At 44.1% G+C, this 72,089-nt stretch overlaps 1 protein-coding gene across 1 annotated transcript; it reads right to left on the reverse strand.

The window, feature by feature from the left end:
* Nucleotides 1–13,379: 13,379 nt before the first annotated feature.
* On the reverse strand, nt 13,380–56,861 carry LOC142846722 (proline-rich protein 23A3-like). Its single transcript, XM_075967553.1, has 3 exons — nt 56,800–56,861; nt 55,130–55,250; nt 13,380–14,213 (listed from the first exon to the last, which is right to left on the reverse strand). Exons 1-3 carry the CDS (start codon nt 56,859–56,861, stop codon nt 13,380–13,382), a joined length of 1,017 nt encoding a protein of 338 aa, XP_075823668.1.
* Between the last annotated feature and the right edge of the window lie 15,228 nt (nt 56,862–72,089).

Consider the following 72,089-nt stretch of genomic DNA (forward strand, 5'->3'; position numbering starts at 1 on the left):
GTTTAGTCTAGGCTGTTCTCCCTACAGTTTCAGGACAGTTACAACTATGTAGGGAGACCCTGTCTCAAAAAACCCAACCCTGCCAATCAGCGAATCAAACACTCTCTAACCTCCCAAAGAAAAAAAAATCCCAGAGTATAATGACAATCAAAAGGAAATCCTATGGATTAGCAGGGGTGCAGAGGGCCTTCCTTAGTTTTCCTGTGTTCTGTCAAAATGGACCGATGGCAAAGACACCATGGAACACCATACTCAAAACAAATACTTCTTAAATGTTACCACGTGACACCATAAGGCAATTCTTCCATCATTTCTGATGCTAACCATCTCTGCTCAAGTATCTGAAAGAGGACCTAAGTTTTACAATCTCCTTAGCCGAACTCTGGTCTCATGTGTTCTGTAACTGTGTTTTTCTGTGTTTCCCAAAGACTCAGGGCTTAACATAGCTCATACATGAAGCTACTCTAATACAGAAGTTTTAAAAATACAATTTTATTAAATTATTAAATCCAACATTTTGACAAAGTCTTAGTACTTAAACAAAACCAGAACAAAAGAATCTCACTTTTTTATGCTCAGAAACATTGTAAAGTAATATTTTCTGCAGGACAAAGATTATTTAACAACTATTTACAGAAAAGCTAATATTCTATTATAAAATTTAAGTAATTGCATTCTATATAATAGGAAAGTCCCTAGCAAATACACTTCAATTGAACTTAATTATTTCATAGTAAGTGTTAAGGAAAAAAATGTTTTAGATATGTCAAAGGTCACTAATTTCTCAGTAGAGATATTGTTTTTATCAAACACCAAAAGAAGGAACATATGATTACTAAAAAATTAATAAATTTTGTTGGATATCAAATAAACATTAAACATATCTATACTCAAGTTACAATGAAAAACATAAATTTGAGATCTTCTAATCATTCTAACAATATAGTCTTATAACAAATTATTGTAACATGAAAATAATGACGCCCAGAAAACTACATTAAAAATACAAAAGTTGAGATTAAAAAAAAGACTTATTTCTTATTGAAAGAAAAAGTAAAACCAACTCCTCCTAAAGCAAAATCAAAATAAAACAGCAAACAACGATAATCGAAAGCCCCACTTATTTAAAAAAATAACATGAGCTGGGCAGTGGTGTCACACAGGCCTTTAATCTCAGCACAAATGGCAGAGGTAGGCAGATCAGGACTGCACTGCTGGAGCTGCCCGAGGGTGACTTCTGTTGGAAAAGTCTTACACAAGCAGTCAATTCAAAGAGCAAATGCAGGCGAGTGTCAACCAGCACGTGATGTGGTGGCGATGATCTTCCTTCCAGACATTCTAGCCAACCAACAATTCAATATTCTGCCCAATTCAGAAACAAGAGTGTCCTTCCAACCTTGCAGGCTGTGCAAAGGCAGTCCTGTTGGCATTGGGAAGCCAGTCTCTCATTTAAGGGGCATCAGGATTGGTGCAGGGCAGTTCATTCACAGAACAGTCTCTTCCTGGCCTTGCATGGGGACCTCGGAGAGGATGGAGGGCTCTGCTCTTTGGGACTTCCAGGAGGAGATGGAGGCAGAGGCTGCAGGGGTGAGCTGGGGAAGGGTCCCAGCAGGTAGCTGTCCTGGTCCCAGACAGACCTTGGAGAATATGGCTCTGCACTAGGGAAATGCCCTGAAGCATATGGTTCTGGGATGTGGCCCTGAGGCCAAAGACTGGACATCCTGTTGGTGGAGGAAAAGTGCTCACTTGCTTGACCAGCTGGAGGATCCATCCAGGGTGACAGGGAGCCAGAGTCCTCATCCTCATCATAGGATTCCTCTTGGCAGGAACTTTCTAGAATGAAGTGACAGGACGATCCCAGCTGGAGGACTAGCAGGTCGTCCACTGGCATTTCCAGGACAGCGACCCCCTGCGGGCTGGCGGAGAAGAACCCAGGCTGTCCCAGATGGTCTGAAGCCTGGAGGCCCTCGGGCACCAGGATGATGGTGTTTTCAGGGAGCTCCACTTCCAGGACCCAGGTGGCATCTGTCTCCAGCAGCAGTTCGACGCCATCCAGCTGAAGCTGCACTGCACAGTCAGCGACCAGGATCACCATAGAGTTCGATACATCGCTGGTGGACGCTGCTGGCTCTTCCAGGCTGAGTGACTCCTGGGGCTCGCTGAGGAGGCGGGGCCTGGCAGGGCTGGGTCCTTGTGGCTGTGGTGTCCAGCAGGGCGCGGGGTCGGTGTCAGAGCTGCTAGGCTGCATGTTCAGCATGTGGACGGCTCTGTTGGGCTGTGGAGACATGGGATGCAGCGAGGGCAGTGGCGCTGGTGCTGGCAGAGCAACTGCAGTCACTGGCCCTGGAGTCCTGAGCTTTATTCACGTCCCACCGGATACAATTAAATCCCCAGTGTTGGACCGGAAAGTCAAGTGGTGAAAAGTCACGCTAGGCTCCGCCCCTCGAGCCTCCAATCAGTGGCTCCGCCCAGGAGTGTGGGCTGGACTTTCCAGTAGCCTAGGCTGTACTCTAGAAATGCTTTTGGTCTAGTGCTTCCAGAATATCTTTCGTGTTTTTATTTTTTATTTTTTGGTTTTTCGAGACAGGTTTTCTCTATGTTACAACCTTAGCTAAGCTTTAACTATCTCAGTAGACCAGGCTGGCCTAAGACTCACCAATAACTGCCTTCCTCTGCCTCCTGAGTGCTGACATTAAAGGCATGTACCAACACTGGTTGGTTTTTATTTTTAATGTTTTTGGTTTTTCGAGACTGGTTTTGTCTGTAGCTTTGGAGCCCATCCTGGAGCTAGATGTTGTAGACCAGGCTGGCCTTGAACTCACAGAGATCAGCCTACCTGTGCTCTTGGAGTGCTAGGTTTAAAGAGGTCTGCCACCAGAGCGTGGCCGGCTTTTTTTTTTTAACGGATACCCATAGGACTTTAATATGGCTGATCTTTACAATTCTGTTTTCGCCGAAATTTAAAAGACCACCTAGAATTTACCAGGCTGGTCTACAAAGCTCTAGGATATCTAGATCTAAAGAGAGGTCCGTTCTCTTCCCCCTTAAAAAAATAATCACTGAAAAGAATGCCTCCTCCACTTCCCCAATTTTCAGTTTTCTTAACTTTAGTGCTTATCAAATTATTTATTTTGTTTTTATTTTTCGGAGAAAATGTCACTGTGTCCGTGAGTCCTGGGGTTGATAGAATGTCATTTCAGCATCATGAGAGTGAGAATTTCAAGTTTGAGTCTAGCCTGGATCACATATTTGGACACCATTTTCAAAACCAAACAAGCTGGCACACACCTTTAATCCTAGCACTTGGGAGTCAGAGACAGGTGGATCTCAGTGAGTTTGATGCCTGCCTGGTCTCAAAAGGGAATTCTAGGCCAACCAGTTCTGCTACACAGAGAAACCCTGTTTGGAGAAACCTGCCTCAAAATCAATCCAAGCCAAATAAATAAATCAATAAAGCCAAAAAGGAAAATAACAAAAGAAAACAAGAACAAAACCCACCAAACATGGGTTAGAATGCTGGCTCAGTGGTTAAGAGCATGAGCTATTCTTCCTGAAAATCTGGGTTCAGTTCCAAGCACCCCAATGGCCGCTAACCGTCATATTTAATTCCAGTTCCAGGGAATCTGAAACCTTCTTCTGTCTTACAGTAGCAACATGCAAGTAGATGGTGTAGAGACAAACATGCAGACAAAGCATCCATACACAGTAAGATAAAAATAATCATATTCTTTAAAAAAACCGAATATATTTGGGAGAAAAATTTACTGAATGCTTGAGTTTTACGATATAACAGTCAAGTTATAGCCTGATGTGGATCGAACCCGGGTCTTTGTGCATGCGGTCACCTAGAACCTGCCCCCAGAAAGGGAGAAGCAGCAATTTCAGCCTAGAGGTCAGTCTCAGTTGAATGAGCCCCTGTAAAAAGAAAAAAAAAACTCTAAGTGTTTGAAAGGGAAAGATAAAGAGAGCTGGAGAGATAAATAAATTTAACCCTCTCCCCTCATAAAAAGTCTCGAAGTTGTGGCACCTAATGCTTTTAATCCCAGTTCTAAGGAGGCATAGGAAGGTGAATCTCTGTGAGTTTGAGGTTGGCTTTGTACTACATATTTTCAGAACAGCTAGGGCTACACAGAGAAACATATCTTATCAAATAAACAAACAATAATGAGAGAGACAAGAGAGAAAGAGAGAGAGAGAGAGAGAGAGAGAGAGAGAGAGAGAGAGAGAGAGAGAGAGAAGACAGACAGAGACAGACAGACAGAGAAAGGGAGGTAGGGAGTTAGCTTGCTGTTATGGTACACCGCATTAATTTTGTTAGAGACAAGACTGTTTCTGTTGGTTTGAGATAGGTCTTTCCTACATAGTGAGTTCCAGGACTCCATAGAAAGACCGTTCTTAAAACAACAATAGGAAGAAAGAAAGCAGAAGGTATCATTGAGAGCATTAAATATTGATACAATATTAAGGTGTCAATGATAGTGCATGAATTTAATCCCAGCACCCAAGAGACAGAGACAGGTAGATCTGTGAGTTCAAGGCCAGCCTGGTTTACAAAGGCTAGCTCTAGGTCAGGTCCAATACTTCAGAAAAAAATTTAGTATTCAAATATATGTTCTACATTCTATCTCTCATTAATTATTTCTTCGCAAACATAGTTTAACCATGATCCAAGGTGGTACTTGCAGGAGGATGACCTTGAATTATGATCCTCCCGTCTCTCCCACCACAGTGACCTGAGCACTGGGATGCCCTGCCCTATCCGGTTTCTCTTGTGCTGGGTTTTGGACACAGTGTTTATGGCAGCCTAGGTGAGTGTTTTACAGCCACAGTGTATCTCCATCTCCAACTGTAGCAGTACTAAAAACTACACATTTCAACCCCCCAAAAACCTAGTGTTTAATTTCTAGTTTAGTTATTGTGGGAATATGATGCAGACATGTATTTTAATTTAAACCAAAGACACACCATTTCTGTTTGATAACCTCCTGTGAGATGCTCACTGGTACTTTGCGTTCCTTCTGAATTAACAAGCAATGTCTCCCTTACCTTCTTCTTTCTTCCTTCTTCTCCTCACTGTCTTCTTCCTTTTCTTCTCCCTTTCCTTCTTTGATTCACTATTAGGGATTAAACTCCCATCCTTTTGCGTTCTAGGCAGCTGGTTGAGCACGTCGCCCCACCTCCAAGCCCTTTGCCGCCTCTATTAATGTATTTTCCCAGTTTCCATCTTTGCCAGCTCTGTTTGTTTTCCTTCTTTTTTTAATATTTATTTATTTATTATGTATACAATATTCTGTCTGTATGTATGCCTGCAGACCAGAAGAGGGCACTAGACCTCATTACAGATGGTTGTGAGCCACCATGTGGTTGCTGGGAATTGAACTCAGGACCTTTGGAAGAACAGGCAATGCTCTTAACCTCTGAGCCATCTCTCCAGCCCTCTGTTTGTTTTCATTTCCCGGCTGGACAATCTTCTCAGTTCTTTTTTCAAAGTTTTTTTTATTTTGAGACAAAGTCTAGGTAAATTACCAGGCCCGGCTTGAAACGCTTTGTAGAACAGGGTGGCCTTGCACCCGTGATTCTTTGGCCTCAGCTTCCCTTGTAGCTGGTCAGAGGGGCTCACAGGACTCAGCCTAAGGCTTGGCTCCTCTCATCAATTCAGTGCTCCCTCCTACTTCATAGCTGTTGACTCTGTTATTGTTCCCACTTGGAATTCTTCCTTAATCACAATTTCAGACAGCTTATTCCCAGAGCAACCTCTTGTCAATGCCCAACTCAGTCTCTTAAATATAAAAGTTCTATCACAGTTGTGTGGTGGTGGCACACACATTTAGTCCCACCACTCCAAGGGACAGACAGGTGGATCTCTGAGAGTTTGAGGACAGCCTGTTCTATAAAGTGAGCTCTAGGTGCGCCCCAAAACTACAGAGAAACCCTGTCTTGGAAAATAAAAATAAACAAACAAATAACAGGTTCATGAAGGTTTTTGTGTGTGTGTGTGTGTGATATATTTTCATTAACAATATCATCGGGTCCTCTCTCCCCTACTTCCTTGAGAGTTCAAGTCCATGAGTAGTTACTGCAATCACGTGCAACGACATGACCGCTTGGTTACTTTTAGAAAGAATCTCAGTTAACTGAGTAAGGACTTCATTCAGAAAAAGGCATTTTGAAGGCCAAAGTGAATTGCACTCATTGTCTGCACTATCCAGCTACTTTCTATTATCTTTAGCAAGGAGTCCACACTAATTGGGGTTGGCCTTTATGCCACAGAGCAGGAAGTATTTTCTGTGGCAATGTAGACCATACTCTAAATAATAGCTACCTCCACTTGCACATCCATGTTTACGGCAGATCTATTCCTAATAGCCAGGAAACGGAATCAGCTGAGTTGTCTTTACTTTTCCTTGGCTGTGTTGAAATACCCTGATGACAGAACTTCAGGGAGAAAGAGCTGATTTCGGCTCAAGAGTTCAAGGCTACGTTATATCCGGTGAGACTGGTGAGGCCACTGGTGCTGGAACCTGCTGCTCACACTGCATCCAGTCAGAGAGAAGAGAGCAGGGATGCTGGTCCTCAGAGCACTTTCTCCTTCCCTGTGGATTAGGATTCCAGCCTAGGAAATGGTGCCACCTACAGTGGGCACCTCTTTCCATCTCAGTGAATGTGCTCAAGGTAGTCTCCCAGGACATGCTCAGAACTGCATTCCCCAGGGATTGCTCGGCTTCATCAACTTGACAGTGGAGACACCTTTACACTGTCTACTAAGTGGTGGATGGAGGTGAAAATGTGGTTTCTGCATAAAGTGGGATTTTATTCAGCCATAAAGAAAGCTGAAGTTACAAAATGTGAAGAAAATTCAGAAAACTGACAAAATATACACATTAAGTGAGATAACCTAGGCTTATAAGCAGGAGCCCAGTTTTTCTTATCATATGGAGATCTTAGCTTTGAATTTTTATATGTGTATTTAAATGGAAGTAAGGTGTATAGAGGTCAGAGAACAAGAAAGGACCCACGGGAGGAGAAATAAAAGACTTTATAAGAGAGGTGGGAGGGTCACAGAACACATGGGACATGAAAATGGAAGGGGTAGTTGAGAGTACTTAGGGGCATTTAAACCAAAATAGGGGGGGGGCAGAGAGATGAGTGGGAGGAGGCAATGGGAGAGGGTCAACCCCAACTATGCTCAAAAATATCACAAGGAGACTTGCTACTTTGTAAACAATTAAAATATCAGCAATGCAACTGTGATTTGTCAGAATTGCAGCATCTTTTGAAACTTTTGTGTCTCTTCTTAAGACCTGTCTACCAAGTCTCAGTCTCTAAACACAGTTGGAGACCATTTTCCCAGTTCATGAGGACCTGATCACAAGGGGACCTTTGAATCTTTTATGCCTTGTTCAAGGACCTGGGAAAAGCTGATGGAATACCAGTTAACACTCTAGGGATATAACCATCCTCCTTGGGTAAAGGAAAAGGACATTGAATATTCTGGTTTTGAAATTTATTGAGGAAGACATTATTTTTTGAGACAGTGTCTCCCTCTATGGTCCAGGCTGTCCGAGATTTACAATTGTTCCCCTCTCCCCCAGCTGCCTGAATGCTGGGATTACAAGTGTCGGCTACTATGTCCATTCTGGTATATATTTAGTTATACAAGTCCACATGCAAAGTGGGATCTTTTTCTTTTAACATCTCGTGAGTGCATTACAGAGCTAGAAGAACATTTTCAGTCAAGGGACCAAGGTTTACAGAAAAAAACTGTGATACTAGAAAATGCATGGATTATTTGAACTATTGTGTATCTGTGCAGTCCTTTACTACAGCAAAGGTGCTAGACAAAGCTACCAATATTTAATGTAGAAATAATAGCACACATATCATTTTAGACAGGGTCTCATCTGTGTAGTTCTCATTATTCTGGAACCTGCTAAGTAGAGTAGGTTTGCATTGAACTCAGAGATCTGCCTGCCTCTGTCTCCCAAGTGCTGGGATTACAGATATGATTCAATTACCCTTTCTACCTGTATTGATCCTACCAAATAATTTGGGATATTTATGCCTGAGAAAATGTAGTCATTAAGCTAATAGATACAAAACAACAATGCTTAAATTTTTTTTTTATGGAAAAAGGACATAACATTCAAGAGGCAGAAAATTTAGGTAAACTTTGACTAAAATTGTGAAAAAATTATATAATATAAATATATACACACAAATATAAATACACACACACAAGTACATATACTGTGCATTGCTTTAACTGTATTGGTCTTTCTATACCACATGTATGCCTAGTGCCCAAGGAGGCCAGAAGAAAGCTTTGGATCCCTTGGAATTGCAGTTAGAGATAGTGAGATGTTATGTGGGTGCTGTGAATTGGACCTGGGTCCTCTGGAAGAGCAGCCAGTGCTCTTAATCACTAAGCCATCTCTCCAGTCCCAAAGCAAGTTGAGTTTAAAGAACATTTAGTTAGACGTTCTGAAATGATCAAGGCACCAGTAAAGGGAATACTGTCTTCTAAGAAAAACAAGCAAAATTTTGAAAAGGATGAGGCTAACTGTAAGAGAGAAACACATTACAATTAAGGCTATGGAAACATAGACAGTGACATGGGGGGAACACGTCATGGAGCAGGACACCATTTCCCAATTGGAGAGATTGGGGAGAGGTCCAGTGGCCTAAGAGAGCGATTTCTATTCCTCTCTTTTGTATAGAGACTCGGGATTCATACTCTTGAGCTACATCCCCAGCCCAGTGAGACATTTCATATATTGAGACTTGAAGCAGGAAGTAACCCAAAGGTGTAGTTCACTGAGTCCCAAATGACAGATTTCTTTTTCTTTGATTTATTTATTAAGTATACATACAGCATCTACCTGCATGTATCCCTGCAGGCCAGAAGAGGACACAGATCTTATTACAAATGGTTGTGAACCACCATGTGGTTGCCGGTAATTGAACTCAAGATATCTGAAAGAATAGTCAGTGCTCTTAACCTCTGAGCCATCTCTCAGCCCCGAAATGAGAGATTTCTATAACTAACCACATCCATGTGAAATTAAAGTGAGCAGATTAATTATACAGCAGTACAGAGACTTTTTTCAAGTTGATAAAATTCACATTTTACTTGTATAATTTTAAACTTTTTATTCATTTTACATACCACCCACAGTTTACCTTCCTTTCTCTTCTCCCTGTGCCTACCCCACCCATTTCTCAGAAAGAATAATTCCTCCAGTGAGGGAATCATCAAGGTCTCCCTTATCAGGTTGAGGCAGGAACGAACTCTTCCCCACTGCTTCAAGGCTGAGAAAGGCACCCATCATAGAGAATGGGTTCTAAAAAGTCAGCTGATGTACCAGGGACAGATCCTGGTTCCACTACTAGGAACCCCACAAACAGACCAATATATACAAATGAAACCCACAGACTGGTGGTGGTGGCGCACGCCTTTAATCCCAGAACTTGGGAGGCAGAGGCAGGCGGATCTCTGTGAGTTTGAGACCATCATGGTCTACAAGAGCTAGTTCCAGGACAGGCTCCAAAGCCACAGAAAGACCCTGTCTTGAAAAACCAAAAACAAACCAAACAAAAAACAACTGTGACCCACATGCAGAGAACCTAGGTGAGTCCCGTGCAGGCACCCTAGTTGTCATTCTAGAGTCCATGAGCTCCCAAAGGCTCGGATCATCTGTCTCTGTGGGTTTGCCAATCGTGATCTTGACTCTGCTTGCCTATATCATCATCCTCTTCTTTCTGTTCGGCCCAAGCTGTGCTGTAGATCTTTGCATATGCTTCCATCAGTTACTGGATGAAAGCTCTATGATGGCGATTAGGGTAGATATCAATCTGATTACAGAAGAAGGCCAGTTCAGGCACCATCTCCACTGTTGCTAGGAGTATTAAGTGAAGACATCTTTGTGGGTTCCTGGAGGGTATTTTTTAGCACAGGTTTCTCCCCAACCCTATAATGGCCTTTTCTATCAGGATATGTCTTTCATTGTTCTACCTCTCTGTCATTCCCATAAATGGACCATCCCCATCCCTTATGTTCCCATCTTCCATTACCTCCCATTATGTCCTTCCCCTCTTTACCCAGGAGACTTCTTACATACATCAAAGAACAGCAGGAAAGAACAGTAACTTGATGCAATAAGAGAAAATAGATTTGATTTTAGAATCCCAAACCCAGCGAAAATAGCACAAGTTAGTAGGTGTCATTGAAACATTTCCAGACATAAGCTAAGATTTACCACATAAGCCATGGAAGAAAGAATTCCTGAGGCTGTTCTGTAGGTTTCTCAGAGGTGCTGGCTCACGCCAATCATCTTAGCACTTGTGAAGCTCCAGCAGAAGAATTTCAAGTCTGAGACAAGCCTGGGCTACACAAGGAAACCCTAGGTATATAAAACTGAACATTGTAGCTTAGAAAGAAGACAAACGAGGGGCCAGTGGGATGGATCAGTTGGTAAAGGTGATCGTGGCCAGACCTGACATCCTGAGTTCAAGTGTTGGAACCCACAGGATAGATGAAGAGAACAGAGTCCTGTTAGTCTCTGACATCCACATGGTGGCAGGACACTAGTGTACACACACAAGCAAAGCAAAGACATAAATGTGGTTTTTTATATAAAAAAATAAAAAGAATTAAGGAGGATATAAAGAAGGAGTGAGGTGCAAGAATAGAAAAATAATAAAGAAACTGGCAACAAACTCAAATATCCAATATCTAATTATTGATGTTCCCAAAGTAGCTTTATCTTGATATCTGCTTTGTCAGTATTGATTTATTTCATTATAAAATATGGATCAGTGTTAAAATGGCTCAGTGTTTAAGGACACTGGTTGCTCTTATAGAGGACCCTAGTTTTGTTCCCAGTACCCAGAGGGCAGCTCAAAGTGTTTGTAACTCTGATATGCCTTCTTTTAGCCTATACAAGCATTCATGTTATGCACACAGACACACACACGTGTATATATTATATATATATGTATGTATATACCCACACACATACACAATAACTCTACACAATATATTGCCTTGTATACACATACATACAAAATTAATATATATATGTATATGTGTATATATGTCATTTTCTCTATGGACATTTTAATATTAGTTAAGAGTGGTTTCAAGAAAAATAGCAAACCAGGCAGTGGTGGCACATTCCTTTAATCCCAATACGTGGGAGGCAGAGGTGGGCCAGGCTGTTCTACAAAACGAGTTCCAGGATAGCCAGCGCTAATCAATGAAACCCTGTCTCAAAATTAAAAGAAAATTGGGCATAACATTTAATCTCAAACCTTTAATCTCAGCACTCGGGAGGCAGTTGGATCTCTGAGTTTGAGGCCAGCCTGGTCTTCAGATTGAGTTCCAGGGCAGCCAGAAAGTCTGTCAAAAAAAGAAAGAAAGAAAGAAAAAAAGAAAGAAAGAAAGGAGAAAGAAAAGAAAGGTAGATTCCTGTGGGTTTGAGCCTGGACTGATCTCCCTACAAGGTGAGTTTTAGGACAGTTAAGACTATATAGGGAGATCATTTCTCCAAAAAAATCAACCCTACCAGTCAGCCATTCAAACACTCTCTAACCTCCCAAAGCAAAAAAAAAAAAAAAAAAAAAAAATTCCAGAGTATAATGACAATCAGAAGGAACTCCTATGGACTAGAAGGGGTGCAGAGGGCCTTCCTTAGTTGTCGTGTGTTCTGTCAGCATGGACTGATGGCAAAGACACCATGGAACACCATGCTCAAAACAAAAACTTCTTAAATGTTACCATGTGACACCGTAAGGCAACTCGTCAATCATTTCTGCTTCTAACCATCTCTGCTCAAGTATCAGAAAGAGGACCTAAGTTTTACAATATCCTTAGTCCCAACCCTGGCCTCATTTGTCCTCTAACCGTGTTTTGTGTGTTTACCAAAGATTCGGGGCTCAACATAGCTCATACATGAAGGTACTCTAATACACAAGTTTTTAAAATACAATTTTATTAAATTATTAAATCCAACATTTTGACAAAGTCTTAGTACTTAACCAAAACCAAAACAAAAGAATCTAAATTTTTTATGATCAGAAACATTATAAAGTAACATCTCCAGCGGGAAAAAGACTATCTAACAACTATTTATAGAAAAGCTAATATTCTATTATAAAATTTAAGTAATTGCATTCTATAGGATAGGAATGTCCTTAACAAATACACTTCAAGTGAACTTAATGATTTCATAGGAATTATTAAGGATAAATAAGATGTATTAGATCTGTCAAAGGCCCCCATTTTCTCAGTAGAGATATTGTTTTTATCAAACATCCAAAAGAAGGTATATAAAATTACTATATAAAAATAAATTTGTTAGAAATCAAATCAACATAAGACATATCTACATACTAGTAACAAGGAATAACATAAATTTGGGATCTTCTACTTGTTCTAAGAATATAGTCTTATAATTAATTATTGTAACATTAGAATTATGACCTCCAGAACAGGAGAACTATATTAAAAATACAGGAAATGATATCCAAGTACTTATTTCTTATTGAAAAACTAAAGCCAAATCAAAAAGCAAAAATCCAAAATAAACCCACAGTGCAAACAACATCCCCACCAAATTAACTACTTATTAAAAAAAATAACATGAGCTGCGTGGTGGTGGCACACGCCTTTAATCCTAGCACTGAGGAGGCAGAGGCAGGTGGATCTCTGTGAGTTTGAGGCCAGACTGGTCTACAAGTGATAGTTCTAGGACAGGCTCCAAAGCTACAGAGAAACCCTGTCCCGAAAAACAAAAACAAAGAAAAAACAAAAAAAAAATCAAAAACAAAAAAAGAGCACAATCATTACTTCCCTTGCTAAGTTTGTTTCATACAGAACAGCATCTGTGAGATGAAACCATTTGCTAGATTTTCCCAAATGAGGAAGAACCTCGGTAAGGAAAGGGCTCATGGCAAAAAAGCTGGCAGAGTAGGAGGGGTAGCGGTAAAGTCATAAACGATTTTCACTATCAATGACTAATTAATTCAAGAAATTAAGTTGGAGAAAGGCGAATGATAGGGTGAAGCATGAGGGAAAGTGCTGCAAGTTGGGGGCAAAACCAGGACTGCACTGCTGGAGCTGCCCGAGGGTGACTTCTGTATAGAAAAGGTCTAAGCAAGCAGTCAATTCAAAGAACAAATGCAGGCGAGTGTCAACCAGCACGTAATCTGGAGGCGATGATCTTCCTTCCAGACTTTCTAGCCAACCATCAATCCAATATTCTGCATTCTGCCCAATTCAGAAACAAGAGTGCCCTTCTAACCTTGTAGGCTGTGCTCTCACGATGCTGCTGGGAAGCCAGTCTCTCATTTAAGGGGCATCAGGATTGGGGCAGGGCAGTTCATTCACAGAACAGTCTCTTCCTGGCCTTGCATGGGGACCTCGGAGAGGATGGAGGGCGCTGTTCTTGTGGACTTGGAGGAGGAGATGGAGGCAGAGGCTGCAGGGGTGAGCTGGGGAAGGGTCCCAGCAGGTAGCTGTCCTGGTCCCAGACAGACCTTGGAGAATATGGCTCTGCACTAGGGAAATGCCCTGAAGCATATGGTTCTGGGATGTGGCCCTGAGGCCAAGGACTGGCCATCCTGTTGGTGGAGGAAAAGTGCTCACTTGCCTGACCAGCTGGAGGATCCATCCAGGGTGACAGGGAGCCAGAGTCCTCATTCTCATCATAGGATTCCTCTTGGCAGGAACTTTCTAGAATGTACTCACAGGAGGATTCCGGCTGGAGGACTAGCAGGTCGTCCACTGGCATTTCCAGACCAGCGCCCCCCTGCGGGCTGGCGGAGAAGAACCCAGGCTGTCCAAGATGGTCTGAAGCCTGGAGGCCCTCGGGCACCAGGATGATGGTGTGTTCAGGTAGAGACACTTCCAGGACCGAGTTGGGATCTAGCTCCAGCAGCAGTTCGACGTCATCCAGCTGAAGCTGCAGGATCACCATGGAGGTCGATGCATTGCTGGCGGACCCTGTGGGCTCTTCCAGGCTGAGTGGCTCCTGGGGCTCCTGGAGGCGGCGGCGCTTAGCAGGGCTGGGTCCTTGTGGCTGTGGTGTCCAGCAGGGTTCGGGGTCAGCGCTGGGGCTGCGGGGTCGTACTCCCAGCATGTTGGTGACGATGTTGGGCTTGCGGAGGCGTGGATTGCAGTGCAAAGACGTGCAACTGGGCGGCTGCTGTTCTTGCTGTGGAGCGTGCGCTTTCCTCACGTCCCACCGGATATACCCCAGGCGTCAATTCTAGTTCAAGGGATGCGCGGGAAAACAGGTCGAATAGGGAAATGTCATGATAGGCTCCGCCCCTTCCTGGCTCCGCCCAGCACTGTCGATCTGACCAATGGCTATGGCTGTAGTTTGTAGGTCAGTGTGTGGTATTCCGTTCTTAGCATTCCATAAGCAGCCATTTGGTTTGTAGGCTCTCGCCCACGCTTTGGATTGTGGGCCTTGTATGCTATAGCCAGATTATAGCAGTAGGCCATCACTGTTCAAGTCTCGCGAGTGGAATGTTATGTAAGGACGCCCAGTGTAAGCCTGGATTTTAGCCTTCAAAATAGAAGTACCCTATTCTACTCTTGACCTATAGTGTCGGGAGTTTTGTGTGCATCGTTCAGCTTCTGTCCAGTTTTTAAATGACCATCAATCATCCTCCACGGATGGTGAAAGAGAACATAAATTAACATGTTTTGTGATTAAAGTTGCTTTCTTTATTACGCGAGCCAGTCTTGTAAGCATTATGCTGTCAGTTAAAATACAAGCTTACTTAATTGGATTTAAATCCCAAGTCTGACGAATAATGTATATCTGGTTTTTTGTCCAGTATATAAACTGTTGTAAAGCAATGCCAATTGTGTTAAAAACTTTTCTAGGATCGAGCTGCACGAGGTCTGGCATTTCAAGCCTTGCGGAAGTTGATACTGCTCCAGTGCTCTGATCTAAGCTGCCGCTTTAAGTCAAGGCATGTTTGGCTTGTCGAGGTGGCGGAATGATACCGGTAAAATAGACATCACTGATTTTAAGAATGCGTAGTGTATGTATTTAAATGCCAATTGACGACAAGAAAAATAGTTCTACTTATGCCTATCTTTTAGCTATGTGAGTCCTCAGAATTATTCTAATAGAACATTCCTGTTCATTTATTAAGGGCTATATAAAATTTATCCTGTTTGAATCCCCCCCCCTCTTTTGGTTGGACTTAAACTTAAGTTCAGTGACTTGAATTGAAGTTCCTCCTGCTTCCTCCTCAGAGATGGAATGATTTCCATTTTCCACCTAAGTCAGGCCCTTTCTGAGGAACATTTAAACCTGTGGATGTCCGTGATGCTACTGGAATCCTCTCGCGCGTCTCTTTGATATTAGTGCTATGAGGGGATTTTAAAAGTCTGGCCTGGGTGCTGAGCCAGTCAGGGCATGCTGGCCTTCAGTCTGGATATTCGCTTCCTGCTGGATTTCCGGTGTATCTGCCCGTGAGGCTGAAAATTTTCCCAAGGAATAGCGGCCTGGGACAAGACAACGCTGGGAGGCCAGGTCTGGCTCCTGGAGGATTTGAAAGGCTCTGGTAGGAACCCACAGATCCAGACATGCCTTCCCTGGGGTGAGTTGGAATGTTTCTGGAAGCTACAGTCTGGCTCATAGGTGGCCTAGGCTGAGCGCCAGGCCAAGGGCAGGGATGGAGTGAGGCTTGGGTTTGGGTCCTGGAGAGGTCTGTCTGTGACCCTTGACGGGTCAAAAATTCCAAGCGGCAGAGTGTTCCTGAATAGGGTGCTACTGAAGACAGGCCAGTAAGTGTCATGGTGTAAGGGGAGATGGATTAGCACAGAGTCAGGCAGCATACGGGCCTAGTCTCAGGGCTGAGATGGTGGCACCTATGTCTGTTGTTTGCTTGGTCTCACGACCTTAACTTGGTGAAAAATCTGGGATGTGATCTTCTGACTGGGACAGAAATGAGTTAGCATGGATCTTGGTTTCCCCTCCTCTACCAGTTCCTAACTGGGTGATACTGGGCATTTCACCACTTCTGGGACTCTATTTCCTCTCATGTTAACATGGACAGCACCATCCTGCTGTACAGAGTGGTTGTAGGGTGGTTTGCAATGGTTCTGGAGTGTGGCGAATGCTTATGAGGAATTTGGGATTTACTGAAAGATTTTTAACTGGCCTTTCTCACTTGCTCTTGCCAGCCTTGTTTCTCTAAGCAAATGCTTAGAGAACAGTAGTAAGAAGTACTACTCCCTAAAGGGATGTTTGAGCCATTAGGAAGCAGGCTTCTAGGTGTTTTCGTAGCGGAGTATCTACATGGTTGTGCTTGGTTTTCAATCAGATGTTCTTCATCCTACCTGCTTTTGTCCTCCTCTTTAAAGTGCCTAAAGACGTTGGTCATAGTGCCAAGGCCCTTAATTCCCTCACTTGGGAGGCAGAGGCAGGAGGATCTCTGAGTTCAAGGCCAACCAGGGCTATATAGTGAGAGCCCAGGTTCAAAAAGAAATGCCCAAGGTTGTAGGGTGAATTGATTAGACATGTTCATTAGTGTTACTCAGTATGATTCAGCAAATTACTACATCATGCTTAAAGTTCTGGGTGGACTAAATTGGCAAAAATGACAGGTAATTAGGTATACATAGAAGGGCCCAGGTGAGGGAATGAAGCCCAGGGGATTTGGATCCAGGAAACTGGCTACAAGGAGGACATGAATAAACGGGACTCAAGAGTTTCCTGAGCCTTAGGTGTGAAGTAACTAAAGCCAGTGAGGACTTGGGACTTCGCTGGTGTTCTTGACATTGATCATTTCTTTATTCCTAATTTTAGTTTTAGTTTTGAGATAATCTCATGTAGCCAGGCTGTCCTCGAACTCTTGTGTAGCAGAATCTGTCCCCAACTCCTGTTGTTTCCTCCACCTCCCAAGTGCTTGGATTATACACACATGCCACCACATCCAGCAGCTTTGACCATATATTCACCCACTTTCATTCAGAATTAAATGGCTTGAAAATTACTATTTATTTTTATTCACATGGGCAATAATAATAGCATTTCAAAAACAAGCCAAACTGTAAGGTGGTAGGCCCTGGTTAGCTCCCGCTAACTCTTGCCTCAGAGCTGCGGCAGTGAGCAACTTTTCTGGGTGTTTATGGCGGTTTCTTCTCTGGAATGGTGAAGTGTCATGAGCATTTTTCTGGCCTGTCGGAGCTCACCGTTAATTTGTATTGATGCCCTCAAAGTACAGGCTCTCTCCCATTTCATTTCGGAGGCCTTTTCAGCATGCAGTGTTGACATCTAGATTTCAATTGTTTTGTATAAGAAAAGGCAACTTCACCTGAACAGTGGTGGCACATGCTTTTAATTGCAGCTTTCCGGAGGCAGAGAAAGACAGATCTCTGTGAATTTGAGGCCACCCTGGTCTGCAGAGTGAGTTCTAGGACTGGCTTCATAGCTGCAGGGAAACCCTATCTCCAAACAAACAAGCAAAGACAAAAAACAAAAAATTAAATAAAAAGAAAAAGCAACTTCACAAATCACTTATTTATAAACTTCTTTTCCTCTAACAGAATGCTGAGGGTAGCTCAGTTCTCTGCTGGCCTAGCAGTAATCCTGGTAACTGTGATATATTACAGTAGGCCATCTTTCTTTCCCAACAACACCTCTCAAGGGTGAGTGCTCTTGTATTGCTGATGCTGTTTAAGGATTAGCTATGATAATGGCCTAGGTGATCACGAGATCCTCAATCCTAATCTATTTTAAGGATGCCAAACTGGCATTCAAATAGTGATTTGGCCTTAAAGCCTAAGGATGAAAAGAAATAGCAGATTTACCAAGTCCTTAGGGTGAAGTCAAGCTTCAGAGTTTTGCTGTTACCATCAAACCCTGATGGTTTCTGCTTGTGTCCTCAACTGTCTTACAAAGACTCTTTGGTGTCTAGTTGTTTTCTGGGTTGTGCAATTGTGTGCTTTGCAACGGTGATAGTTTCCCTCCTGGTCAAGCTCTATACCTGCACTTGCTTGCCCTTGTCTAATTCTGTCTACAGGTACCTTCAGTGCAACAAATACAATAAGGGGAAACAGTGTCTTTTTTTAATTTTTATTCTAGTCTTTGGTGAGAGTGCTCCCCATCTTTGCCAGGTAAGCATGCTAGACCCATTGCTCAGAAATGAACAGTACAAGAGACATGTTTTTCTGCTTTTTTTAGTGAAATATTTTCAAATTTATAGAAACTTTGCAGAAATGAGCCATGTATTTTTTATCATCATCATCATCATCATCATCATCATCATCATCATCATCATCATCATCATCATCATCATCATCGTTTTGCTGCATTGGTTTTTTTCTCTCTGTCTCTCAGAAGGTCACATGGTTGCCGGTCTGCTCTTCCAGTGGACACACTTAGGCTCCTCCAGTTCTCCTGAGTCTTAGTTTCCTTGCAGATCTTCCCATTTCTTATTCCCCTCTCACTTCTTCCAGAATGAGAACTCCAGATTCTCTCAACTTGTTTACCAATTGATCCATTCATACAACTCATACAGATTAAGTTTTGGACTCGATAGATTTTTATCATCGTGACAAACTTAGTAAAACGTTTCAAGATTTATTTGCATTTGTTTATCCTACTGCTCACTGAAGGACCACAGTTAAGATGCTGTGTTCAGAATGTACTTTGATTCATACTGCTCTTTGGTGAGGTCATTTCATTGCATAGGAATATAGCTTGATTCATTCATGTTTATATTCAGTTTTATCCTCCTTCCCCTGATTCTCCGTGGAGCGTGTGTGTGTGTCTGTGTGTGTAAGATCATGATGTGTATGAATGGGTACACATGGAACCCTAGTGGTGGTCAGACCACAACATTGTGGAGTTGGTCCTCTCTTTTTATCTTTATTTGTGTTCCATGAATGGACTTTCAGTCGACAGACATATGATGCCAGCTCCTTAACCACTGAACCATCTCCACGGCTCCAATTGTACAGTTTTGAAACGTGCCATTGGATTCTGTTTGCTGCTGTATTTACAATTTAACTTCAGAGTGACAATGATCTGCAATATTGGTTTTTTTTCCAAGATGGTGCCTCATTATGTAACCCTGGGTGTCCTTGAGCTCCCTGTGTAGACCAGGATGGCCTCAAACACAGAGCTCCACCTGCCTCTGCCTCCTAAGTACTTGATACCATGCTTGGTCTCTAATACTTTTTAAGAATTTTTTCAAGTTTTGGTATTGATACTATATTTGCTATGTAAGAATCATCTGGAGATGTTTAAATCTACACACTGGGACAGTTTCAACAATGTCGTATAAAACCGTAGATCTGGCACTGCCAGCCTGGCATGCTGGCTCTTTCCTTTTTGCTAATTGGAGGTTTTAGATTTTGTCTCTCTGTTTCTAGTCTTTTGGATGAATTGCATTTTTAAATAATTATTTCCATGTATCTTTTTTTTTTGGTTTTTTGAGACAGGGTTTCTCTGTGGCTTTGGAGCCTATCCTGGAACTAGCTCTGTAGACCAGGCTGGTCTCAAACTCACAGAGATCCGCCTGCCTCTGCCTCCCGATTTCCATGTATCTTTAAAAATGTTTCAGTAAAGGTTTTCTTAATGGTTACTGTATTTGTAATTATTGATTCTCTACTGTTTCATAATGTCTGTTATCTGCTTGTGTCATGATTTCTTGATTAATTACATATTAGCCTGGATGCAAACTTGCTGTGGGATAATGCTTTTGTACACTGTAAGATTTGTCACTCTTACCAGTTTAATAAAATGCTGATTGACCAGTGGCCAGGCAGGAAGTAAAGGCAGGGCAACCAGACTAAGATAATTCTGGGAAGAGAAAAGGTAGAGAGAATCACAGTCAGATGCAGAGAAAGCAAGATGAGAATGCCTTACTGAAAACAGGTACCAAGCCACATGACTAAACACAGACAAGTAGATAAGAGTTATGGGTTAATTGAGGTTATTTAAGTTAATAAGCCTGAGCTAATAGGCCAAACAGTTTTTAATTAATATAAGCCTCTGTGTGTTTCTTTGGGACAGAAACCTTTTTTTTTTTTTTTTTTTTTTTTTTTTGGTTTTTCGAGACAGGGTTTCTCTGTAGCTTTGGAACCTGTCCTGGAACTAGCTCTTATAGACTAGGCTGGCCTTGAACTCACAGAGATCTGCCTGTCTCTGCCTCCAAAGTACTGGGATTAAAGGCATGCGTCACCACTTCCCACCACAGAAACTTCTGTCTACAAGTGGTACCAAACATTTGGCGAGAATTTCCACATAAAGCCTAAGAAAACTTTTTAAAAAAGGATTCTAGGTAGACAAGAAGAGAGTGAAGCACAGCTTGTTGGTAACCATCTCTACTCTGGTAGGCTCTCTTTGCTGGCAGCAAGCAGAGGCACAGCTCCTTTAAGAAAGGCTTCCTAGCCAGGCGGTGGTGGTGCATAACTTTAATACCAGCACTCGGGAGGCAGAGGCAGGTGGATCTCTGTGAGTCAAGGCCAGCCTGGTCTACAAGAGTTAGTTCCAGGACAGGCTCCAAAGCTACAGAGAAACCTATCTTGAAAAATAAAAACAAAACAAAACTACACAAAAAAAGGCTTACTGACTCAGCGTTAGCAGCAAAAACCTTGCAACTCTTTCAAGAAGCCCTGCTAGCAAACACTGAAATGGTGTTTATGAGCTGCCAGCAACATGCTTCTTGGTGGTGGTATGGACCTAGTAACTCCACAGAGTGTGGCAATAAATGTGGCTCCCGCCAGTACCTCCGCCATGAAGCTAGACTCCCAAAAAACTAAGCAATGGGGGTGGAGCCAGCCCACCAAAGCTATAGCTTTAATTTTAGCCTTATTGCTTAGCAGATTAAAGACTCATGTGGTCTGAAAAAGATAGAAATATACAGTAAAGATAGATTCAGATGAAAAAAAAACCTTTAAATGGTTTGCAGTATTTAAAAATATACCTAGGCTCAATGTCCTTTATTTATGGCTAGAAACCAAATATGAGTGAGTACATCCCATGTTCCTCTTTTTGGATCTGGCTTACCTCACTCAGGATAGTGTTTTCTATTTCCATCCATTTGTATGCAAAATTTGAGAAGTCCTTGTTTTTTACTGCTGAGTAATACTCTAATATGTATATATTCCATACTTTCTTCATCCATTCTTCCGTTGAAGGGCATCTAGGTTGTTTCCAGGTTCTGGCTATTACAAACAATGCTGCTATGAACATAGTTGAGTATATACTTTTGTTGTATGATAGGGCCTCTCTTGGGTATATTCCCAAGAGTGGTATATCCTAGAGAAGCTAAATAAGAAGGTGAACCCAAAGACAAACAGGCATCCTCCTGAATATTAACCTTCATCAGGCAATGAAAGGAGACAGAGACAGAGACAGAGACCCACATTGGAGCACCAGACTGAAATCTCAAGGTCCAAATCAGGAGCAGAAGGAGAGAGAGCATGAGCAAGGAACTCAGGTCCGCGAGGGGAGCACCCACACACTGAGACAATGGGGATGTTCTATCGGGAACCCACCAAGGCCAGCTGGCCTGGGTCTGAAAAAGCCTGGGATAAAACCGGACTTGCTGAACATAGTGGACAATGAGGACTACTGAGAACTCAAGAACAATGGCAATGGGTTTTTGATCCTACTGCACATACTGGCTTTGTGGGAGCCTAGGTAGTTTGGATGCTCACCTTACTAGACCTGGATGGAAGTGGGTGGTCCTTGGACTTCCCACAGGTCAGGGAACCCTGAGTGCTCTTCGAGCTGATGAGGGAGGGGGACTTGATCGGAGGAGGGGGAGGGAAATGGGAGGCGGTGGAGGGGAGGAGGCAGAAATCTTTAATAAATAAATAAATAAATAAATAAATACATAAAATAAAAATATACCTAGGCTTGGGAGAGAAAAGAAAAAGGATAGAGAAATCCCTTTAAAGAAAAAGAAATAGATTAGTTGGGTGTAGTGGTACACACTTTTAATCCCAGTACTTAGGAGGCAGAGGCAGTGAGTTTGAGGTCAGCCTGGTCTACAGAGTCAGTTACAGGACAGCCAAAGATAGGCAGAGAAACTATGTCTCAAAAAAACAAAAACAAAAATTAAAAATAAAAATAAACAGAGTAAAAAAAAAGCCATATAAAGATGGAAAATACACAGAGAATTTGGATACTGTCTTTGAATTTTTTGACTGCCGAGGAAGGAACAACAGCTGTTAAAAGACATTTGATTATAAATGCTGCTGAATTAAATCAACCTATATATTTTAAAAATATCTTAAAAATATGTTACTTTGGGAAAGAGGTTTTGCTTTTGTTTCCACAGGAAAGGAGAGGCTGTGGATTCATTCTGGGTTATGGAAACTAAAGTTTGATCAAAGAAGACCCCTTGAAAAAAATCTCTGATAGGAGTGGATGGCCCAAGTGATTCGACATTTCAGAGGACCTCTGTTGGAGTTTCCTCTGAGTTCTGCATCCAGAACAGCCTCAAGACTGCTGACTGAGACGATCCAGCCTCACAGAATACTCCAGTCAGAAATTGAGCATAATCCTGAATTTTCTTTTGATCCCCATAGGATTATCAGTGCCCCCTGTTAGCAGGAAGTAGCCTAGAAAACTACACTCACATTCCATAAAAATGGATTATGAGTGTTTGTTTTTTTTAGAGTTTTGTTTACAAGTTGTTATTGATAATGGTCAGGAAAAAAGCTAAACAAAGGAGATTAGATTAAGAGTTCTAGTTTTGAAAAAAAGGGGGGAAATGCTGTAGGATAGTGCTTTTGTATACTGTAAAGATCTGTCGCTTGTATTAGTTTAATAAAATGCTGATTGACCAGTAGGCAGGCAGGAAGTATAGGCAGCGTGGCCAGACTAGGAGAATTCTGGGAAGAGGAAAGGCAACCTGAGTCACCAGCCAGACACAGAGGAAACAAGATGAGAATGCCTCACTGAGAAAAGTACCAAGTCACGTGGCTAAACATAGACAAAAATTACATGTTAATTTAAGTTGTAAGAGATAATTAATAATAAGCCTTCGGAGGTTTTGCTTTTGTTTCCGCAGGAAATGAGATGCTGTGGATTCATTCTGGGTTAAGAAAAATAAGGCTTGATCAAGGAAGAGCCCCTAAAAAAATTCTGTGATAAGAGCAGATGGCCCAGATGATCCAGCATTTCAGAGGACCTCTGCTGCTAAACATAGCTAAGAGTTATGGGTTAACTGAAGTTGTTTAAGTTAATAAACCTGAGCTAATAGGCCAAACAGTTTATAATTAATATAAGCCTCTGTGTTTCTTTGGTACTGAATGGCTGCAGACAAGGAAGGACAGAAACTTCTGTCTACGCAAATTGGGTTTAAATCTGTCACTTACTGGTTATATTTCTGGTCTATGTCTAGATATCCCTTGCCCCTTCTCTGTTGTCACCAGAGAAGAGCAAACCACAGTTGAGGAATTGCCTCCATCAGACTGTTCTGTGGCAACGTCTGTGGGATATTTTCTTGATTAATATTAGTGTGTGAGGGCTCAGTCCTGTGTGGCTGGAGATACTCCTGGGCATTGGTCCTGGTTTGTATAAGAAAACTAGCTAAATGAGCCATAGAAGACAAGTCTATAAACAGAATTCCTCCATGGTCTCTGCTTCAGATTCTGCCTCCAGGTTCCTGCTTGAATTACTCCCCTGGCTTCCCCTGATGGGCTGTAAAGTGTAAGATAAAATAAACCATTTTCTCTTCCAGCTTCTTTTGGTCAGTGTTTTATCACAGTAACAAAGAGAGAAAACTAATGCAGAAATATGTACCTGGTGTGGCGTGTTGTTTTGTTGAGCCTGGCCATTCTTCTTTTGGGGAGGACCACAGCATCATTTGGGCTGGAAAAGTCATTGAATTCTTGGGGCTTATGGTACTTGGAGGGTAATTCTGAGAGCTTCCCTTCCTAGTGGACTGTCAAGTAAGTGTAAGGTAAAATAAGCCCTTTCTTTCCCAAGCTGGTTTTGGTCAGTGTTTTATCTCAGCTACAGAAAGCTAACCAGACAATGTGTTTAATGACTTAGTGTCTTGGCCCTGCGCACTGCTCTGTTGATCTGTCTTTGTTTCACTGATGCATACTGTCTCTATCAGTGCAGCTGTACAGCAAGGCCGAAATCAGATACGTCAAACCTCAATTTTGATCTTCTTTCCTATTGTGTTGGCTATTCTAGGTCTCATAGCATCCATACAACAACTTGCTGAGATTCTAATTTGGATTTTGTTGAATCTATAAGTCAAAGTAGAGAGAATTCACATCTTGACAACATTGAATCTTCTTAATGAACTATATCAATTTTTGAAAATTTCTTTTCTTGATTAGAGTTTTATTGCTGAGCATGGCAGCACCTTCTGATAATGCCAGTTTCACAAAATTAGAGGCAGGAGGATTGAGTTTGAAGACAGCTGGGCCTTTATAGTGAGACTGTTTCAAAACAAAACAATTAGAGTTTTATAATCTTCTCATCCTAGAAGTTTCGACAGTTTCCTTCCTTCCCTCTTCCTCCTTTTCTCTTCCCTTCCCTTTCTTTTCCCCTCCCTTTTCCTCTCCTCCTTCCTTCCCTTTCTTTCTTCCTTCACAAACGGTATTGCATTTTCAGGTTCAAATTCCAGTTGTTTCCAGGTTCAGTTCCCAAACATTAATTTTACTTTATTTTTAATATTTTTATTTATTTTTATCAATTTTTTCACTGCATGTTTAAAATTCTTGTTGCCTTTTCAGTTGATAGCAGTGAGACCTTTGAACATTTTTGAGACGTACTTCTTTGTTCCTGTGAAAGTTTTGCAGCGCTGCCTATGTCTTAGCTCTGGATGTTGTAGACAAATCTTGGGCTGGCTTGCTTGTTTCCACCTTGTAAATGACTTGGTCTTTTTGCCTCATAGCCCAGGGAACTCTTTTTTTTTTTTTTAAATCTTGAAGCCCAGAATTTTGCTAGGAAGTAACTCAGTTTCAATTGTGTTTTGTCTCAGTTTTTTCTAGCTCATGGTCAGTCTGTAAAGCCAAAATTTCTTTTACATAAAGGAATGTGGTCTAAATGTAGATGTTGAAAGGTCATGCAAATTTTAAAAGCATTTTGCAGCTGTTTTGTTCCCTTCACGGCAAGCTGTAGGCACTGTTTCTGTGCTTTGTCTTCTGGTCTATAGAGTGTTTGTTAGTTAAACATTTTCGTTTTGTTTCCTTTCTTGTCATTCCCATGCATATCTTCTAGGCCCTGTGCCAAGTTTTCAAAAACCGTCTGCGTAGCCTTTTCTCTGTCCAATTTGGCCATAATAAACTGTCCATTTCACATTTTCTCTTCTGGCATCTTCTCACCATCTCTCTTCCACATCTTGCTTCATTACATCATTGAGATGTCTACATTAATTGGGAAGTCATCGTTTTCATCTTTGCCTTACATTTCTCTAGTGTATTTCGATTCTGCCATGTTCTTGTTTCTTGTTTCATTTTTTAATCTTTCCTGAGCTGTTTTTTTTTTAGATTCCCCTGCTGGGGAATATTATTTTCAGGTGTGTTTCTTTTGTTTTCACTGCATTTGTTTAACTCTGTGAAGGTGTGATTCTTTGCCTGTCTAAAACACCTAATAAAGAGCTGAATGGCCAATAGTGAGGCAGGAGACAAAATAGGCAGGGTAGGGCAGGACAGGCAGACAGGCAGGCAGGCAGGCAGAGAGGAAGAGAGGATAAACAGTAGAAGAAACGACAAAGAGGAGCAAGAAAACAAGGAGAGAAGGACATCAGGGGCCAGCCACCGAGCTACACAGCAAGCCACAGAGAAAAAAGTAAAGAAAGGCATGCAGAAGTAGAGAGAGATAAAAGCCCAGAGGTAGTTGGGATAATTTACTTTAAGAAAAGCTGGCAAGAAACAAGTCCAGCTGAGGCTGGGATAAGCCTCTGTGTGTTTTACTTGGGAGCTGGGTGGTGGACGCCCCCAAAAAACTCGAAGAAAATAAATAAATAAAACTTCACACAACAGTTCCCCTCTCTGAAAATGGGGTTTTGTTTCTTGTAGACTAGTAATTTTCTGGAAAGCTGAGAGGACAAATGGGCAGAGCCTGGCTATAGGCTACCTAGGATTTTCCATATGCTTAAGGCTGTGTCTACTAGGTATCTCTTTCATTCCTGTCCAGGAGATAAAGCCCTGGAGAACTTCTTGTCAAGCAAACTACGTCTTCCTCGCACCACCTGCGTGAATACAGCAGTTCTTGTTCAGCCCGAGACACTGCCTTCTTGACACTAACGTCAGATCCCAGCTACCCCAAATTCAGCCGAGGACACCATTCTAGCGTTCACACAGAATAGCCACCTCGGTTTCCACTCTAGCCTTAGTTCTTTCTGACCCTTCCTGATATTTACCGGCCCTTCCTTCCCCTCGGTACTCGTTTTGTGCTTGTGGGGTTTTAGATGTTCTTTATTTGCCCTCAACATGGAATTTGGAGGTTTTAACTGCTTGTTCCATTCTATGCTTATTGCCTTTGGGATAATTTTCATTAAAAGTAGGAGGTGACATTCAAACTCTCAGTGTTCGCGTTAAAATTTTTATAATCCAGGTATGGATGTGCACATCCCTAATCTCAGCACTCATCCAACCTGGGCAGGAAGATCACAAGTTCAAAGTCAGCCTGGAGTGATGGGACCTACCCCAAACACACATGACCAGCGCCACCTGGTTGTCAGCAGCACCGGAAGACTTCCATCTCCTTTTCCACCTGTAGAGTGTGACCATTTTTGCTTTTCTAGAACTTTCACTACAGTCCATTAGCAACCCTAAAACCTTTTCTCAACACATGGAGCAAAATATGACACTTTTTATTTGCCTGTTTTTGTTTTGTTTGTTTGTTTGTTTTGAGACAAGGTTACTCTGTGTAACCCTGCCTGTTCTGGAACTCACTCTGTAGACCAGGCTGGTCTTCAACTCAGAGCTCCACTTGCCTCTGCCTCCCAAGCGCTGGGATTAAAGGTGTGTGCCACCACCATCAGACCCCCTCCCTTTTTCAAGCCAGGATCTTGCAACGTAGTCCAGGCTGGCCTTGAGTTTACTGTGACTCCTGTCTGCTCCTTAGTGCTGGGATTACAGGCATACAATACTATTATAGGCTTTCTGATGTTTCAGTTAGAATTTTTACAGTTAATGGTGAGACTGGGCATGTTAATATGTTACTAGGCATTTCTTTATTCAGAATCAGTGTAGAGAAAGCTGACTAGCCATTTAGAAATGTACAGTTATATTCATACATAATACTCTTTTTATCAGTGGGGAGCTTGATTAAATTAAGAAAGATTTCCTGTTGGCATAGGAAAATTTGATCAAAGTGGCATCATTTTTGCACAACAAAAGATACTAAATCTAAAGTGATTATGGGTGTACACTGCCATTCCAAACTCCTTGCTGCTTTTATTAGAATTTTCACAAATTTTTTTGGAAGCCACGCATGGTGGTAGTGGTGTGCCCCTTTAACCCCAAGATTTGGGAGGCAGAGGCAGGTGGATCTCTATGAGTTCGAGGTCAGCCTGGTCTACAGAGCTAGTTCCAGGATGACCAGAACTGCATAATAGAGAGGGAGGCTCTGTTTCAACTCACCCCACTCTGATTTTATTTATTTGGCATGCTTTTTTTTTATTTTTAAAATATAATATAATATACTCTGATTGTGGTTTCCCTCATCCAAGTCTTTCCATATCCTCTCAACTTCCCTATCCACCCAAATCCACATTTTTCATTTCTCTCAATAGAAAACTCACAGGCATCTGAAACAACAATAATATAAAATAAAAACAAACAAATTAGAATAAGCGAAAACAAAGAGATAAAAGAGCTAAATAAAAGACACAAGAAATACAGATACCGAGATTTACATTCACATATACAGAAAACACACACAAACAATAGAAAACCATAATATATAACCAAAGGCCTGAAAAAAAATCAACATCACCAACAAAAGCCTGAACAAAATGTGAGACAATAAATCTTCCAAAAAATACTACTGAGCTCATCTTGTGTTGGCCACTATTGCTGGGCATGGGGCCTGCTCCTCTGTATGGTTTGTATCCCCAGTGAGACTCCTTTTTGTTTCTCTGTATGGTTTGTATCCCCAGTGAGACTCCTGTGGAAAAAATTTGAGTTTTCAGTTTCGAGCAGTTATCAGTAGGAGCCAGCTTCTGAGTTAGGGTGGGGTCTTGTGCCCACTTCACTGGGTATGTCTTTGTGTTTCAGAAATGATTTGCTTCTTCCTGCCTATGTGTTGTCTCCTATTGTGCAGAGTGTGTTGGTAAACTACAGACTTTCTTGTTTATTATGGGCTGTACTCCTTCCTAATCTTTTCTCAAATGTGTTGCTTCTTTCCCCCTTACACTATTATATTTTGCTGTGCAAAAATGGTATCACTTTCTTTGATAGAATATTTTAGTGCAAAGTAAAGGTATTAATTTCCTTCTAATAATTTAGTCAAGTTCTCCATTAGTGCAAGTGTACTATGTTTCAGGGTTGTCTTTAGAGTTCTCTTTTTGTTTGTTTGTTTGTTTGTTTGTTTTGAGGGGGGGCTTACTTTGTAGCCTTGGCTGTCCTTGAACTCACTATGTAGACCTGGCTGGGCTCAAAGTTGTGGAGATCTGTCTGTCTCTGCCTCCTGAGTGGTGGGATTAAAGGTGTGTGCCACCATGTCTGGGCTGGTACTGCTTTGTTTTTTAATTAATTGTTCTAAAAACTTTGTAATTGTTTCACCTGCATGTATGTTGGTGCACCACATGCATGCCTGCTGCTTGCAGAGGCCCAAAGAGGGCATCTGATCCTCCGAAATTGGCGTTACAGATGGTTGTGAGTCACCATGTGGGTGCTGGGAATTGAACCTGAGTTCTCTAAAAGAACAGCCAGCGCTCTTAACTACTGAGCCATCTCTCCAGGCCCAGTACTTGGTATCTTTATAATTTTGCACCTTTTAAATTCAAGAACGTTACAATTGTCTTTTTAGGTTTTTGATTTTTCAAGATAGGGTTTCTCTGTAGCTTTGGAACCTGTCCCAGAACTAGCTCTTATAGACCAGGCTGGCCTCGAACTCACAGAGATCCGCCTGCTTCTGCTTCCCAAGTGCTGGGATTAAAGGTATGCGCCACCACCACCCAGCTAGTTTTTGTTTTTTTTTAAATGTAGATATTAAATTTTTCTGCAATAGGTCTTGGGAATTTCTTAGATTCATTTTTGTATTTACTTGACCCTTTCCTTGCTCTTTCCACACACCTGTCTCCTGCTCTTCCTGTTTGTTCCATTGTCTGATGTTCTTAGTGAGCTCGTGGCTCGCACTCTTGTTTATTCTTGTGAATTCATTTGCCGGAGCATTGTTTTCACCTGTGAGTAAGGGCATGCTTATTTCTGTGCACCTGGCACCCCAAGTGCTTTCATTACTGGGGCCACCTCTAGCCACGTGGGTTCCAGAGAGCATCCCTGGATGAGTTTTGACTAGAATAGCCTCCAAGGTTTCTCCCCATTTGAGTTTTGTAGCAGCCTTTTGCTAATTAGCAGCTTGGAGCTGTTTTTTCTTCAGTTGGTAGTTTTTCAAGAGATTAAAAAAAGTTAAGAGAGGATATTGAAATGAGCCACAGGCTTTTAGCATATATTTTTTAGGATCTTTCTATTTTGATTTGTACATGTGTTTGACATGTGTGTTCTCAGCTCTGTCACAATTGTGTGAGGTGAGTTACAGCAATTTGATATTTCTCTATGCTTAGAAACAGTTCTTTACAACCTAGAACTTATTGTCTTTGAATGTTTGGGAGCGTTTGTTCATTAAGTTCCTTAAAAATTAAGTCCCCCCCCCATATTTTTGGTGATTATTGGTCTCCAAAAACCACCTTAATTCCAACCCCTTTAACTCCTTCCTGAACAAAGCATTTGAGGATGCAAATAGTTTGGGCTCCTTGCTGGTTGAATCCTACAAATATAGAATTGTAACCTCATCTTAGTTGATAATTTCTTCTTGGATTTCCCCTCTTATTTAAGAAATCAGTAAAAACTAGAGTTTCCTTATATATGCACGTGTGTGTATACACATACCCATATATGTGCCATTTTGTTTTACCCTATATATTGGGCTAGTGAATGTAGACCATAAGATCTTTTTTTTGCGTATGCCCCAATAGTCAATTCTTTGTAATGTTTCATGTGTGTTTGATGCAGTTGTCTTTTCTTGTTTCTTGGGTGTCATTTCCTGTGTCTTACAGTTAGATTCAGTTTATTAGCTGTGGTATTTAAATCCTGTCAGTAGTGTCCAACAGGCCTTATAGATGAAAATGTGCTTTATCCGCCCAGTCTGCTGAAGTACTAACTAGCCATATATACGAGTTATTAAGCATTTAAAACTGTGTCTGTTGTAACTTAGGAATAAAGCTTAAATTTTACTTGATTATAATTATTTTAAACTTAGTTCTAAATTGCCATGTTTTAAATATACTATCCCATGGGATATCGCCTTAGTATAATGGGCTATTTCCAGTCTATCTTCTTACTCACTTACTGGGAGACATTGTCAAGTCCCTCTCTTTGGCTGTCGATTTGTTGATTTCATTCTTGCAACGGTCATTATGGATTGCAGACTTGACAGGATCTAGAATCATCCAGGAGACAAACCTCTGGACATTTCTGCAAGGCAATTTCTAGATCGGGCTTCCATATGTAGGACTACATAGCCTAATGTGGGCAGCACCATTACGTCCATTATGTCCAGGGTCATGGACTAATAGACTGAGAGAAAGGAGAAAACAAACCAAGCACCAACCTTCATTGCTGTTGGCTTCCTCATTGAATGCACTGGGACCAGCTGCCTCACGTGCCTGCCACAGACGCCTTCCCCATTGTGATGAGCGCCATCTGCAGGCTGTGCATTGAATAAACCCTTCTGTGTCTAAGCTGCTGTGCTGCTTAGTTTTTGTCAACTTAGCAAGTCCCAGGCTGGGATGAAGAGCTGGCTCAGGTAGGTGCTTTGCATGTCGTGAATTGTTAAAGTTGAAGGACCCTGTGCCTAAGAAGCCCCTCATGTATGACAGACTGTGACCCCAGCATGTGTCCCAGAGAGTGATGTTGCTTTTGTTGTATTGGATAGCAGCTAATTTTGTCTTTTGCTCCTGGAGAGACCCTCTTACTGGCTCATACCACTGTTCCCTATTCAGATACCCTCAAAGGGAGTACCTGAAGCAAGAGTTGTCAGTGCCTTGAAGAAACAAGAGAGATTCTGGAGTGCACGACCTCTGAGTTCTGAGGAGCCTTGGGATCTGGCCTACTTGTATGTGCCAGGTCTTTCCCTTCAAGTTTGGCTGTGATTTTTCTCTTTCAAACCAAATCTCCTTTAATATCTTAGGAGTTTCTGAATTTTCTTTGCATTACAAAATTTTAATGTAAAACTTGCAGTGTTTTAAATGTAAGGAACTTCAAGGCCAGCCTGGTCTACCAGAGCTAGTTCCAGGACAGGCTTCACAGCTACAAGAGAAACCCTGTCTCGAAAAACATGAGGAACAATGTCTGCAAGGGTTGTTGTGGGGTTCCTAGAGGAGTGACCTCACACATATTGCTCTGCTGGCCATGCTGATCTGTGGGAGAGCCTCTGCCGAGTCTAACCTGCTTCTCTCTGGTTCTAGTCTCCAAGACTCCTTATTTCGCCAGGATGTCGGTCCTCTGATGGCAGGGCTAATCTTGCTTTTGCTGACTTTTCACCTCCAGAATGATGCTTAGATAGACAATTTACTGAATGAATGCTTTTTGCTTTTTGATAATAACTTCGTTGGGATATACTTTATAAAGGTCAGTCCTTTGTTTTTCATAATTTTGCTGTTCTAGGGATTGAACCTAGGATCTTAAGCAAGCTGGGCAGGTGCCCTGCCACTGAACTGTATCTCCACCCCCACTTTCATATTTTAGTTTGAGAGCTGGGTCTCACTTAGTTTTCCCGGGTTGACTGTGAACTCCCTCTGTAGCCCAGGCAGGTTTCGAATGTGCAGTTCTCCTGCTTTAGCCTTCTGAGTGGGCAAGATCACAGGCCTCTACCATTAGGCCCAATTAAGCATTTCCGTGTTAGGGAATGATGTTGAACATCTTCATACGCCTCTCATCATTTATATTTTCCTTAGAAATATGTCTCTTTAAAATCCTTTCCTTAAACTGGACATGATGGTACACACCTTTAATCCCAGGATTTGGGAGGTAGATCTGTGAATTCCAGGCAAGCCTGTCGAAATAGTGAGTTCCCGACAGTCAGAGCTACACAGTGAGACCCTGTTTCAAAAAAACACACACACACACAAAACAAAAAGTAAAACCCAAACAAAACCTTTTTGGGAGTTTGTGTGTTGAGACAGGATTTCTGTTTTTCCTTGGAGCCTGTCCTGGAACTCCCTCTGTTGACCAGACTGACCCCAAACTCAGGGATCCACCTGTCTCTGCCTCCGAGTGTCGGGATTAAAGGCATGCTCCACCAGTGCCTGGCTAAGCTTTGCTTAATTTTAACTGTGTTGCCTTTTTATTGTTTAGCTGAAAGAGCTCTTTTTATATCCTTGATGCAATCTCCCAGCAAATATGGGCTCTGTAAGCATTTCCTTGCGTTCTATGATCCGTGTTCTCATTTTTCAGCATTCACACTTGAGGCACGAGGATTTCCGTTGTGCTGGATTCCAGTCACCCACTCTTTCTTTGATCACTTTTGTCTTGGCTTCCTATTCAAATTGGATGAGCTGTTCTTAAGACACTTCTCACCCCTTATCTTTTCGTTCCAGCTGAAGTTAGTAAGTTGACAGGAGAATTTTATTAGTCAGTTCCAACGCTCATTTCTCAGTGGCTGTTTCCTGGCCACAGCTTCAGTGACATGGACTTGGCTATGAGCTAGTGACCTGCTCCAGCCCTGGTTGGAGCAATGCCTCTTGCTCATGTCCTCTTTTTCTTCCCCTTTCTCATCAGCGCTATTGACTCCGGGTATGTGAGACTACATTGTGAGGAGATGAAATTACATAGGATCTTGACAGCTTGAAAAAAATCCTTAGAAATGGGTTCTGTGTAATCGAAATAATATTCAATCCTGAGAATCCCAAGTGTGTGCTAATAAGGAATGAGTTTATTTCAAAGGCTCAAGCTGCCTTAGATGGTGATCTGAACAACCTCTTATCAACTCGAATGCCTTTCCCCGTGCAGTGTGCAGTTACTCTCGGGGCGAACACTTCTGAACTCCCTGGGAGAGCTGAAGGCGTCTCCGATTTCAGAGTAATTCAATTTAAGCGGTGCTGTCATAGCATCTGCAGCCTGAAGCTGTTTCCCACCCAGACATCACCGTTCAGGGTAGACATGGAGGAGGCATAACCCTATCCCTGGTTACTCTCCTTGGGAGGTGAGGGAATTTAAGAAAGGAATTAAGAGCACCTCCTGTGTGCAGAGAGAGGTGCATTTAATTGTCTTGGCATTCTACTGGGGTAGATATTCTACCCATATTCTAGGAGTGTATATGCCTTTGGCTACAAGACTAGCCATAATAATAAGATGTGTTCTTATTAATCACCAACTTCCCCATCAGAGAGCAGGCAACATTAGCTATGTTCCACCTTGCCTCTGTACTTTCTGGGTACAAGGTATTGTCATGAACGTTGGCTTACAGGTGGGGGACATTTGGGAAAAGCCATGGTCAAAAACAAATAAATAGATATAGCACCATTATAGTAAGAACTATGGATGAAATTGTTGGGGGATAATACTTTAAACTGAGTGATTGGGGTCCATCTTCCAGCTAACAAGAGGAAGATAAATAGGATTACATCAGGCCTCCTCACATAGGAGTGGTGCCAAGGGATTGCTGTGTAGGGGAGCTGAGAGGTGACTTGTGTAGGACCTGGTAAAGCAGATGCAAGATGAGCTTCTACAGTGATGGGCGGGAGCCAGACTATGTCCAATCTGTTACAAAGGAGTTTAGCTTCTTTTCAGGGCATGACTGAAGCTCAGGAAGGGTTGCAGGTAGGGGAGTGTGTGTGGTCAGAGCTGTGTTTCTTGTCTCTCAGCTCCTCTCCTTTGTGGAGTGTAAACTATGTGGAGGCTTCACTTACAGGCACCTTAATAATTTAGTGGAGTGTGAGTTTAATTACAATCATGTATTCCATTAAAAATTGTATATTGTCTAGGGTTGTGGTGGGCAGCCAGGAGTAATGGCAAAAGCAAATAGAGGTTCTGGGGACCTCTGAAGTTTCACTGATCAATGGCATGCAGGGAAATGTTTTACACAGCACTGAGGTCTCTATTTAATAACACATATCTTCTGGGAACAGCGTTGTCCACCCATGTTCAAAATCCTTTTAAATTTTGTATTTCAAGATTATCTTACAAATAGTGGGTTTCCGTAAAACTTTTCCAGGCACCCTAAGTTTGGGTTTCTTCTTTCATAACATGTATCCCGTTCCTTATTTTGTTCACCCATTTGTTTGACTCTGAACACATTTATAACCACTATTTTGAGTTCTTTCTCTGGGATTTCGTCTAAGTACTCTCGCTAGATGCCATTACTCTGGGGTTGGGGATTGTTAATTACTGTGGAGTTAATCATTTTCGGAGGAGTTATGTTTCCTCTCTCTTTTTTGCACTTCTTATGCTATGTATTCTGCTGGGACTTATACGTTTGGTATTACTTTATTTCTCTGTTTATTGTTTTGTCAGCTATACTCTGTCAGTTGAAATTTTTGCAATGTTCAAGTGGGATTTTGGTGTGTAGGGTTGAGTGTATGGTTCAGAAAATAATTCCTTAATCCAGGACCTCAGGGTGCCTGATATTAGCTCTATATCACTCCTTGAATAGGCTATTACCTGGGAGAGAGCCATGGCTGCTTGGTATTACAGCCACGCAAATAACACAGTAGCCAGTTAATAACAGTGACCTTTCTACCACAGTAACTGTTGAGGGATAAATAACCACGGATAAAATGGAGCATATTCAGAGCTCTAGTTGGTAAGATCAGAGGTGGGAAGGAAATAGCATGGGTAAGGATAAGGATTAAATATCAGATCAACTTTGAAAAGTAAGAAATGGAGATGGATAAAGTAGCTGAGAAGGGGAAGTTGGGATACTGTTAGGGTTCATAGATTTTAGAGATTGTTAATCTCTGGACAGTTACAGTCAAAAAGCAAAGCGGGGAGAGATGGCTCAGTGGTTAATAGCACTGGCTGCTCTATTGCAGAGCCCTGATTTGATTCCCAGTATCCACATGGCAGCTCATAACCATCTGTAACTCCAGTTCTAAGGGATCCAGTACCCTTTCCGGGCACCAGGGGTACACACTGTGTACAGTCATATATGCAGGCAAAAAAACCCTTAGAACTGGATGAAGAATAAAGGATATAGGGATGGGGGGAGGTATGACATGTGGCTGAGGAGTTTAGTGAAAGATGCCTTGTGGTAAACTGAGTGGAGAAGCAGAAAAACAGTTAAAACCTAACCGAGCAACATACAAACAAAAGCACTAAAACCAGGAGACATGTACGCCTATGCAAGAATGGAATTAAGTAACAGAAAATGAGGCATCTGGCGTGAATTGGGAGCTCAGCTGTGCTGAGCTGAAAGGTGAAGTTATTGAATCTCCCTGGCTAAAGCAGGTTCCATGTAGTGTTATGTAGGCTGGCTTCCTCTGTTGAAAACATTTTCTACCCAACAACCCTGGCATCTTTGTAAAATCCCGTTGGCTGTAACATAGGTTGTTATTTCTCTGGGAGCTCTACTCCTTTACATTTGCGTGTCTTTAAATGCCGTTTTGCTTTAATTACTGTAGCTTTGTACTAAGCCTTAAAATAAGGAGTGTAAGTAGTCCTCCAATTCTTTTCTTCCAGGGTGGTTTGGATAGTCTAGTTCTCTACATACTTATGAGTGTTCTAGTCAGTTTGACAAATTCTAAAAATAAAAGCAAAACTTATTGGGACTTTCACTGGGATTGCAATGACTATATCATTTTCAAGGTGTTTACTATCTTAACAATGTGAGATTTTTTAATTAAAAAATTTTAAAAAAATTTCATGCATTATATTTTGATCATGTATTTTCTTCCTCCAACTCTTCTCAAGCATACCTCTCTGTACACCCAACTTTATGTTCTCTCTCACTCTCTTTCCTTCTCTCTCTCTCTTTCTCTCTCTCTCTCTCTCTCTCTCTCACACACACACACACACACCAAGACCAAACAAATCTAAAACAAAAATAAAAAGCAAAACAATATTGAGGTTTCTTAATTCATAAGCAGGAGGCATCTTCTCTTCATTTATCTAGTTTGTATTTTTAATGCTCATTTATTTATTTATTCATTTATTTATAGACAAAGTCTCTTCTAGTCTAGGCGGGCCTTGAACTTACTATATAGCTGCAGGAGGATGACCTTGAATTTTTGATCTTCCTGCCTTTACCTTCCAAGTGCTGAGATAACAAGTGCATAGCCTCGCATAGCTAATCTTCACCTGTTTCAATGTGAGTGTTGACTATATTTATGGATTTGTTAAGAAGGTACACTTTTTTTTTACTACCGTCTACTAACTGTACATGGAATTTTATTGTGGCATTTGCACAATATGCATTATTTTAATTATATATTTCCACTTTTATGTTTAACTGCCTATTGTGTATAGAAAGCACTGTTTCAGTGTGGAGTGGATGTCATCTGTCATCCACCACTTATGGCTTATCCATATTTCTGTCCCTTGTTTTCAATTCATTATATATGCAGTGTTCTACCTGCTCATATGCCTGCAGCCAGAAGAGGGCACCAAATCTCATGATAGATGGTTGTGAGCCACCATGCCATTGCTGGGAATTGAACTCAGGATCTCTAGAAGAGCAGCCAGTACTCTTAATTCCCGAGCCATCTCTCCAGCCCTTGGACTACAAATGTTTTATGGAGCACCTTGCTTCTATACTTTGTTTTTATTTTTTGAGGCAAGTTTTCTTAGGACTGCTCTGGCCATCATGAAACTCACTTTGTAGACCAGGTTGTCCTAGAACTCAGAGATTCACTTGCTTGTGCCTTTTGAGTTCTGGGATTAAAGCCTTGTGCCACCACCACCTGGCTTCCGTCTATATTCTTTAGGGAGGTTGAACTGTAGTTTTCCTGTATTTTTTGTGTCCTTACCTGGCTTTGCTGTCAGGGTTGTGAGTGAGTTTGGAAGTGTTCCTTCCCTTTGTATTTTATGGAATAGTTTCAGAAGCATTGTTATCAGTTCTTTAACAGTCTTATAGAATTCAAAGCAAAGGTATCCTTTCCCTCTATTTGCTTTGCTACTGTTTCCATCTAATTACTCTTCGATATCTTTTCTGACTTTTTATATCAACTTTACTAAATTTTTGGTGGATCTCATGTGTATAACTTTATTCATTTCATCCAGATTTTCCAATATATTATAATATACATTCCCAAAATATTCTTCAGTGACATTCTGGATTCTGGTCCTATCTCTTTCAATGACTCTTTTGTTGTCTGTAATTTTAATTCAGTCTTTTCTTTCTTTTTTATTTATTTATTTTTATTTTTTTATGGTTTTTTTTTTTTTGGTTTTTTGAGACAGGGTTTCTCTGTAGCTTTGGTGCCTATGCTGGAACTAGCTCTTGTAGACCAGGCTGGCCTCGAACTCACAGAGATCCACCTGCCTCTGCCTCCCAAGTACCGGGATTAAAGGCGTGCTCTACCACTGCCCGGTGGGTCTTTGTTTTCTTTTGATAGTTTGGTTAATGCCTTTTGGTTTTGCTTCTCTTTTGAAGGAACCAACTCTTTGTTTCTTTGATCCCTTGTATTATTCTTTTGGCTTCTATTTTATTAGTTTCTTCCTTGGTTTTTAATTTTGTTTTAATTTTTCTTTGTATATATGTGCATTTATTTGTGCATACAAGTATGTATGCATGTGTGTGTATGTGTATGGAGGGAAAGGGTTAATGTTGGTGTCTTCCTAATTTGCATTCCACCATAATTTTTTTGACAAGGTCTGTCCCTGAACCTGGAGCTCAGGGATTTAGCTAGAATGCTGGCCAATGTATACAGGAATATTTTCCAGTGCTCAGGTTGTAAATACATGCCACTGTGCTTGCTTTTCCATGGATTCTGGGGATCTAAGCTCAAGTCTTTGTGCTTGTGTGGCAAACACTTTAAGGACTGAGCCATCTTCTAAGCCTCAATTTTTATTATTTATTCTTTATAATAATTTTTAGTTCATTTTCTTTTAGTTTTTCTAATACTTTAAGGTACATCATTAGGTTATTTATTTGAAATCTCTCTGACTGTTTAAATTTACAACCTATAAACTTACTTCTTAGGCTGCCATTGCTGCCTCCCAAAGATTCTGGTAAGTTGTACTTGTTTTTCATTTGTGTTTTGAGAGCAATATATTTTCTTGTATATGGAAGTGGTGTTTCTGTAGAGTGAAGTTTCTGTCCTACTGGGTCCTATAGCCATTCAATCCCAAAGAAATACACAGAGGCTTATTTATAGACTGTTGCCTATTAGCTCAGGCTTATTATTAACTCTTACAAAGATTAACCCATAATCCTTGTCTATGTTTGATACATGGCTTGATACCTTTTCTCAGTGCAGCATTCTCATCTTGCTTGATCTGAATTGTGGTGTGGATTCCTGTGGGGTGTGAACAGGTTCTCACATCAGCTTCTCAGTCGCAGAGCCTGGGCCTGGGAGTTACCGCATGGTAGTCTTTGATGGTACCTGGTACTTAGGAAAATCTCTGTGAGTGTCATCTGCAAAGCATTCAGAGGTCTCCCAGCTTCTGCCTACCTGTGACTGCACTGGGGATACAGAAACCACTGGTTTCCAGCCCTGGCTGTTACTAAGGTTCCACCTTTCTCACAGGCCCTGTCCCTCTGCCTTGTCAACACTGGCTAGGGGCCACCTACTGGTGGGGAAGGAAGTGCTGCTCTTGTTCTCTTGTATGAACCCCCCCCCAACCTCCTCCACCCACCCCCCAGCCAGCACATGGGGAAAGTGTGGGAGATCGCTCCAAAGCACATGCCGCTGCTCCTGGACAGCATTTCCCGAGGAGGCTGATCATGGAGGGGCTCTTTCTACTTCTCCTTTGTGTCCTTCCCGTGAAGGGCTGAGTATTTATTATAGCCTCCTCTAAGGGTGCTGGATAGAGAGGGATGGCATGGCATTGTGGGAAGGACTGGAACAATGAGGGTTTGAACCTGGGCTCCAGAATGCTTGGGCAGGCTCTGACACGCCTCTCAGAGCTTTGCTTTCTTACCTTAAGAGTTGCTATCTGGAGGAGTTCCAGAGGCAGACTGAACACCACCCAGCATACTCAGGATTTGGAGGTCAGTAAACTAGTTGAGGCTTCCTCTTGGGAGAATGGGGGGCTCCTCTCTGAGTGTGTTCAGATCCAAAGTGACCTCCCTCTGTTGTGGATGTGGGCATCTGGTTGGGAGGCACAGAAAGGGTGGGCTCAAGGGCTGATCAACAGGTGCTGCAGGGGTCACATGTGAGTCATGGGGTCATGGGTCATAGGCTCCAGGTGACTCCTGCAAGGGGAAGGAGTCTTAGCAATGCTAAAGCACACCACCACGTGCATCATGAGCGCTGACTGCATCACTGGGGAGGATGGCACAGGGGAGAAGCTATGAACTGTGTAGGTAATTGAGGTGGGGGGACAGCGGAACCAAAGGATTCAAGACAGGGGAGAGCGTATTGTAGGTGGGAGGAGCTGCAGCACTGTGGCGCTTCTCTTGCTTCTCTAGGAGCAGAAGGCTGGAATGTGCAAGGTCAGGAGGATGCTGGCCATGACCCAAGACCAGGGCAGAGAGTTGGAGCAACTCAGCAGCAGTGGAAAGAAAAGGTGACAATAAGGCAAGGAAACCTGTCATGGCTTCACGGCTATGTGAGCACAGATAGAGCGGGGAGTAGGTCAGCTGTGTGTGTGTGTGTGTGTGTGTGTGTGACAGGACCAGGGAGTGAATGAGTGGTATGGCTGCTGAGAAGCCTTGCTTATGGGCTGGAGGGGATCTGGTTCATCTCTACACGGCTACTGGGGCTGAGCAGAGTTTGTTGGGTGGAGCTGTGGTCTGGCATCGTGGGATCACTCTGATGGGTGTTGTTGCATGGTTGTACTGTGTTAGCTGGGTGAGGAGCAGCCTTTCCCCTTCTTAAGCCTGCCTAAATCAGCTGCCTTCAGTGACTTTGAAATGGTCCAGTTTACTGGAAGAGGAAAGAGAAGGAGCCCTGGCCGAACTGAGATTGCCAAGTTCCGTTTCACAGGCTCCAGAACACAGACCTTACCCAGCTTGCTATTGAACCTGCTCCGCCCCTACTCACCTATCCTCCACGAGGACCCACACACCATACTGTGCTATTGGAGGTGCCTGGTGGCCTTGAGGTGGCTGCTCTCATTCCCTATCAGCTGTTGACATACAAGTGCCCTAGTAAGGAAAATATTTTCATTCTTTTAGAACAGCATTCTCAGGCTGCCTGATCATATTTTTCCTTTGTCTTTAAAAACAAGCTCCTGTGTGGTTTCCTGTCTTCTTGCTATTCTAAGGACACTCTAGAAATGAGCCATGCTTCTTGATACTTTACGATATCTCGCTGTGTTGCTGCTCTCTGGCTTCTTTAGATGGGACAGTGGCTGAGCCCAGCCATGTGCCTCATACCACACGCTTGACCCTTTATGGACAGAGATCACCTGTCATCCTCATTTCTACTCTGAGACAAGGTGTCATTTTATTTTGCAAAAGAAGGTGGTATTCAGAGAATTAAGAGTCCCGCCCAAGGCTACATAGCCTTGGAAAAAGCCAGGTTCTGAAACAGAAATTCAAGCTAATATAGTCTCCAAAATTGGTTGTCAGATGTTATTAAAACTTATCTGCTCATGCCCCGTTCCTATCAGTGACGCAAGCTTGCTGTGATGACCTCAGCCAGTCCTTTGGAACCTCTCTGGGCATGGCAGCCTGTTGTAAGTAAGACTCGAAAATAATAGATTGCTGCCTGACTATACAAGTCACTCACTGGTCAGTTCCTTGATGGGCATGCTATGTGTAGGTATAATTGCCCTGAGTGGTGGACTAGGCTCTGACAGGGACTCAGAAGAGGCATGCTTACAGGTGGGTCTTGATCCTATGTGGTGAAGCTAACTGCTGACAGACGGCAACAACTGGAAAGATGCTTTCTGGGGCCCTGGGGGATCACATGAGGTGGAGAGGAAGAGGAGGAGCATGCTGTGCTTAGTATGTGGTCTGGTGAGTCCTCTGGTCCTCTGAAACAGGCGGCTTGCTGGTCCCTGATGGATAGGTGAAAATTCAGCTGAGGCGTCTGAAGGGCAGAGCCGTAGACAAGGACTCTGAATGTGGACACAGGTTTTCATATGGCGAGAGGCTCTCCTCTCTCTCCTCTGGCCTTCCATTCTTGTCTGCATCTGAGAAGGGCTCTGGTAACTCAGCTTCGGGTCCATGAAGGGAGAGGAGGTGACACCACAGACTCCTGAGTGGAGCGAGGCAAGCTGTGGGCTGCTCAGGCCCTGTAGCCCGAGTACCATTTTAAACTCAGTTCTGCCCAGAGGGAAGCAGACCCAGCCCAGCACTGCTCTCTGCGCTGTATCCTAAAGAGCTCTTCTTGTCTGGCCTTGGAGCCTCCATTGCTAAAGTGTGGGATCTGGTTGCACTGCTTGAGTCCTTGGCTCCATTTCTCTGACCTCCGCATTCTTTGAGTGTGTGCCCATTCCCACATCCTGACAGTCCTCCGAAGCATGGCCCTGGTCTTTCTTCACGCTCTCCGTGGAGTACTCCTATCAGTGAGCAAACCCTGGAAGCGTGGCTCTTGGGGTGTGGGGAGGCAGTTGTCCTGTGGACAGAAGGCAGGGCAGGGCATGGCAGAGAGTAAAACTCTATTTCCTAAAGTTTCTCCCAGGGCTGGAGAGACCACATTGCTCTTGGAGAGGACCCAGGTTTGATTCCCAGCACCTATGTTGGGCAGCTCATAGCTTCCCTGTCTGTAGCTCTAGTTAAGAGATCAGGCGACCTTTTCTGTCCTTGTGAGCAGACGCACACATGCACGTGTGCATACACACACAAATTTTAAAAATTAAAAGTGAATCTTTAATAAAGAGCCTCCCAGCAGCTGTCTGTCTCTGGCCAGTGCCACTGCCGGGCTCTGACCTGCACTTTGGGGGCTTCTCCTGCCTCTGGTTTTGACATGGGTAACGACTGACTCTGTTGCTCTCCCAAGGCGGGAAGAAGAGTCGGTGCGAAGTGTGAGAACTCTCTCCTCTCCTCACCCCTGCTCCTATGTCCTCAAGGCCTTGCCTGGCAAGATTAGCGCGGGAGGTGGTGGCTCCCTCCCGCTGTCTGTGGTTTAGCCAGGTGCTCTCCTCCAGCCCTGTCAGAAGCCGCACGACAATTACTAATGAAATTCTCCCTCCTCAGAGGCTGGGTGAGGCCTTCCATGGAAACAGCCTGGTGGTCCATGAAGTTCTGTCAGCAGGAATGACCGGCAGGGTCCTAGAATGTTGCTTGCTTGTGGGGGCTGATATCTTAGGGGAATTAAAAACAACAACAACAAATTCATTTCCCTCAACTTTAAATCTGGTACATTATATATGCTCAGTATGGTTAATTGAATGAATGGGTGAAAGGGCCTAAGGAGCAATGTGTTCACCTGCTGTAGAGACTAGGATATGTTGATGGATAAGACAACCTCAATCCTTTTCCTGTGGAGCCTCCAGGGTAGTACGAACGACCGTATAATAAGTAAACAAATGTAATTGTATTCATACATTGTGGAAAAACCCCTTAAAGGGATATTACATTTCCTATTATTTTACCCCAATTTAACTTTGGGTCCCAAGCGGCCTCCTCCTACACAAATCTACCAGGGGTTGGATTTGGGGAAGAATTTTCAATGGAACTAAAGTAAAATGCAAAAGGATCAGAGCCAGGCAAAGAAGATGTACTGGCTTGTGACAACCCTTCTAGGCCAGGGTCTGCAGCCTTTGCTCTAAACTGTGACCACATATGGCTCACCCTGGGATCCCATACAGTTTACACCTGGCTCAAGCACGTAAGCTCCAGGGACTTATAATGTCCAAATTCCTGCTGCTATTGCTCACTGACGCCCACCCTCTCCAAATAAAGCACAGTGCCCTGCCTCCTCCCTCCCCCCCACTGCCGGCTGCCCCAGGCCTCCAGACAGCGCTTTCCCTGCTGGTCTGCCTGTGACCTGCCCAGTAAATGTCCTTGATGTCTCCAAGAGAAACGGGTCATCTTCCCCAACCCAGGCCCTGCTAAGCACTCACAGTCTGGCTTTGATGGCTGTCTTAGATAACCAGAGTCCACTCCAAGGTCAAACCTCTCAGATCAAGCCCAAATGCAGGTCTTTTAGAGAACAGAGCCTTTCCTGGAAAAGCACGGGTATTTAACAGCCCAGTGCTTAGCTGGGGTCACTGCAGTCTTCAGGTTTCCCTCAGAGCCTTCAGGGTGGGTGCCTGACTCTGTCTTTACTCACGGATCCTCTGTATCCGGGCTCACTGGGCACAGCCTGGGGGCTCTGTTGTAGCGAGGCACTGCCTAGAGTGTTTATATCTTCTTCCGAGCTTTTGACTGTCATTCTTTCTGAATGGGTGCGAGTTTGGGATCTGACAACACCACACACACACACACACACACCACTGTTGTAGCGAGGCACTGCCTAGACTGTTAACATCTTGTTCTGAGCTTTTGACTGTTTTTATATCTGAATGGGTGAGAGTTTGGGATTTGAAGAGAGGTCTGGGTTCCAATGTGCCTCAACGACTTACTAGCTTTGGGAAACCAGGGCATTACTGAAGCAGATACCCGAGACAGTCAGTTTATAAATCACCCCATGGCAGGGCAGTTAAGAAGGTATGGGGTGATTTCCCAGTATTACCTTGAAGGCCTCGTGCTCAATAACCAGATGGTCTCTCACTAACACCAAGAGGCTTGACTAACCCTTGAAATAAAAGCTTTTAGAAGACAGAAAATTCAAATTATGCCATGAGGTGACTATACAAGTATTCCTCCTCAGAGGGCCCCTTTGGTAGTAAACGGAACTGAGCTAATAGGCAGAACCAGGCTGACTGGGCAATGGGGATCTGTTTACCCATCATTTTGTACCTAAAGGGGAAAGCATCTTTAGGGTTTTGTTGGTCTGGTCCAGGTTCTCATCACTTCCCCGGGCCTGGGGCTGGTACTGCGTCCAGGCTTTGTGGGACGGGTCCTTGTCCTCCATATAGTATGATCCTGCAGGACTGGACAGGTTTCCCCTGGGATGCAGTATGCGAGTTAGCCTGGAGTAGCTCTCTGGTGCTCCTCTTTACTGAACGGGCAGGAGTTAGAGCTGGAGAGGAAGGGCACTACCCGTGTTCACGTATGTGCCAGCCGAATCTGGACGGGGAGAATGTAGCATTCCAGAGGAAGTCTGGAGACCTGGGGGAGCCCAGAAACGGGCTCCTGTGGGGTCACTGCAGACAAAAGTCTCTGACATTCATATAGTATAGGTAAGAGGAAAGCTTAGCCATCACTGGTCTGTCTCTAGAAGGTCTGATCCACCCTTTATGAACTCCCTCTTTTTAAAATTAGTGTGTGTGACATGTGTGTGTCTGTATGTGTGTTGTGTATGTACCTGTGGATGTGTTTGCGTGGTGTGTGTGTTTATGTATGTACCTGTGGATGTGTTTGTGTGGGGGTGACATGTGTGTGTTTGTATGTTTGTGAATGTATCTGTGGATGTGTTTGTGCGTGGTATGTGTGTTTGTATATGCACCTGTGGATGTGAGTGTGTGTGTTTGTGTATGTACCTGTGAATGTATTTGTGTGGGGTATATGTGATGAGTATGTGTGGATGTACCTGTGGATGTGTTTATGTGGTGTGTGTGTTTGTGTATGTACTTGTGGATGTGTTTGTGTGGTTTGTATGTATGCATGGCATGCATGTGGAAGTCAGAGGACAACCTGGGGTGCTGGCCCTCACCTTCTACCTTACTTGAGACAGGGTCTCTTTCTTGTCTGCTGCTGCATATGTCAGGCTAGTGGGCCCACGAGTTTCCAGGGATTCTCCTTTCTCTGCCTCCATCTGTCTAGAAAGCATGGGGATCACATACATACACTCCTGTGCCCAGCCTTATGCGGGTTCTTGGGATCTGAACTCATATCATGATACTTGTGAGGCTGAGACTTCCTCCCAGCCCCCTTCACACTCTAATGCAGCGATGGTCCTTGGTTTTCTAGACCAGTGGAATGATATTCTCAATGTGGAGGATAGGTAGGAAGCTGGGCTCAAATCTGTGCTTCAACCAGCCCAGCATCTGGGGCCTGTGCCGAAGGTCCCAGGGCGCACTCTGACTCCCATGCTCAATGCAGGGCATATTGACCCTCGATCTTGGGGATTTATCTGTGGGAGAAGCTGCTACTCAAGATTATAGGAACTAGATTTGGGGGAGAGGGCAGTGGGACCAGGCAGCATCTCCCATGTCTTTAGACCTCATGAAAACCACAACTTGAGGCTAAGGATGGGGAGGCTCAGTGCTCTTCTAGGCAGCTCTGCCTGAGAGCTTCCCAGAAGACCTTCAGAGAGAACACCCTGAAAATGAAGCTTCAAGGCTAAGACCTATTTCTGTCCACTGCAAGGCAAGCCCTTTGTCCCACATCGCCTGTCCCTGAACACATTGTCTGTTCCCACCTGTATGTTGCAGCAAGGACTGATCTATCTGATATAAGTACTGTCATCTCCCCCTTCTCCCTGCTTTTTTGGCCTTTCCCTCAAGGCACACTTCCAATCTTGTCTTTCTAGGAAGACTTTGGGATTTTCAGCCAATGTTCTCCCCTGCCCCATTTATTCTTATAATACCCACGTGACATGTCTTTTAGACCTATGGCCTTTTCAGTTCCCCCACTGTTCGCTGAGGTCCCAGTCTCCACAAGCAGGTCCAAACTGGTTGTAGTGCCATGACAAGTGCCTGCTGGCTTGAGATCCAGTGCCGCCTGTAGGGTATACAGGGAACTGCAGGACCGGAGGCAGAGCTGTGGCTAGGTATATGTCCAGTGACATGCTCAGACAGGCCTACGCAGCTCAGGCTGCGGTGCCTAGAGGTTTTCATTTTACCTGGTGTTTGCCACTTGGCCAGTTAGCACAGTGTGTGGGTAGCAAGGTGGCATCATCCTCCTTAGTGCCGCGAGAAATGAACCATCTCTTCCAGTTCCATACAGGAGCTGTCTGCCCTCCCAGTTCCGTGCTTATCCTGTCCGCAGTGCGACACCTGTGGCATCAAGCTGGGATGCTGTTGTGCCCTTGAGATACTAGTCTGATCAAAGAGACAAAGAACACCTTGGAGATTTACACAGTGGTTTCAGAGTCCAGAGTTTCTTGGTGTAACTCAAGCAAATGTCATAGCTGGCATGGGACAAATGCACTCTTGTTCTTGCTATTGTCTTTCCCTGACTTTATCAGCTGACTTGGTTCATTGCCTTGATTTTTTTTCCCCAAAATACAGCTACACTTGGGGCTTTGGGCCCCGAGTACTAGGGAACTGCATATTCCAATTCATAAACCTGATGAATTGTCTGACCTTCTGATGTCCAGGACGTGAACCTTGGATGTCATTAGCTCCAGGAGTACCTCATTTCAGATCGTGTGTTCCCCCAGGGGGTGCTCAGGAGAGGAGCCATTCCCAGCAGGCAGCAGAGCCTTTCCTAACTTAGGTTTGCCTTGGTGCCTGGAGTTCATGTCCTCTGTCCCCATGCCCAGCTTACTCCCCACAAGGATAGTGGCTCACACTACCACTTCCCCCTGGTGTCTGAATGTGTCAGGCAAGCAACAGATCTGGGCCTGATCCACCCAAAGCACAGCCTTCCACCCAGGTCTCACATCACGTCTGCTGCAGCATCACATCTGAAAAGCCAGCCAGGGTGACTTCATTTTGTTCTTCCTGGAATGTCTCTAGGGTGTTCTTGCTTTCAGTACTCACACATCCTAGACTAGTTAGAGGAATATTGTTGGTGGCTTTTGGTAAGGGGGGGAAGCACATTTTGCAGGGGGACACATGCCTGTCTTCTTGTCAGTCTCCCGGTGAAAGGTCATTATGGTTAGATTTCAGTTACAGAGTTGAAGACATTTCACCCTACAGTTTTGCGAAAGGCTTTCAAAAATTCTCCCATGGTATGTTTCTAATTTAAGATCGAAAAAATATTCCTATTGTGCCACATAGAGTAACCTAAAACCTAATAAAAGCCCTGAATTAGGGTTGGGCAGAATGGTTTGAATTAAGTTCAGGTAGAGGCAAGGACACGGTATCGATCAGCTGGGACTGCCAGCTCACGGCCCAAAAGACAGACTCTAACTGGGAGAACAGACTTGCTGAGTCTGGAGAGGAGCCATCTCTTTTGTGGATTCTGAGGCTCTTGGCTATGGACCACAGGGCCCTGACACTATTGGCACCTGGCCCCAGCCCTGGAAGGGCCTGACTCTTGCTGTTCATATCATCTTGGTTACTCTGCAGTTTTTTCATTGAAGCTAAGTTTATTTGATCTGGTAGTTATTTATTTATTCCTTTTTCTAGGGGACTTGCCAGCCATTGCCCAGCTTCTGTAAAGCATCCCCTTGAGAAGCAGATGTCAGCTGGGCCTCAGTCTATATAGTGACCCAGGGAGCCTTTGGCAGATTGTGGTGTGACTGATTTATCTCAGTGTCCGGTGTTTGTTCTGAGACTGGAAAGTCATATGTCTAGAGAATGAATAGGGAATTTATAGCCTGGGGTGAACCAGCGAGCGAGGAACATGGTGTTTGCTGTCATTAATAACATCGTGTGGAGCATCTCTACATCTCTATCAGTGTGTGTGTGTGTGTGTGTGTGTGTGTGTGTGTGTATCGTCCTGCTCTGTTTCTACCTCACACTCACATGCTCTTGCTACTCTGTTTGTGTCACATGAATCAATACGCTTACCATTTTCCTGTAAGCTGATTGGATGAGAGGGGTCATCTGATTCCAGAAGACCCACATCAGGGACCAAACTAACCTAACCAGATGTGCTCTTGAGATTTGATAACAAATAGAGAAGTTATGGTGGTGCATCAGGCTGGTAGGACGCTGGGTCAGTTCTAGTGGGGCAGAATGAGTCTACGAGAGAGAGAAAAGGGAGGGAGGGAAAGAGGGAGGGAGGGAGAAACAGCCGACCTGACCTTATTTCTTGCCCTGAAGAAATCTCTTCCTTGTGTTCTTACACACACACAAAACAGCCAGTCAGTCCTTTTTTAAGCCCCTCTGGCTATGATTCATGTTTTCCTCCTACAGCGATGCTTCTTACAGGGATGATTGCTGCTGGGAGTCCCCGTTTTCCCAGAAGCCCAGAGAGATCCTGTGTGCACCGAAGGAAGGAGGATGCTGAGAACAATGCCTCCTAGATTTCCCCATCCCCAGCCTAAGAGGCCAGCAAGCTTATTATTCTTTCTCACTGCTCATCCCGGGCTAAAGAAGAGCCCCAATTTGTGTGTCCAGCAAGTACCATGCAAATGTTACTTGCTGGCCCCTCACTGCTATGGCCACAGCCTCCAGATCCCAATACTGAAAGGCAAGGCAGGGCCCTCCTGGACAGCAGCCCAAGTCACAAAATTATGTAAAATGATGGGTCCTGATCCTCACTGGAGAGGGGTGGGGCAGAGTTCCCATTGTGTGAAGAGGGACCTTCAAGATATCCTTGCCCCTCTAAGGGTGATACCTACCCAGATGTGTAGCAAAGGGCCTTGCTGACCATGACCTTCCTGGGCAGTCTTCATGGATAGAGACTCTGAAAAGAACAGTCTACTTCTCACAGTAACCTTGTCATAATGTAAACAGGTTCAGAAGTAAGAAACTGTAAAAATGGGAACAGTTGAGCTCAAGTCCAGAGAGAGCCTTGTCTGTTTTATTGGAAACGTGCATCTGAGTTCGAGACAGTGTGCTGGATAGAAAGGCCTGCAGCAGAGCCCCGCAGGGCAGGCAGTGGCATGGCCAAAGGCAGAGAGCATGTCTGTGAGTGTGCACAGGGAGACAGAGGGCATGGCTGAGTCGGCCAGCAGGTGGTTAGGCTCACAGACTCAACGTTGGTAAGGTTTACAGACTCATGAATTCTGGTCCTGCTGTCTCTTTCTGATGAGCCGCAGACACACCTTCATCCTGGAAGCTTTATCTTTATTGGGATCAGTTGGGGAAACCGGAGCACAGGACAGTCCCTGACCTCCACTAGATGGCACTGTTGCAGGTCCTTTCATCCAAGAGAATCTTTGCTGTGTGTGTGTGTGTGTGTGTGTGTGTGTGTGTGTGTGTGTGTGTGTGTATTTTGGACAGCCCATCTTTTGTTTTTCTCTTTCTTTGGAAATCCTCCTTAGAATAAAAATTGCTGCTCCTGAGAAGGCTTCAAAGGCTTTTTTGAGCTCTCACTGAATGCCAGTGGGCTTGAAAGCCCAGTCATTGTGTCTGTGTGTGTGTGGGGGGGGGCGGTCTGGCAAGTTCTCTCCAAATCAAGCTCCAGAGGCTAAAGAGTCTCCAGTTCCCAGAGGCTGTGTGACCAATATTGAGAAACTCTGAGTGAAGCAAGTTTTGGATCCAATGTCTCTGACAGACACGTTTGGTCTGTGTCCACTCCTTCAGCTTGTAATGGTCTCGGGAGGACATGCTTGAGTGGACCGCTGGGCTTGGTTGGGCCTGCTCAGTAGGAGAGTGATTTCATCTTCTTTATGTTCATAGCGGCACTATTTGTAATAGCCAGAACCTGGAAACAACCTAGGTGCCCCTCAATAGAAGAATGGATAAAGAAGGTGTGGCACATATACACTTTAGAGTTCTACTCAGTGGTCAAAAACAATGACATCTTGAATTTTGCATGCAAATGGATGGAAATAGAAAACACTTTACTAAGTGAGATAACCCAGACTCAAAAAGATGAATATGGTATGTACTCACTCATAAGTGGATTCTAGCCATAAACAAAGGACATTGAGCCTATAATTTGTGATCCTAGAGAAGCTAAATAAGAAGGTGAACCCAAAGACAAACATATATTTATCCTCCTGGATATTGGAAGTAGATAAGATCGCGGGGCAAAAGTTGGAAGCATGGGGGTGGGGTAGGGTGGGGGAAGGGAATATGGGGAGAGAGTAGGGAGAAGGGGAGGATTGGGGAGAGCTTGGGGGAATGGGATGGTTGGGATGGAGAAAGGATGGATATGGGAGCAGGGAAGAAGATACCTTAATTAAGGGAGCAATTTTAGGGTTGGCAAGAGACTTGGCTCTAGAGGGGCCCCCACGTGTCCAAGGAGATGTCCCCAGCTAGGTCCTTGGGCAGCAGAGGAGAGGGTGCCTGAACTGGCCTTATCCCATATCCACACTGATGAATATCTTGCATATCACCATAGAACTTTCATCCGGCGATGGATGGAGATAGAAACAGAGACCCACATTGGAGCACTGGACTGAGCTCCCAAGGTCCAGATGAAGAGAAGAAGTAGGGAGAACATGAGCAAGGAAGTCAGGACAGTGAGGGGTGTGTCCACCCACGGAGACGGTGGGATTGATCTAATGGGAGCTCACCAAGGCCAGCTGGACTGGGACTGAACGAGCATGTGATCAAACCAGACTCTCTGAATGTGGCTGACAATGAGGGCTGACTGAGAAGCCAATGATAATGGCACTGGGTTTTGATTCTACTGCATGTACTGGCTTTTTGGGAGCCTAGTCTGTTTGGATGCACACCTTCCTAGACCTGGATGGGGGGGGAGGGCCTTGGACTTCCCACAGGGCAGGGCACCCTGACTTCTCTTAGGACTGGAGGGGGAGGAGGAGGGGAGAAGTGGGAAGGAAATGGGAGGAGGAGAGGAGGTAGAAATTTTTAATAAATAAATAAATTTTAAAAATACATGATAGATTATTGTGAACTGTAGTCACCCTGAGTTTGAATGCTTAGCTATTAACTACCTTTCTCTGTTGAGGCCAGGTTCAAAGTAAATGGAAAAAGAAGAAATTCTCTAATAGAAACATTTGAAATCAAGTTTCTTTAATATGTGTTAGAGTGTAGTAAGGAGAGGAGGAATTTGAAAATAAAAATTTTTGTCAGAAAAAAAATAAAAGAAATAAATATACCTAAGAAGAAAATAAAAGCTGTTTTCTAAGTAGTGTCTAGAGAGTCCCAAGGTGGGAAGATGTATGGCAGAGGAGCTCTTCATGGACATATCCAGTTGGGTGCTGATAGGAAGGACTTCACACCACACGTTTGGCTTTTTCAGACTCTCAGCGACATCCACGCTCAGGCAGGATGCACCAAGGTACCAACAGTGGGCTTCTGCTGATCAGGAATGGGCTAGTTGGGAGTCAGGAAAAGAGAGAAGTGGGCATGATGAACCAGAGGGCTGAAGAGACCTCAGGCAGGAGGGACAGCTGGTGTTACTGCTCACGAGAAGGGAAAGGAAGGATGGTGTTGGGATGGGGAGAGTAAGGAAAGGCAGAGAGAGGCAAGAGGAGCAGAGGGAAGCCTGACCTTGGATGAGTGCACTGTCTCATCCATGTTCCCAGCTCATCTCGGCTTCCATTTGCCCGGAAGCATGTCCCCTCCCCCTCTGTGCCCACCCACGGGAAGCAGAACGTGATCTTTCCTCGATGATCTCCGAAGCATCGTGCGCGCACCTTTCACCGTGCTTGTCATGTGAACTGTGCTTATACTTTCTAATTTGTCATAGCCCCTGAGAGTGGTTCCGAGGGAAGCAACTTATGTTTAGTTCACAGAACCCCTCCTATCAAAAAGGGGACGAAGGAAGAGGGAAATCTGCCAGTGAGAGGCTCCAACAGGATCCTGTTCTGAATCACAGCCTTCGGTTTCTCTTGAGACCCTGGGAGACAGGCCACCAGAGGGGTAATAGACTCCAAGCTCCCGCGAGGTTAGAGGACGTGCGGTAACAAAAAAGCTTCCCTACAGCGCACTGACAATGGCCTGTATTCGTCTCTGGTATTTGCACATGAACCTCTGTCCTCACAGAGATCTGGCGTGTGACAGGTAGCATTAACAACAGCACTCCAGTGCAGAAACTCAGGTCAGGGAAGTAATGGTGTCTTGCCCAGGGCACCGCAGCTGTGACAGTTGGAGCTGAGTTTAGTTGATCCCCTCTCAAAGCCCTCTGTCTTCCCAGCACTCCACTCAGGTAGTTTTGTCTGTGGGTCTCAGCCCTCTGCAGAGAGGTCCAGCCAGCCTGAGGAGCATGTGCAGATTCTGTCAGGGTCCCTGGCACAAGAACCTGACAACTTATGTAAACTTTACGGGCGTGAGTCCTGACGTCAGGGCCCAGCTCCTCCTCTGTTAGTGCTTCCTAATTGGTATTATCCCAGCAGTTGCTTTAGAAATAGACTCTGATGAAAAAGCTTTTAATTACATAATGAATTATTCTCTGCACCGGTCATCGTGTTATGGCTCAGTCATGTGTGGGGCAGCGAGCCGGCTGAAGGGGAGTGTTTGGGATGAGCTGACATGGCTCCCCCACAGCGTGCCTCTGCATTTTTTCGTGGTGACTACAAGATGGATTTGGGGACTCGAGTGCCCTGCAGGGATAACACATGGAGAAGTGGGCCGTGGGGAAACAGCTGCGCCATCTTCTTCTAGTAGACCAGAGAAAGCGCAGTGCACGAGGAGCCTTGTTTGGAGATGTGTTTTCAAAATAAAGGGTTTCATAATAACCGCGGTGGCAGAAACAACTGCTGTTGGGAATAACTTCCTGGAAAGCAGAGGCTCCATGACAGTTGGGATTTAAAAGGCCAGGGTAACTTACAAAACAGGTTTAACCTAATCAAAGCTCAGCATTGTTCCGCACACGAGCCTGCCTGCACACCTGAGACTTCGTTTTTAGCCCCTGATGCTCTGCCCGGGAACTTGCGGCCTTTGTGTCAGGGTCTAGGGCAACAAATGGGGTTGTGTAGATTCCAAGTTCTCCTCTCCTCTCAAGTCTGTGGTCTAAGCAGAGTGACCAGAGGTGGCTACTTTTGCATCACCGTCTTTTGTCCACAACCTCTTGGACCAGGTACTGAGACTCATCAAGACGGTGTCTTACAGGCTGGTGGGTGTTCTGCCGCAGGATTCTGAGACTCAGGCTTTGGCATGCAGTCAAGTCCTTTGGTTGGTGTGATACTATGCCTTCTGGCAGTCAGGGACAAGGCAGAGGTCAAGAGAGTATTCAAAGCCATGAGCTAGCAGAGTGGCAGGGACTATTACTTGCTAGTAGTAAGTACAGGTGGCTGGAAAGGCCCCAAACATGTTCACCATCTCACCCGCTAATGGAGCCTCCCAGGCAAGAGTCCACTCATGTTCTCATCCACGGGGCTGGTTCTACTGGCATCACAGACAAGCAAGGAGCAGATTCTGCATTGAGAATCACCAGCATTGGCCTGGTCTCCTTCCCACCCTTCATTTGGGCGTTTAGGTCTGGGATGGTGGTGTCAGAAGGGAGCACAGGGGGTGGGTGGGTGGACTCTGCTGAGGCTGGGGCTTTTGGCAGACCAGGTTTCCAAAGCAGAGTTTCCCACAGAGGTGGAAGGACACGGTTCTGCTTTGGATTTGGGAAGGGTCTTGCTGCATTTTTCCAATGTTGGTTCAACGAAACTCAAAACTGTTTTCCCCAACTTTTCCTTCCCTTCATTTCTGAGTCACTCTGTATGCGCAGAGAAAGGCAGGCCATGTGCTTTTGATTCCTTTACCCCTGAAATCATCACCCTTTCTCCCTCAAGAAGTCCTGTGTCTCAGGAACCTTTGGAGACATTTAAGCCCTTTCACCCCCTCTTTAAACCAGGACCCCGCATGCTGCTGAGAGCTAATGAATGCGGAGGGTTTCAATCAAGACGAAAAGCATTCCTCGCAGGCTGTTCCCAGTGTGGTCAAGAGCATCCTGAGTGGCAGCTGTGTTCACAAGAAGCAAGGCCTTGGAGAAAATCAGCGCCTATGTGAAGACAGCGGGGGCTGCAGACGAGAGCACTGGGGTGTCAAGCTGTAAAAAATTGCCAAAGGTTGACCCGTGTTCTGTGCCCTGTGACTGTAATGCGCTGCCTTTGGTCTCCTCGGCCCCAGGAGTGGAGGCTGGCGTCTATTACACTAGTCTCACGTTCTGTACTGAGCAGAGGCCACAGGAACCTCAGTGTCAACTTGTGTCTGGAGGCACAATTCCTTCCAGGCAGTTTGATAGAAAGACCATGTGGCAGAGCTGCTGGACAGGGTAGCAAAGAGGATGAGCTATATAATATTATATAATATACTATATTATATAATACCCATTCTGGGCCAGCTCTATGACAAGTGGGAGAAGAGGATCCTGGGAGAAAAAGGGCTTTGCTTCTTGTGCAGTGCAGAGGTTAAGAGCCCAGGATACCTGAGCTCACATTCCAGGTGTGCCATAATCAGCCGTGGGACCTCGGGCTGGTGGGTTGCTTTTGCTTCTGTGTCTACCACCATCTGTGGGGCAGGGATAGCAATATAGTCCCAATTTTGTGATTCCTGATGATGTGTGAGTGTGTGTCTGTCTTGATTTAGCCTGCATGGCACCCAGCAAACGTTCTCCAAATGTTTCCCAGTGTCAAGATTACCGCGGATATGAGTGAAGCAACCCAGTGCCCCACACTGGCTTTAAAATTCAGAGTTAGTGAAATGGATTGGGGTACATCGGGAACATGACTAGCCACAAGCAGACAGTTGTTGGAGCTGAGCAGTGAGGACGTAAGAGCTTGTTGCGCAATTAATCATTTCTGGTTTTCTTTTGAAACTCTTTATAAGAAAAAGAAACATTTTCCACAATAAAGGTTATGTCTGTATATGTATGCATAATAAATACGAATGTCAATGTGTGTGACAGTAGATTTATAGCAGGGCTTCATTGCACATGGTGTGTAGGATGCAGGGCATATGCGGATTCTCTATTCCTCTCTTTTTTCCTTGACACAAGGTCTCTCTGTCTCTGGGACTGTCCCAAAACTTGCCAGGTAGTCCAGTCTGACCTCAAACTCACAGATTTCTGCCGGCCTCTGCCTCCCAACTGCTAAGATGAAGGTGTGCACCCTGTCCACCAGACTACACAATGGCCAAAGGACATCTGGCCAGGGACTTACCTGCTCTGCCTCGTTTCCTCACCTGCCAGTCTGGGATGTCACTACACAGCTTGCCATGCCCTTGTGAAAATAAGATGAAAATGCCCATTGTGCACCTGGCACAGTGCCTGGTATGCAGCAGGTGCCCATCAATGGTAATGTGCCTGAAAAAGAGAACAAGAAGGTGGGGGCCCTAGAGTCTGAGTGTGAGAATCGGGACCTAGGATGGTTTTGCATATCCTTTAGACATGATTCTATTAGTATATTATCTGTTTGCTTTGGTGTTTTCCTGGTCTGTGGCTTTGGAGACAAGGATGCTAGGCAGAATAGCCAGGAGGGACTTCTCAGTTGTTAAAAATCAACATGACATTAGTTGGGGCTTTCTCCAGTCACACCATTGGTGTAATAATTTTTGTTACTTTAAACAGCTCCCACCTCATCAAGTTGAAACCCACTACCTGCATTTCGTGGCTTGGTTTTTTTTTTTTTGAAAGTTTTCTGTGTGGCAGGTCCCATGCTCAGTTCTCCACATCCACATTCATTTCCTGATATGCTGGCGTGACAGCCACCAAGTTCCCATGTCACAGCTGAGGAACGTGACATTGGAAGGATGCAGTGACTTCCCAAGGGCCCCAGAGCAAACAGATGTCAGGACCAGGATGGGACTAGGTGTGATTCTAAAGACCATGTGCTCGGTACAGATTCTTTCAGCTTTCTCTCTCTCTCTCTCTCTCTCTCTCTCTCTCTCTCTCTCTCTCTCTCTCTCTCTCTCTCTCTCTCTCTCTCTCTCTTGGTTTTTCCTTGCAGTCCAGGAGACTGGACACAGGATCTTATGCATGCTGGGCAAAGCTCTCCTACTTGCCTCACCTTAAACAGTCCTGAGTGTCTTTAAAGGATGCCCTATGCTCATCCAAACCGGCAAATCCCTTCTCCCAGAGGGAAGATCTAGTCCTGGAATGGTGTCATAAAGTCCCAGTCAGAACACCTTTTTGTTTTGTTCAATTTTTTTCTTTTATAAATCTTTGTGTTTGTGGCATGTGTGTGTACACTTGCATGCACACACATGGTCTATGGATGTCAAAGGACATCTTTGGGTGTTGATCCTTGCCTTCCACATTGCTTGAGATAGAATCTCTCACGGCTGCTTCATAGTCCAGGCTAAGTGACCCACAAGCTTCTGGGGATTTTCCCCTTGCCCGCTTGTATCACCAGAACTCTGGGATTGCACACATACTACTGAATCCAGTTTCACATGGTTTCTGGGGGGCTAAACTCATGCTTGTTTGTGAAGTGATTTATCTACTGAGATAAATCTGAGCTCTGAAGCTCTGATTTTCTTAAGATAAGGTTTTCTTTGTTGTTGTTGTTTTTTAAAATGTGTATAGGTATCTGTCTGCATGTCTGTGTACTATGCGTGTTCCTGGTGTCTACAGAGGCCAGAAGAGGCTATCACGCTGAATTGTGAGTTGTCATGTGGGTGCGGGGACTAGAAACTTGGGTTCTCCGGAAGAGCAGCCAGGGTTCTTCTAACTGCTGAGTCATGTTTCCTGCTCCGTGAACATTGCCTTGGTGTGTAGCCCAGGCTGGCCTTGAATTCATAGCGATTTTTCTTACCTCAGCATCCTAAGTTCTGGGGCTGCTGGCGAGCTCCAGCACACTGCTCTTTTATTAGGCCATCTTGTAAGTGTAACTCCTGGTGGAGCAGACACTGACCTGAGCTGGCTGCAGCCTGGCCGGGCTGTGGTTCTCTTCGGAGTTCGGAGACCAGCAGACATTTGCACTTAAAATGCAAACTCTGCACATCTTCAGAGGAGACATGATGACAAGCAGCCTTTGAACATTTGCAAACTGTATTTTTAGGTCGAAAGGACCTTCTTTTTTTATGTATTAGCATGTAGGGATGGAAAACATATGCCTTGGTTTCTGTCACTAGCGCCCGGGAATCCCAGTGATAGTGGTTGAGTTTCACGGTAGTCTGTTAACAGATTTTCAAATAATTTTCCACTAATCTAGCAGTTCATGCATCTACTTTTAGGCATCTGGCATTTTGAGAGAAAAAAAAATCACCCATAGTTAGACATGGTAGCATCCATTAATTGAATTAGTCTAATGTGAATGGGATCATTTCCTAAAGAGGAAAAAACCCATGTTGGTGAATCTGGTGATTATATTAGGGGGTACTCAGTAAATGTAAGTATTATCAGATAGATGGACAGGTGTGCCAGCTTGCATGTTATCCTTTTATTCAAGAGTTCTCCCCTCTCCGCCAAGGCTTTGCACTTACTCAGGGTATGTTGTCATTGCTTGAAGCTTTTGGGTGGTTTCCTCTAAATGACTGCCTTTAGACCCTATTACATGTCTACTTCAGTGCAAGGTTCCTTCCTTCCTTCCTTCCTTCCTTCCTTCCTTCCTTCCTTCCTTCCTTCCTTTCTTTCTTTCTTTCTTTCTTTCTTTCCTTGCAAAGAGGAACGAGGTCCCTGTGCAAGTCCATTCCCAGTGTATACAGCGTCTCTGCCATCTTCTGTTGGTCATAAATGCCATGTGGTAAACAACACAGGACAGAATCAATTGCAGCCTCTTCTTAATAATCTACCACGAGGATCAGACCTGGGGCAAGCTTGTTTGTTTCTAAGTGTATTTTGGCCTCAGAATCCTGGCAGTGATGTAGGTAAACTTCCCAGATAGGCACTGTAGACAGTGTTTCACAAGGGCCGGTTTTTAGTGATGTGACAGCAACATCATTAGGACTCAGGAGTGCCCCCTGAGTGCTATTTTGCCATATGTCATATATTCGTATGTATAGTACCGTGTGTTGAGTGTGTGTGTGTGTGTATGCTAGGTACTGAATGCCATAAATGTGTATATATTGCCACATCAGTATACATATATCTGTATATGCATTTACACATATAGACATGTTAAGCAGATGCTGTATCACTGAGCTACCCTCCCCTCCCCAAACTTCGTTTTTGGATACAGTGCTGAGAGACCATTTTTAGCATGATGGATTGAGCTAAATTGGAATGAAAGTCTTCAACTTTCCTTTCCATATGATCACCTAGTCTCCGGTGTGTGCACTGCTTTATGTTTCTCTCTGTAGCAGCCAGAGAAGACCCAGTCTCTTTCCAATAACCAGTTCCTTTGGCTGCACTGGTAGACTGAATTCCCTGAGTGGTGGGATAACATAAGATCCTCCATCTGTCATGCCATGCCATGTTTTCTGAGCACCTTTCTGTGCTCTGGGTTAGGCTCTGGGAGTGTGGAGACAAAAGGAGGCATGAAGGACATGGAGTGACAGCAGGGAATCAAGGAGGAGATGCCTTTGATGATGATCATAGATACCATGGCGATGGAAGTCTGTGAAACTAAGAGCTGTGCTAACCCAGCTTTCTGCAAGGTTGAAGGTGTGCGTGTATACATGCACACACACACACACACACACACACACACACACTGCCAGCAACAAATAAGAGACAGTTCCTGCTTTTCATAAAGCTCAAAGAGTAACGGCAAATGCCTACATACATACTGTTACACCAGGGCATGCATAAGAGCGTGTCAGAGGTCATGGGAGAGGGCTGAGCACGGGGTACTTTATAAGTTGAAGGACTGGGATGGCTGGAGGGATTCCCAGGAGGGAAGACCTTTGAACTATAAACCCTCAGGCAGAGCAGTGTTGTAGGAGTGCCCAGAGGTGTGAGACCACAAAGAAGCACAGAGAAGTCCAAGGTTTGGCATTGGGTGGGAGGGAATGCAGAGGGGCCAGGATTAGATGGGTGGGGAGGGCAGGTTGGCATGAGAATCAACTGAGATCTGGCAGGGACCTTCCTTGGCTAGCATGTCATCAGCCAAGTCACTTAACCTGTGAGATTTAATCTATAAAGTGGGCCTGAAATATATTATGTAATTTTGAGTAAGAAACTAAATGGTCAGCACCAGGCCCATTATAGGAAGCTGGATTAACCAACAAGGGTAGTTAAATGAGGGAGGAACAGTTTTGGGAAGATGTGGTCTGTGGTCAGAGGCTGCTTGTTCATTTCCCAGCCACCTAGACCCAAAATAATCACACAGAAACTATACTAATTGCAACACTTGCTTGGCCTATTAGCTTAGGCTTCTTATTAACTAACTCTTACATCTTAAATTAACCCATTTCTTTTAATCTGTGTATCGCCATGTGGCTGTGGCCTACCGGTAAGGTTATGGCTGGCAGCTGGTGGCTTTCTCTTTAGATGGCTACATGGCATCTCCCTGACTCCACCTACTTTTCTCTTCTATCTCTCCTTGGAGTTCCCACCTTGCTCTATTCTGTGCTTCCACAGGCCCAAAGCAACTTCTTTATGAACCAATGGTAATAAAGCATATTCACAGCATACAGAGGGGAATCCCACATCACCAGTCCTGGTTCTGGGGATGATCATAGCCAGGTGTGATCACCTATGAGTGTCCTGAGCTTGAAAGAAGTGGCTGTGCTCATGAGAATGCCCAAGGCTGGTCAAGTGTAGAAGACAAGTGGAAAAGGTTAGGTGCATGTGTACACGCATATGCATGCAAGTAAGTGTGCCTTGCACAATGGACCATGTGATCAGAGAGAGGTAAGGCTTGTTGCAGTCTTGATTGTACGACAATTCTCCTTTATCTAATTCTCTATTCTGTCCTCAAATCCCAGTCTAAAACCAGAGAGAGGCTGAGGCTCAGCATTTGGTCTTGCTGATACACACTGATGTCAGTTGAGACTGCTGGGAACAGCAAGTCCAGGAGATTGACTCTCCGCTCAGTCGAGAATGCTCATGAATAGTCATTCTCATTAGAAGTCAGGCCCCAGGGAACAGAACAACTTCATCTCTGTTAATACAGATGGGGCCTGGTGCTTGAAGAGGGCAATGATGTATGTGAGAAAGCAGAGTAGACCTGATTGATTGGAGATGACCCAAGACGAGAGAGGAGCAGATATCGTAGATTCTGAGTCCAGGACCTCAGGGGCATTTCAAAAGCAGTACCATAAGTAGCAGCACTAGCAATGCCAGCATTGCCACATACAGCTGCTGTTCCTAGTCACACAAATCTTCAGACGTTCTTCCAGGTCTGGCCAATCACTCACCCCATCAGTTCTACACCATAAAGCCACAACATGCGTGCAAGCAGCCAGGCATTGTACCTGTGCTCAAAGGCACCCACACGTACAAAGACCAGAGTATGAAGCAGTTTAAAGAATGTCAGCTCAGTGTATGCCCTGGGAAGCCTAAGAACATTTCCCAAGGACAGCAAGTGTCCTTCACTTTTCACGTGTTTTACTAAACACTTGCTCGGCCACGGGCAGTGCTGAGTTCAGTGCTCCGTGTGGTTGGAAATACCCAAAGAAGAATCCAGCCCAGGGCATGCTGGGCTGTCTGAGGAGGAAAGGGACTATATTCTGATAGAGTAGAAGGATTTGGCTAATTAAAAAAAAATTAAACAGGTACAGAAAAGCCATACATATTTATGGGTGCCATGTAGTGTTTCACTGCATGTTTAAATTGTGTTAAACATACCAGTCTCCTCAAGCGTGTATTATCACTTTCTGGTGACACATTGAAATGTTCTTTGGAGCAATTTGAATATGCAGCATCTTGTCATCATCTACAGCATCCCAGTACAGCACCCCAGAACCCTTGCTCCTCTGTACCTTTGTACCCATTGATAAACCTGTGCTTTTATTTAAAACAGTCTCCGTACCTTCACTATTGTATTCTTCTACACCCATAATCTGAAGTTTAGTTCTTTTACAGTGTCCCAAATGTCTCCCACATTCCATTATATATATATATATATATATATATATATATATATATATATATATATATATATATATATATATAACCTTGGGCCCATACAACCTGCCCTGCCTGTAAGATGTACTGGACCAGTGGTGGCCCAGGGCCTGTCAGAGTGGCTAATCAATTCCTCGTCTAACTTGAGGCCCATGCCCCAAGAGGGAGTCCATGCCTCACACTGCTTGAGTGGCCAGAAACGGGTAACTGGATGGCCCAGAGACCTCAGATGGATGCCTAGCCCAGTTGTCATCAGAGATTTGTCTCATCAGCTGACACACAGCCAAACATTATGTGGAACTCTGGGAACTCCACAGAAGATGGGGAGAAAGGATTGTAAGAGTCAGAAGGGTTGAGAACACCTGGAGATCATAGCCTTCAGAATCAACTAAGCAGGGCTTGCAGGTGTCACCGAGACTAAAGGGGGGCAATCATAGCGCATGCATGGGTTTGTCCTAGGTCCTCTGCATGTATGTTGTGGCTGTTTAGCTTGGATTTTTTGTGCGACTCCTAACAACCCTCATCTCTGACTTTTTTGCCTGCTCTTGGGAACCCTTTCCTCCTCCTGGGTTGCCTCATCCAGCCTCGATATGAGGGTTTGTGCTTAGTCTTACTGCATCTGTTATACTACATTAGGTTGATATCCCTGGGAGGCCTGTTCTTTTCTGAAGGGCAATGGAGGAGCAGTGGATCTGGAGGATAGGGGGAGATGGAGGGGGGACCTGGAAGGAATGGAGGGAGGGGAGGTTGCAGTCCAGACGTATTGTATGAGAGAAGAATAAATAAAAAGAAAAAAGAGAAACTGATCAGCTCTGACTGAGTGACATAATCGTGTGGTCTGGCTCAGGCTGGTCTGGAGCACTTGGGTGTCATGCTCTTTGGCAGAGGCTGCACAAATCCTCTGCAGAAGCATCGGCCTGACACAGATGGACCATGTGTATCCAGACAACCATCTGCAAAGCTTATAGGATGGGAAAAGGCAGGATCACTTGTCAATCAGCATCACCCCGTTTGCTTCCCTAATGCAGTCCTGAGACAGTTCTGTTTGTTGGCGTTGACAGATCTTCCCTGTTTGTCTCTTCACAAACCTTAGCCCTAAGAGTTCACCTAGAATTTGGGCTGGATCAGATTCCTTATTTGGCAGTAAAACTTTTTGAGTCGGCCATCACATTTTGGCCTCAAATAATCTTCATTTTTATTTCAACACCAAGTTTCTCTTCCACTGCTTCTGCTGAGCCAGCTATGTTGACCTTGCTGGCAGAGGGCTAACAAAAGTCTTCAGCAGATACGTATGGACATAAACCCACAATTGTGAAGCAGGAACACAATCCACTTGGATTTGTATGCCATGGACAATAGGGGACATTGATGACCCCGTCTGCTGTGATGCTGTTTCTTTTACCTTATATTGCAGTGTAATCCCAAGGGACCTGGATATTTTAAAGAGCATCACACTGTCTCTTCTGGTTTGAACCTGACGTATTTCCCATAGGGCCATGCATTAAGTGCTGTGATGTGAATTGTGAGGGCTGTGGGGTATGTAGGAGGTGAGACCTGCCTGGCGGAATTAGGCCAGTAGGTGTGGTCCTTAGATATTATCGCCATCCGTGGCTCTACCAGTAGGTGTGGTCCTTAGATGTTATCGCCATCCGTGGCTCTACCAGTAGGTGTGGTCCTTAGATGTTATCGCCATCCGTGGCTCTACCAGTAGGTGTGGTCCTTAGATGTTATAGCCACCCGTGGCTCTACCAGTAGGTGTGGTCCTTAGATGTTATAGCCATCTGTGGCTCTAGTTTATGTTCTCCTATGCCACAGACTCCCACTGCCATGGATGGGGCTACACTGCCCTGCCTTCCCCACTGTGAAGGGCTGACATGCCTCTGTGAGTCAAAACAAGCTTTCCACCTCTTAAGTCATGTATGTGGTATTCTGTTACAGCAAAAAGAAAGGTAGCTGATAGGGTCGTATTGATGAAAGCATGGATGGGCAAGAGAGGGCAAGTAGACTGGAGGTGTGGGTGAAGCTCATGAAGATGCAGAGCTTCTGTGTTTATGGAAACGACAGGGGTTCAGTGGTCACAGCATGCTGAAACCTTCAAGGGATGAATGGTGCCTCTCATACCCAGCAGACGCATCAGAGTCTGTGTTGGTTCTTGAACCAATGCATGTCGCATGGGAGAATACTTGGTTGATTCGGTGGTGCAGGATAGGGACAGCTGATAGCTCTTGGTGGGACCAACAGCATGAAAGATCTTTGAAGTGTGTGGGATCACGTGACCTGTTGCATGGGACCATGTAAATCCTGTTGCACTGGCAGCTGGGAACCGAAAGCCAGAGGCTGGATAATGCAGAATGCCTAAGTGATTCTGTCGTTTGGCTGCTTAATGCCTCGTTAGCATCTCGAGCCTGACTTCACCATGATATGGGGTTCATGGTAGGCTGAGCACATGCCTGATTCCAGATTCCATTCACCATCCTGTCTAGAGACTCCTGGGAGACCCACCACCCGTGTTTCCTTAAAGCCAACTGTTCATAGTCATTTAATAGTGGTGTGCAATGCCTATGTGAAGAGATGCTGGGCAGGAGGCTGCTTTTCCATTGGATAGATGAGGAAACAGGTGTAATAGACTCATAAGCTAAGAACCCCTCCAAAGCTAGTCAAGTCATTCATGTCTGCACACCAATGACTCAGTCATTCATGTCTTTGCACACCAACGATTCAGTCATTCATGTCTGCACACCAATGATTCAGTCATTCATGTCTGCACACCAATGATTCAGTCATTCATGTCTGCACACCAATGATTCAGTCATTCATGTCTGTGCACACCAATGATTCAGTCATTCATGTCTGTGCACACCAACGATTCAGTCATTCATGCCTGTGCACACCAACGATTCAGTCATTCATGTCTGTACACCAATGATTCAGTCATTCATGTCTGTGCACACCAACGATTCAGTCATTCATGTCTTTGCACACCAACGATTCAGTCATTCATGCCTGTGCACACCAATGATTCAGTCATTCATGCCTGTGCACACCAATGATTCAGTCATTCATGTCTTTGCACACCAACGATTCAGTCATTCATGTCTGTACACCAATGATTCAGTCATTCATGTCTGCACACCAATGATTCAGTCATTCATGCCTGTGCACACCAATGATTCAGTCATTCATGTCTGCACACCAATGATTCAGTCATTCATGTCTGCACACCAATGATTCAGTCATTCATGTCTGTGCACACCAATGATTCAGTCATTCATGTCTGTGCACACCAACGATTCAATCATTCATGTCTGTGCACACCAATGATTCAGTCATTCATGTCTGTGCACACCAATGATTCAGTCATTCATGTCTGTGCACACCAACGATTCAGTCATTCATGTCTGTACACCAATGATTCAGTCATTCATGTCTGTGCACACCAATGATTCAGTCATTCATGTCTGCGCACACCAATGGTTCATTGAGAACTCTTCTGGAGTGTATTGAGTACTCCTTTGACACCCAGGGATCACAGATGTGATCCTTATTTTCAAAGAACTCCAGGTTTGGGGTGAATGTAGATGGAAGGGAAAGAGGGTGAGGGTTGACAGTTAATTCTCATACTGTGAAACAAATGCTAGCAGAATCATAAGTTTGGGGTGCTGGGTAAACTTGAACTGACTGACCTGGAGTAAGAAGAGGTGGCTCGGGAGAGGAGAGTCACACATATGACAGATCAGGGGGACATGGTGTGGTTCTATGCTGGAGCCAAGGACACAGAGGGGATGTCTCAGAAGACAGTCCTTCAGGCTCCCGGCTCCTTTCCTATCAGCTCCTGTTCCAGGGGCAGCTTTCCTCTGAGATACAGCAGTAGATGAGGGCCTGGACCATTTCATTAGGGAGGTTTGTATCCAGCTTCATGCCCTAAGCCCTAGTAAGTCTCTTACTTAGTGGGGAAGCAGCAAATCAAGATGACATTTCAAAAGCGGTAGTCCAGCCTGTTGCTGGAGGAACAGCTAAATCCTCACCCATATTAAATACCTTCTCCAAAGCAGCGGCTGGGCCATTTAGGAAAATTAAAAGGAAAGAGAGGAACAGAGAGTGGAGCGATTAAAAGCAAGTGTAATAGTGTTTCCAGTCCTGTGGCAATTAAGAGACCTCACATATGGCCTTTCACTTTATCCTCCTCTTGGCTTATCCTGCATCTGTACCCACTCAGAGGCCTGGCCATTATGAAAGTGTTTTTACAAAAAGGGACTCAGGTTTCCTGTCTCTCTGTCGTCAGGCCAGCCAGGTAGTGGGTTGATGGCTGGCCCAGGACTGCATGTCTCCCACTACACGTGCTCTGAAGCCTTTGTGCCAGAAAAAATCCCAGCATGGAGAGACTTTTGTAAGGCAGCAGGTTTCGAGGGTTATCTTCATGCAAGGAGAGAAAAGCATAGCAAGAAAACTGGCTGCAAGCAAGGGAAAGATCATTACCTTTGCTGTTGCTCTCTTAGCACGCCTGGAAGAATGACATGGCACCATTTTTTTTTTGCTGGATTGGATTTAACAGGCTGAAGAAGGGAAATACTTCAACACTGTGAAGGATGCAGGAGAAAGTGTCTATGCACAGCATAGAGTGATGCTAATTTTCTGGAGGGTTCTTACGCTGAGTGCACCAAGGATTTTAAAGTTTATGACAAATTCAAAAGCCATTGCAGTGGTTGGCATGCTCATTCTTCTAAGAATGGGTCCTTAGGAAAAAAAAATCAGAAATATGGGCACAGAACGGACAAAACTGTGTTCATGGGAGTGTAACTTCTAGAATGAAAGAGGAGGAGTTGATAGTGTAGGTCAGTGGTAAAGGATTTGCCTGGTGTGGGTGACAGAGGCTGTGGGTTTGATTCCCAACACTGGGACCTGGTTGGGGGGATAGATAGATAGATAGATAGATAGATAGATAGATAGATAGATAGATAGATACATACATACATACATACATACATACATACATACATACATACACAGAGAGATAGAGAGATAGATGATAGAACTTTAGTGTCTAATTATAGTAAACAGGTGAAAAATTGAATTAAAAGTATCAAAAAATACTTGATACTATATGAAACTTAAACTTTCTCCCATTCCCCCACCCCACACCTCCTGCCCACACATCTGCTGGTCTGCACTGTCTTAGCCAGATAGTTGGACTAACTAGTTGGGGCGACACTGCACTTCTGTCCACAGAGCAGCTGCTGCCCAGGGCACAGGGAAACCCTATGACAAATGGCTTTCTAACTTGTTTCTCAGGCTCACCTAGCTGCTACCCAGGAGTCTGCTGATGGTTCTCTTATGCTCTACCAAGCTCTGTCTCACAATGTGTTGTTGATGACTTTGCTTCTGTTTTAAAGCATGCTCATGGTGTGTGTGTGTGTGTGTGTGTGTGTGTGTGTGTGGTGTATGGTGTGTGTGCATGTATATCAGGTGTGGCATGTGTGTGCATGGTGTATTAGTATGTGTGTGTGTATGGTGTGGGCAGATTTGGCATAAAAATTCCAATATAACCTTAAAATCATGCTGAAGAGCTTTCTGTCCTCTGCTGCCCAAGGATACTGAACTTGTTGAAGGCTTGTCACCATTTGCCCACACATAACCATCTTGGCCTACATTTGAATTTTGGAGATCATTGGCTATTTTTCATTTGGCTTCAGTGGTTTCTTTCCTCTTGTTATCTTGTACATTTTACTGAGACAACTCTGTAGTCACATTTGTAGAAACCTTAGGATTCTTTGTTTCCCCTTTTCCCCACTCCCCTTCTGCCTGACACTGAGGCTTGAACCTAGGGCCTCACTCACATGAGGCAAGTGCTCAACTATTGAGCTGTATCCTCATCTCTTTTTCTTTTATTTCAAGACAAGCTCTTACTAAGTTTCTCAGTGGCCTTGAACTCACCCCATAGCCCAGACGGGCTTTGACCCTCTTGAATGGCGTTATCAACTTGTGCCATTAGGACCAACTTTTGGATGCATCTTGTGGAGATCTCTGTGTATAGCCCAGGTGGTCTCAAACCATATGTTCTCCTACTTAAGCTTCTTGAGTACTGGATGATAGATGTGCATTATCACACCTTGTCAGTAATGTGATTTTAAATTCTAATAACAGTAGCTGCCATGCATATATGTTGTTTGTGTGTGTATGTGCACATAACTGCACACACACACGTGTGGATGTCAGAAGTCAATGGCTTGATGTCAGGTGTCTTCTTCAGTTACTCTCTATCTTATGATTATTGTTTTTACATATATTTAGTGTGTGTGCATGTGTGTCTATGCTTTTCATGCACCTGGATGCTGCAGTATGTGTGGAGGTCAGAAGACAACTGTTTGAGCCCCGGGGATCTGGTGTAGGAGGTCCTCCTGTATATGTGCTGCTTTTATCGGTTAATAAAGAAGCTGCTTTCAGCCAAAGGCTTAACAGAACATAGCCAGGCTGGAAGAGAGATTATATATATATATATATATATATATATATATATATATATATATATATATATGATAGGCGGAGTCAGAGAGATGCCATGTAGCCACCAGAAGAGAAAGAAGCGAGCTGCTAGCCGAAACCTTGCCAGTAGGCCACGAGCTTCATTGTAAAATATAAAATAATGAAAATGGGTTAATTTAAGATGTAAGAGCTATCTAGAAATATGCTTAAGATATTGGCCAAACAGTATTATAAATAATATAGTTTCTGTGTGTTTGTTGTGGGACCAGGCAGGACAGAAACCTCTGCTAACAGGGATCAAACTCAGATCATCAGGCTTGGTGGCAAGCACCTTTACTCTCTAAGCAAGCTATCTTGCTGGCCCTCCACCTTAGTCTTGGAGACAGGGTTTCTCACTGAACCTGAAGCTTACCAATTTGCCAAGCAAGCTCAAAAGATTCATCTGTCTTCACACCCTATCCTTCATACCTGGGGTTCTAGATACTCGCCAGCATCCAGCTTTTAAGCAGGTGCAGGGGCACTAGGGTTAGATCCTCAGATCCCGAGTTTGATCTCTCCCAGGGGAAAGTTTTGAGGACCTTCTATGTTTTAGATTTCTTTTTAAAATTGTGGATATGGCTTAACTTTTTCTTTTATTAAGAAAAGAGAAATGAGATCACTATATTACCCAGGCTAGCCTGGAACAAGGCTCAGCAGATCCTCTTGCCCCCACTTCCCAAATAGCTGGGTCTACAGGTGTGCATCCTCACACCTGGCTCATTTCCACTTTTTTTTGGCTAATTTGAAATTTAATTGAGATAACAAATTTATATGTAGTTGCAAGAAACCTCAAATATATCCACTGTAAATTTTGTGACAACATTTTGTAAAACAAAAAGAATATAATATCAAAATCAGGACATCTTTATTTATTCAATCCATCAGTAGCACCCAAGGTCCCTGGACACTTGGACATCACTTGATTCATTTGTGTGTACATATGTTAATGGCCATATACATTTCTTGCTTGAGCATAATCTTCTACATGCCTATTTATTACCACAGCCACATTTTCTCCTAAACCTGTGCTTCCTAATTCCACAAAGATATAAAATCATCTGATTATGTAGTTAACTTACAAAAGGATTATGTATTAATCTGATTGTTGTTACTACCATCATCACATCACACACACACACACACACACACACACACACACACACACACACACACACGAAGCAGTGCTGCATCAGATAGCATATCTCATGCTGTTAAATCTTAGTAATAATCAAATAAAAGAAATTAAAGAGGATACTAGATATGGAAAGACCTTCTTCCATGCTCCTGGATTGGTAGAGTCAATATTATGAAGGTGGCTATACTACTGAAAGCAATCTACATACTCAATAAAATCCCCATGAAAATTCAACTGGTATTCTTTGCAGAACTTGGAAAAAAACAGTCCTAAAATTCATATGAAAAACAAGAGCAGAAGACCCCAAATAGCTAAAGCAGTTCTAAGCAGAAAGAACGCAGCAGGAGAGGCCATATTTCTCAAGTTCAAACTACACCACAGAGCCATAGTGATGCAGAGAGTGTGGCAAAGGAGACCTGTAGACCAATGAAACAGACTAGAAGACCCAGAGATAAGCACGCACAGCTGTAAACACCAAATATTTGACAAAGTGTCAAAAGCATTCACTTTAAGAAGTAGACAGATCCTAATAAAGACATGATGCTCCAAAACGGATCTAATAAATAGAAACTCTAGTAGTCCTCTAATCATTAAAGGAAATTGGGCACTCCCCCAATTGCTGCTACAGTAAAAATATCAGAGGCTAATTAGCTTCTGGAGACTAATTAAGATAGAAATGTTATTAACTTACACAGATTCTGCCACAAGACAGAAGATATTGATAAACTTGGAGGTAAAATCATATTCTAAAGCCTGACGTGGATGACACATGAAATGAGAAAGAGGCCAGTTTCAGTCAACTACAGATTCGGATGTAACATAAGCAAAGAGAACCCAGAAACTATCAATATACCATGCACGAAGACTTTTTTGTACTGGGAGAAAATATTTTATTAGTAACTTTAAATATTAAGTTAAAGAAAAGCTTACGAGATGGATACTTTTTTTCCCTTCAAGATAGGGTTTCTGTGTAGCTTTGGAGCCTGTTCTGGAACTAGTTCTTGTAGACCAGGCTGACTTTGAACTCACAGAGACCCGCCTGCCTCTGCCTCCCAAGTGCTGGGATTAAAGGCATATGCCACTACCACCTGGCCACAAGATAGTTACTTTTACCCTGATCATACAAATAAGACAACTGGGATTTAAGAAAACTGTATTTTCTGCAAGTTATATGAATAGAACAGTGTGACATTGAAGTGCTTGAGAAGTCCTAGTATCTTGGGACTTGCAGGACCTGCTGTGCCAGGTAGGTGGTGGGAAGCGAGAGGCTGAGGGTAGCATCAACCTATTTTGCACATGACTGATCTCTAGAGCCTCCATTCTTGTTGGCACAAGACTTTGGCACGTCTGATTACAGGTGACTTAACCGAGGCCCCATGGGGGTAAGCCACTTGAGTGAGTTTCTGTAGCTGATCTGTGTGTGGCTGAGGTGACATTAGATCCAGGTCTGTCCTCTCCTGCCGCTTAGCGTAGATTCCCCTGAAGCAGAGGTTCAGGGCTACTGCTGTTTGTCAGCAGTACAATGACAGTTGCCAGCTGTGTTGTGACTTCTGGTGACTCAAGCTCCGTGAATGCAGGTGAGCTGAAGCTCTCCGTAGCGCCTGGGCTCCGACCACAGCTTCTGGGCTTTGTGCCTATCCGTGTGTTCAAAAAGAGGAAAGCGTTGCTTTCTGATGCCCAGGCATTTTCCGATTCTGCAGGGCCCCTGCTTTCCAGTCCTCTTGTTTGGAGAGCTGACCTCGGCCATACATTTATACACAACCTGCTGTGACAGGTGGAGCCGTGCTGTCCAGCGGGACCTACCTGGTGAGGATTACCCTTGTACTGCAAGCAGTGGCTTCCCCGTCCAGCAAAGCCTTCCATACAGGCTTGGCCCCCTGGCCCTTCTGTTTGTTTTGCTTTGTGCTGACCTGAATTGAATACCTTCACGGGTTTCTGCAATGGGACCGACAGTGGTTGGGACATGCAGGGACAAAGGCTGTGCCCACCTGCAGGTCAAGGGTCAGGCCTGGTAGAGAAGCCTTGTCAGCGCTTCAAAAGCTGAGGCCTCTGTCCTGCTAGGCCCTACCCATGGATCAATGACCACTAGCACACAGGTGTGCTGGACTATTGATGTTTCCATGGCCAGGACAAGGGGAGGTGCAAGGCTACGTACAGGCAGCTTACCTGGGGATTAAAGCAGGGACACAGGTGTCTAGTCAATGCCAAGGGAAGGAGGCTGGGTTGGACTCACACGAAGTGGAAGGGGTAGCAAGCTGAGTGCCTTGGGCTCTCCAGAAAACAGCTGTTCTTGGCCAGCCCTGGGCTGCATGTTACAGGACTTCTTTCTAGTTCTTGGCTGGCCTCTTTGTTTTTGTCATTTTTTTTCTAAAGAAGAACTTCTAGAAATATAATAAGTTTAAATATAATCTTTCCCTTCCCTCTTCTCTCTTTTCTTATGTAATTTAGGATAGATTGTAACTTGAAATTTTACCTCAACCTCCCAAGTGCTGGGATTATAGTCAGTAGTACCACTGTGGCACTCCTATGCGCCACAGGGCCCTAGAGACATATCTGTCTTGCCATTCATTCATTCATTCAGCTGATAGCTCACTATTATTGAAAGATGATTTTGTCCTGTATTCTGGAATGAATGTTGGACACAAATAAATTTCAAAAAGCTTGTCCACCCTGAAATAGAGACATAAATATGAACAAATAACTGGGTGTGAAATGAATTTTTCAGGCCATAGCATTTTGTCTGTGGAAGCATGCCCCGGAGTAAGCCACAGTTTATGCAAATCTGACAGGATTTTTGAGCTAGCTTCCAAGGGCAGTTGGAGAGAGGGGAACCAGCCACAGAAGTGCTGGATCTGGGGCTTTGGACAGCTGTAGGCTGGCCACTAAGATAAGGAGGGGGGAGTCGATCAAGCATAGCTGGGGAGGCTAGAATGTTGCCTGAGACTTAGGCTTCGACTGAGCAGCTGTGTGGAGGACTCCATATTAAATCTGAGGACTGTGAGTCAGGCTGGATCTGAAACACAGATGTGGCCAGAGAGATTCAAATGTGAAGGATGCCCTCAGAGAGATGTCAGGGTGATGGGCTGGAGGGCTCTTACGAAAAGGGATGGCAAATCAGCTGTTCTAAACACAGATGACGGGCAGCAGAAGTTCCTCAGAATGAAGTTTTTCTAGATCTCTGGCCAAGGGTGTCATGGCACCACAATGACCCATCAAGATAAGAGGGCAATTGTTCCAGGCTCAGAGAAAGTCTGCCCCTGAGAAACACCCATGGTGAGTGATCAGGTGATCTTGAACCGCGGAGCAAGCCCTGCTGGGTCTACCCTTCATCTCTTCAGGATGGTGAACTGCTGCTTTTGGGATGCCGGGGTCCCTGGAGGGCAGGCACACCCAGCTTGCCAGTTGTCTTTTTCATCAGTCTTTGATCACCTAGTTTTTGCCAAGAGCTGGGATTGCAGAACAAAAAAGAGGGAAGGGTTTTCTGCCCTGGTCAACTGGCAGTTCAGTAAATAATAGGTAATTCTAGGAGTGAGGATGTC

This window comes from Microtus pennsylvanicus, chromosome 3, assembly GCF_037038515.1.
Source record: "Microtus pennsylvanicus isolate mMicPen1 chromosome 3, mMicPen1.hap1, whole genome shotgun sequence".
In the NCBI taxonomy this organism is placed as follows: Eukaryota; Metazoa; Chordata; class Mammalia; order Rodentia; family Cricetidae; genus Microtus; species Microtus pennsylvanicus.

Coding starts and splice junctions, on each gene's coding strand:
- LOC142846722 (XM_075967553.1), bottom strand. CDS start 56,861: ATGTCTGCTGGTCTCCGAACTCCGAAGAGAACCACAGCCCGGCCAGGC. Junction 55,251..56,799: donor CCAGGCTGCAGCCAGCTCAG/GTCAGTGTCTGC, acceptor TCTCTTTTTCAG/GCACATTACCATTGATGGGC. Junction 14,214..55,129: donor GTGACATCCCAGACTGGCAG/GTGAGGAAACGA, acceptor CACGCTCCACAG/CAAGAACAGCAGCCGCCCAG.